Source organism: Lathyrus oleraceus, chromosome 7 (genome assembly GCF_024323335.1).
Source record: "Lathyrus oleraceus cultivar Zhongwan6 chromosome 7, CAAS_Psat_ZW6_1.0, whole genome shotgun sequence".
Classification (NCBI taxonomy): Eukaryota; Viridiplantae; Streptophyta; class Magnoliopsida; order Fabales; family Fabaceae; genus Lathyrus; species Lathyrus oleraceus.
Genome location: NC_066585.1, coordinates 506,719,024 through 506,791,112, shown reverse-complemented (window position 1 = coordinate 506,791,112; position 72,089 = coordinate 506,719,024). Strand labels below are relative to the sequence as shown.

The 72,089-nt window shown below is 37.1% G+C and overlaps 1 protein-coding gene, 1 long non-coding RNA gene and 1 other non-coding gene across 4 annotated transcripts; 2 read left to right on the top strand and 1 right to left on the bottom strand.

The window, feature by feature from the left end:
* Positions 1-31,662: 31,662 nt before the first annotated feature.
* On the top strand, positions 31,663-33,839 carry LOC127105960 (uncharacterized). Of its 2 annotated transcripts, XR_007795194.1 has the most exons (5): positions 31,663-31,718; positions 31,841-32,930; positions 33,020-33,190; positions 33,277-33,345; positions 33,440-33,839. It is a non-coding gene; the product is annotated as an uncharacterized LOC127105960 (long non-coding RNA). The 2 variants fall into 2 exon arrangements; XR_007795193.1 differs by lacking the exon at positions 31,663-31,718 and having other exon boundaries at positions 31,725-32,930.
* A 14,466-nt stretch (positions 33,840-48,305) lies between these two features.
* LOC127105959 (uncharacterized) lies at positions 48,306-50,672 on the top strand. The gene is made up of 3 exons (XM_051043186.1): positions 48,306-48,654; positions 49,585-49,699; positions 50,501-50,672. Exons 1-3 carry the CDS (start codon positions 48,436-48,438, stop codon positions 50,572-50,574), a joined length of 408 nt encoding a protein of 135 aa, XP_050899143.1. The 5' UTR covers positions 48,306-48,435; the 3' UTR covers positions 50,575-50,672.
* Positions 50,673-64,196: 13,524 nt separating this feature from the next.
* Positions 64,197-64,303, bottom strand: LOC127109002 (small nucleolar RNA R71). Its single transcript, XR_007796492.1, has one exon. It is a non-coding gene; the product is annotated as a small nucleolar RNA R71 (small nucleolar RNA).
* Positions 64,304-72,089: the final 7,786 nt, after the last annotated feature.

Genomic DNA, 72,089 nt, shown 5'->3' with positions numbered 1-72,089 from the left:
AATGGAGGGACCCTTCTACGCTCAAGACTCTGACACAATTGTACAAAGTACAAGATCTTGGGTTTGTGTCCCAATGCATCAACACAGTGGTGTGAGCAGGGGGACGACTCAACAGAATAGTGGGGGATAGATTGCATATCCCTTGGGTTCCGCCAATTGCCTCATAGAGGTCTTTACCTGCTTGGCACAACAGTAAACAATCACAATCATCGCCTCTTAAGGAGGACTTCAGACAGTTGCCTGGCCAAGTAACAGGCCAGGTCTTCCAGACTACATGAAGACAAGAGAGTCTACCTCAACTGGTTTAAAAAACCAAGCAGCAGCAAGCAAGCTCTTAAAGAACTGTAAGCGACTAAATGTACCTGAAATCAATCAAGTATCATCAGTACTCAGACAAACCAACAATAAACAGCAAAAGTCAATCTATACAGACAACACAAGTTAATGCACATAAGTGCAAGCCATGAGCTCAAACTCAAGCATCAAACCTACAACACAAAGCCAATGTTAGTTCACAACATCAAACAAAACTCAATTTAATCAACTTGCACTTTTTTCTTTAAGCCTTTTTGCATTTCAACCTGAAAATCCAAACCAAATGTGAGAAACTAGACCACTAGGCCAAGCCTAGGGTCCAAAGGGGATAAAAAAAATCAAAACAGCAATTGAAAACCAACCAAAATCACATTCAAACAAATTAGAAGCAAATGCAATTGGTCCCATGCTCATATCCTTCACCATTATCATTTTATGCACAATTTAACATCAAACATGCAATTTGCAACTCCAAATGACCAAACAGAACTAACTCAATCAAAAGCATATCAAAACAATTCAATTAATTCCACAAAATTTCACACCTAAACAGGACACATTCAATGTATAGCATGTCAATTTTCAGCTCAATTGGACAAAAGGAAATAGGTCAATGAAAATCAAGAAGTCCAGACACATTTATACAAGCCAATTCAAGGCATCAACACAAGCATTAACTTCCATAAATCATAAAACAGTGACAACAATTAAGAAATGAGTGGGATCAAAACCATCATGTCCTATAATGTGTCTAGAATGCTCATGTCAAATTTCATCTTCATCCAATACCATATGAGAATTTCACAAGCAAAATGCCAACATGTGTCACACAAATTCACAAAATGAGCCAACAGAGAAGAAAAATATCAATCAATTAGAAAATGACATCAAAAATTCCAGCAAAAATCACATGTAATCTTGACATATCAATGATCATTCACCAAAAAATTGGAGCAATTCAACATTCCTAAGCCAGGAAAATAAAATCATGAAGTCAGCAGAAATCCAAACAAGTCAACACATGGTAGCAAAATGAGCATCAACTTCAATCAAATGCCAAACAGTGAAAACAATGAAGAAATGAGTGGGACCAAAGCCAAACTACATCTAAACATGTTATGAATCACTCCATCAAATTTCACATTCATATGATATGATATGAGCATTTCACAAGACTTGGAAGACAAACACTCAAACAAAGCCCTAAAAATGCTAAACAGCACTAAAAAATCTCAATTAAATGGAAAATGAATCAACAATTCATACAAAAAAGCATGGTGAAACTAGACATATACAAGACACAGCATGCAAAATTTGAGATCAATTGGAAAAGCATAGGCATGTCAAATAAATTCATGAAATTGACCTAACCTAGTGTGACACAAATTGTCACACTCAACTTTCACACCTCATATCTACCAAACCAGAAATCCAAAATTCACAAACTATACATCAAAATAACCAGCAAGGAGTCAAGAATTAGCATGTGAAATTTCATTCAATTTGGATAATGTATGAGTATTTCATGAAGGATATGGTGAAACATATACAAAATGCACACAAGTCAAAGATCAATAGGCAAAGTCAAAAATCCACCAAGCACAACTTGAGTTATCATACCTATAAAAAACTAGAGAAAATTATGAATCTAACAAAAAAACTCCCACTGAATTTGGACTAAAAATGGATTTTATATGATTTTTTGAAGATTGGTTAAATAATGAAATAAATATTTTAAGTGGATTATGTATTAATAAGCTGCGAATGGCAATATGGTAATAATCACGTTCCAGGCTTAAAACGCAGCCGTTTCAATTATTTGGTGGCGTAACGTGAGTGGCTGGTTTTGGCGCTAAACAGGAAATTTGAATTGAGGCACCAAAGAATGGATCGAACACGACTTTTTTCAGAATTTGAAGCTTCTTCCTCGCGCGCTCATGTTCATCACTCCCAGCTCCGGTCAAGAACTTTTCTTCACCAAAACACGCAAACGACATACCGATCTCTCCGTCTCTCAGTGTAGGTCATGAATATGGCGACTATTTTTCCTAACACTAAACACACAGCACGGATCGAGCAAAAATGAAAACGCACATCAAACTTAAAACCGCGATTACTCTCTCCACACTCAATCATTTCACAAACCACAACTTGCATGTTGATCTACATTCAAAGATCTATAAAAGCCCTAACATAGTTTGAGCAATGGAAGAATTCGAAAACTGACCTTATGATGAAGCAGTTGATGATTCTTGGTGCTTTCATGCGCAACTTTCCAAAACAGACGAAGATAAAGGTTGAGGATGATGATTGGAGTGGCTATCTCAGTTCAAGGTTGCTCCAGGTGTGCGAATTCTCAAAATGCCATTATCATGCTCACTTGCAACAGTCACGATTTTGAAGGTTTCTTGCACAAATTCAATGAAACAGATGTAGATGAAGGTTCATAGAAGATGAATCAAAAAGAATTTTGCAATTTGGTTGAGATTTGATGGAGTTTTGGTGAAAAATGTTGATGAAGATTCTTGAAGAATTTGAGAGGTTCTTGGAGGGAAAGTTAGTTACAGCTCTTGAGAATTGTGATTATGATTAACATTCTGTTATGATTAATCATTTATACCATCCCTTAATCCAATGTACTAATCTCAATTAGCAAAAATTTGTTTAATTAGTGTAATGTGAAACTTAAGTGCAAGTCCAAAAATGCCCTTGCCAAATATTACACCATGACAGCTCATGACAGCTCAAACAACTTCTAAATGTCATTTCGAGTGTGTTGCAAAAAGTCCCATTCCAAAATTCCATGTATTTCTCAAATTGGACCATTTTGCCCTTGGATTTTAATTGTTGCACTTGAAAATTGACCTTTTGCATTGACCATTTTTGATGAATTTTGATTATGCACCATGAAAGTACATGTGAAATGGAGTTTGCTCATAAAAAGATCATCCATTTTGGACATTCCATGTGAAAGTTATGCCACTTTGATTATAGGCATTTTTGGAAAATGAATGGACCATAACTTGCCAACCATGCATGGGAATTTCAAGTTCTTGGACTTTTTGGAAAGGTGAGAACAAGATATACAACTTTCATGTTGAACAAATTTTCATTTGAAGCATTTTTGGACACGTAATTTTGTGGTGAAAAACTTTCCATTTTTGGAAACTTCCATTACAAGTCACTTTCCATTTTTGGCAATTTTTGTCCTGACTTTATTTTCTTCATTCTTGAGCTTGGAAATGTCAAATGAAACTTGTTTCAACATGAATGAAGTGTATCCAACTCTCTTCCACCTCCAAATCCATAAAATCAAGCACAGTTGACCACAGTTGACTTTTTCAACTAATAGATGAATTTGGCAATGCACTGATCAATCTGAGCCCCAATTCTCTGATGAAATGGCTCAAGGGTGAAACCCTAGCCTCCATAAGCTTAATAAAATCATGAAATGATCCCCATATCCATCATAGACCCCATCTCCTGCACAAACCCTGATTGGCCCAATGCAACTGATTAGGGTTGACCAGTGGTCAAAACCCTAATCTCAAGGTATATTGATCAAACCCTTGAACTTCTTGGATGATATCAAAACCATGATAATGATGATGTATCAATCCCCCCAAGATGAAGACCAATCTCCTTGAGAACCACAAAACCCTAATTTGGACCACCATATCCTCAGATGATTAGTGATCCAATCCAATGAAACCCTAGCTTGCACATAACCTCTCCATCTTCTGATCAAGACTTAGGAGGATGACTTGCACAATGTGACCACATGATATGCAACATGCAATGCCTAATGTCCTAAAATGATATGCAAATATGTTAAGTCAGTCCCAAAAGAGGAGGGCAAATTTTGAGGTGTTACATGTCGGACATTCAAGCTACTCTGATATAATGTGTCAAGCATGCAAGCTAGTTCTGAGATGATGTGTCTGTCATGCAAGACAGTGTGAGTTGATGTGTCAAGCATGCAAGCTATCAAGAAGTGACTCTTCAGCATGCAGGAGACAAGACAGCCACGTGTTTGACATGTAAGCTAGTTCTGAGATGATGTGTCAGTCATGCAAGACAGTCTGAGTTGATGTGTCAACCATGCAAGCTATCAAGAAGTTAGTCATCAGCATGCAGGAGCCAAGACAACCACGTGTCGGACATGTAAGATAGTCAGAGATGATGTGTCAACCATGCAAGCCATCCACAAGTGACTTGTTCAGCATGCAGGAGACAAGACAGCCATGTGTCAGACATGCAGATGGTGTCGCCAAATGGTTTGGTGCCTCCACTTAATGCTTGTACATGGTCGCCAATTGAAGTGGCGACCCCATGCAATCAGACCTCGAAACCAAGCATTCAGACCTAGCCTTGCATGCATGTCCCTATGTAGGCGCCAATTTGAATGGCGACCCCTCTTTAGGATTGTACATGGTCGCCAAATGAGGTGGAGACACCATGCAAACACAAATTTTTATGCTCTCATCCATTTTCCTATAAATACATCCACTCCTTCAACACCTCTTCCACACCAACATTCTCACTACTTCCTCTACAATACTTCTTTTACAATTTCATCTTCAACAACATCTTCCAATTTCATCTACACCAACTCCCCAACAATATGTCTTTACTCACAATGGGCGAAGCACACAGAGGAACAGTTGCAAACATCGCAACATATGTAAGTTTTTTCTTTTGTTAACTTTTTATCTTTCTTCTTCACCAACCCCATTTTATTTTGAAATACCAACTAAGTCAAGTGTTATATTATTTCTATTATAGGATGTATCCAGGTTTCGAACTCGAGTCCACGAATTTGTCCCAATGGACCCGATGATTCAAACTTATGTTGAACTCGCCGGTTTTGGTCATATTAGCAAGATTATGTCTTGGTTTATAGATAACAAGTTCATTCTAGCCTTATGCGAAAGATGGAGGCCAGAGACACACACATTTTGGTTTCCAACCGGTGAGTGTACCGTGACGTTGGAAGACGTCTACATGCTTTTAGGACTACGAATTGAAGGCAAAGCTGTTAATGGTAAGACCAACTATGCAAATTCAATTTGCATGGAGCTTTTAGAAACTGATTTGTTAGATGATAATGCTAGAGGTCAAGGTATACTACTCTCACGCCTAAAGTCATATTATAATAGTTTATATTTAGATGAGCATTCTACCGAAGATGCTCGAATAATAAAAACTAGGTGTTACATTATGCTGTTAATAGGATCCTTTTTATTTCCCGAAGGTAGTGGTTCTAGCATGCATATTATGTACTTACCTCTACTTAGACATGTAGATAGAATAGGTAGTTACAGTTGGGGATCCGCTTGTCTAGCCTATCTCTATAGTTCATTGTGCAAAAACTCCCACAAAGACACATCTACATTTTCTGGATGTGCTGTTTTGCTACAAGCATGGGGTTGGTCAAGACTACCGTCTCTAGCACCGGTCAATAACAACCCTTTCACTTTTCCATATGCAAAAAAGTAAGTTGTTTAAATTGCTATATCTTTACTTACTTCCTTAAAGTTTATTACCTCAAACTAATTTTTTTTTAACTTTTTGGTGTAGATGGTCGGCACGTGGTATGAGTTACAGCAGATGTCCGAGACACTGTATTACTCAGTATCGCAACCTGTTGGATCACCTTCGACCGACAGACGTAAGCTAAATAACTTCATTATTTCGTCATATTATCTTAACTTTTTCTACATTTATTATAATCCTTTCTTCTTTAACATTTCAGTTCATTTGGCGTCCATACCTTAATCTGGATCATGACCATGAGGTCAATGCTGAAGACGCAGTCTGTCATACCCCAAAATTTGCCCGTTAATCTTTCAAGACACTCTTCAAGGCACTCCAACTCATGGTTCAAGACATTGACCTTAAAGGAACAAAGGCCCAGTTCACAGGTGGCCCAATCCAGAAAAGGACTTAAACTGGCATGCTCGCTAGGCGAGCAAATCCTTCATCTAGCGAACCCTTCGCTACACCACTCGCCTAGCGAAGCTTGCGGATACCAGAAAATTCTGGGCTTCATTCTTAGCCCATTAGGTCACAAAAAACCATTATAAATACCAACATTTCAGAACGAAACGAGGACGAAGACGGACGAAAACCCTAGCAAGGAAACCCTAACAGAAGCAACCGAGCAAACCCTGGAGGCTAACCAAGAGAATTCAGAGCAACCCTAAAGGAAACCCTGAAGGCGACTCATCTGCACAAAGGTTACCTCTGCCCAACTCAATTCGGCACCAACCCTAAAGGTGATCTGCCAATTCAACGTCGCAATTCAATCGCCAACAGGTTTGCACTACTATTACCGCTTTATGCTCCCAATTTACATGTGATATTATAATTGAATTCCTAAATATATTTGAGTTTTTGCATGTCGATTTAAGTATGCATGGATATCTTGAACGTTTAACCGTGTAATTTCTGTAGTGGATGCCATGGGGTTTGGAGCTCGCTGAAATCGTATTGTTCCTAAATTCAAAACCCGCAGCCGTTCGCTAGCACATCGCTGAGCGAACCTGCAGCGAGTGTTCGCTAAGCCCTCGCTAGGCGAGGCAGCAGCGAACGCGACAGTAGCTGACTTTTTCTGTTTTGATTTTCGCTCATCTGACATGTTTTATTGTAACCATGCATTATTTACCTAACACTGTTACTGTTGTGATTCCTTTTGTTTGGTGCAATTCTCGATTGCACCCTGATTTGGTATTCTGACCTGTTTGCTGAATTTTGTAAGGGTCCAAATATGACAGAACAAGGTAGCTTGCTAGGTATTCCACTTTATTTGTGGGATACCCTTGTGGAGATTCATCCTAATTACCTAATTGATTATGATATGGAGATTCATCCTAATTACCTAATTGATTATGATATGGAGATTCATCCTAATTGCCTAAATGATTGTAAAATATTGCCTTTGAATATGTGATCTTGGCCCTATCTTTGTTGCCTTATGGTATTACGGTATTATGGTCAAGTCCCGCGAATGTGGGGATACACTTAGCAAAGACCCTTCGGTTAAATCATCATGCCCCTACAAGATAAATCATAGTCCCTCGGATGTTGCCTTCGAATATATGATTTTGTCCCTCGATGACCCTTCGTTGTAGCCTACGGTTAAGTGATGATTGTCCCTTCGAATGCTAAGGTATCCTTACAAATGTTGTCTTCAATGACCAATCGATGACCCTACGATGTCCCTTTACATCCAAAGGATAAGACTACTTACTTCTCAATAGTAAGGACAGTTTTACCCTCATAAGGATAGGAAATGCCCATAAAGACCTTAGGTAGGTATAACTCTTAAATGTTGAATCACAACTTAAAGTACTTTTCACATCACACTTTGCAAAACACCTACTAGAAAATCACCACTTGGTATACATTCATACTAGAATCATTGCCAAGTTATATTTTTCTAAATAGCTTTCAAAATTAAACGAGATAAATACTTTGTATACATTCGTACAAGAATCATCACAAAGTTAAACTCTCTTTTCAAAACATTTTCTAAGCAATTCACAAACACTTTTTCAGACAAGAAAAATAACATAAGTGATCAAGCAATTAAGAGCCCATGGATAACCATGGATACAAAGGGTGCTAACACCTTCCCTTTGTATAATGTACCTCCCGAATCCAAAATCTAATTAAGGTCTTTCCTGTTCTTTTCCACCTTTCCTTATTGGATAAAAGAAAAGTCGGTGGCGACTCTTGCTAACCGCGACATTTGCTTTCCAAAGCAAAAACACACAAAGTCAGTTCACCGTATGACAGAACTGGAGACTCTGCTGGGGAAACAAAGAGAGGTTACCTTAAAAAAAAAAAACAAGATCACTTATTTGAATTGTCTGATTTACTTTTAAGGGATTGCTTGGGTATTTTATGCTTGAGTGAAAGATCCTACACCCGGATCTAGTGTACCTTAGGTAAGTAGCAATAGATCATCGCGACTATCCGGCGTATACTGGAATGGTTAAAATGATGGCTACGGTTAATGTGACACTTTGGATGTCCTGATGTTCCTCATGTTTACTTGAGGAGAAATTTGGCGTCTGCGTGGTGTCATCAAAGCATTAACCAGACCTTTAAAACCCTAATTGACTCATCCTAGCCATTAGAAAGTAGTGAGATAATTGACTTCGGTTCCGACTGGGGTTGGTTGAGACTCGATACTACACTCTTTGAGATTGGACTTTAGGGAAGCTTCGGTCAACCACTTGGTGTTGCACTGAAGTGGACTTAAAGGAAGGTCAATGATTGGAGATCCTTCTAGAACCCGGTTACTATTCTAGGACAGGTTGAACCAACCAAACTTCAGTGGGGAGGGTACTTACCTATGGAACTCATGCAAGCCTTAAAACTTAGGAATGATTGTTGTGTAACTTGTTTGTGCTTGTTACTTATTTAACATCATAACATCATAACATCATAACATCATGGCATTGTACTAACCATTTCAAGGACTTAGGGATTTAACGTTGCTCTATTTTGTAAGGCTATGGCTCCCAGGAAGACCATCCGGATCAATTTTGTAGCCATCTCTCCTCAACTCAAGGATTTAGTGTCAGAACTTCCCGATCAGGCTCAGTTCATCAAGAAACATGGTTCTCTCCTCAATTTGGTTACCACTGGTTTCAAAGAAGATATGTTGAGAGTCCTATTCCAGTTCTTCGATCCTAAACATCATTGCTTCACATTCCCAGATTATCAGTTGGTACCCACATTAGAAGAATTTTCCAGGCTGCTTGGGATACCTATCCTTGATCAAATACCTTTCAGTGGTTTAGAAAAGATTCCGAAGTCTGAAGAAGTTGCCGTAGCTTTACACATGACAAAGTCAGACATTGAAACCAATTGGGTAATAAGAAGTGGAATTAAGGGTTTACTTGCCAAATTTCTGATAAATAAGGCCCGAGAATTCTTAAAGGTTGTGGATGTCCGTGCTTTCGAAGATGTTCTAGCACTATTAATCTATGGGTTGGTGCTATTTCCTAATCCAGACCAATTCATAGATATGAATGCTATTAAGATATTTCTCACTCATAACCCTGTGCCTACCTTGCTTGGAGACATTTTGCATTCCCTTCACACTCGTACCATGAAAAGGCAAGGGACTCTCATGTGCTGCGTACCTTTATTATCTAGGTGGTTTATTTCGCACCTTCCTCAATCAGTCTTGAAGAATGAGCAGAATTTGAAATGGTCTCAAAGGATAATGTCGCTTTCCCATTCAGATATCCGTTGGTGTCCTCATCTCAAAGAAAATGTTATCATCATTGATCGTTGTGGAGAATTCTCTAATGTACCACTCCTGGGGATAAGAGGAGGTATTACTTATAATCCTGCTTTAGCCCTACGTCAGTTTGGTTGTGCTCGAAGAGATGGCCCACATGAAATAATTATCCAAGGCACGGTGTTTGACTATGACAACGATTCTCAAAGGCTCCGTCAAAGGTTTGTACGAGCTTGGGGCATGGTGAAAAGAAGTACTTTAGGACATAAAAACTCTATTCCTATGGAACCTTATCTCAGATGGGTACGCGCAAGAGCTCGTGAACTTGTCATGCCATATCTTGCAGTCGGACCATTGATTGTTGAACCAGGAGTTGAAGGAGGTACTCCTCAGATAATTCCTTATCCAGATATGCCTACCGATGTTGAAGAATTGAAGAGATCCTGGATCCAGTTGAGAGAGGAAAGGGATACTTTTGAAGCTCAGTTCTGTGCTGAAAGGAAGAAGGTGTTAGAGCTTACCATCCAGCTTAATGAGGAACGAAGACTCAATGCATATCTTCGCCCAAAAAGAAGCCGTCCCTGGGAGACTTGAGCTTTCGTTGTATTTTTATTATTTTGGTTGTAATGAACATTGATTAAAAATTATTAATAAAAGTCTTTTTTTGGTGGTTTACGCAAAGTTAAATTCCAAAAGTCCTTGAAAACATTTCATACATTGCATTGCATAACATAACATCGCATAACAGGTATTCTAAAGGATCAATATTCTCACGGTCTTCCTATTGCAAACAGAAAAATGGCTCTCGAACAAACTGTCAAAGATCTCCAGGCTCAAAATGCTCAATTCCAGGAGTTGATCCTGGGCTTATCCAAGGGGCAGGCGGAACTGAAGGCTCTCTTGCTCGAGAAGAAGAAAGACAAGAAACCTGTGAGTTACATTAACCCGGGAAGAAGGCTTAAAGGACAGGCTGCAGGAGTCAAGATTAGACTTCCGAAGGATCAAGAAGAGGGGACAGAAAATGACTCTGAAGAGGAGAATGTTGATCTCTTCAACCCTGAGGACGACGATGAAGATTATGAGAATGAACAGTACTCTCCAAGAGATGGCAAGTACAAGTTGCTGGAAGAACGTATGCTAGCTATGGAAGGCCAGAAGGCGCCCGGTCTGGATTTTGAAAGCTTGGGTCTGGTCTCCGATGTGGCCATTCCTCGCAAATTCAAGATCCCCACTTTCACTAAGTACGATGGTGTGTCTTATCCTCAGATGCATCTGAGAGCTTATGTGAGAAAGATTCAGCCGTATACCACGGATAGGAAGCTATGGATCCATTTCTTCCAAGAGAGTCTGGCTGGCACATAGTTGGAATGGTACTATCAGCTCGAGAGCTCTAACATCCGCACCTGGACTGATTTAGCGACAACTTTCTACAAGCACTACCAGTATAATTCTGAATTAGCGCCTACTCGGCTACAGTTGCAGAATATGACCATGGGATCTAAAGAAGGCTTCAAAGAATATGCTCAAAAATGGAGAGATTTGGCGGGCAGAGTCAAACCCCCTATGACTGATCGAGAATTAGTAGACATGTTCATGAGTACACTGACAGGCCCATTCTACAGCCACCTATTGGGAAGTTCCTCATCGGGTTTCACTGAACTTATATTGACAGGTGAACGTGTTGAAAGTGGCATTCGTAGTGGAAAAATACAGGCAGCTACCTCTGCAAGCACCAAAAGGTCCTATCAGGGGAGGAACGAATCAAATGCTGTGTACGGTCAAAGGGGTCGTAGCAAGAAAAATCGCGACCATACCATTGGAGCAGTTACAATTGCAGCACCGCCATCTCAAAACTTCCAGCACAGACAAGACAGGCCAAGAAGGCAGTTTACCAAGATCAATATGACTTTAGCACAAGCGCTGCAGGGTATGCTAAAGGCAGATTTAATTACCCTCAAAGATCCTCCTGCAAATCTCAACACTACTTCTCCTCGTTATAATCCCAATGCCAGGTGTGCATATCACTCCGATAGCCCCGGGCATGATACAAACGATTGTTGGTTGTTGAAGAATAAGATTCAGGATATGATCGACGCGGGAGAAATCTAATTTGATCCTCCATAGACTCCTAATGTCATCACTGCACCTATGCCTAACCATGACAAGACTGTTAATGCTGTGGATGACAATTCTTACATTTCTAATGTAGCTGACTTAGCATCTCCTCTCCTGACCATCAAGAAGAATTTATTGCAAACTGGTTTATTTCCAGGTTGTGCTAAAAATTGCAATCTCTGTATACTCCGACCCAATGATTGCTTGAAGTTGAGAAATGGTATTCAACGGCTGATGGACGATCGTACAATTCTCTTTGAAAAGATTCCTAAGGTGGAAAACCCTGTTGAAGAAATATTGGTGATTGCTAGGTCTAAAGTTCCAGTGAAGATTACCACTACTAGAGTGCCTGTGAAGATTACTGCTGAGCCCAAGGTAGCTCCCCTAATCATTACTGCATCTGGCCCAGTACCGTATTCCTCAAGCAAAGCCATTCCGTGGAATTATGGAGGTGATGTTTACATCCATGGCGTAAAGCAAGTTGATAATTCTGCTAATCCTAATGGCATTGTTGGGACTAGTAAAATTACTCGAAGTGGAAGGATCTTCTCTCCAGAAATCTCACCCCCCGCCCCCGAAACTCGAGGAAAGGAACCAGTCAACCCTTCTCAGTCAGAGACACCGGTCGAAGTTACTACTGAAGATGTTGCCAAACAAGAAATGGAAGAAATGCTGAAAATCATCCGCAAGAGTGATTTTGATGTGGTAGAACAGCTGGGGCATACTCCGTCTAAAATTTCGATGTTATCCTTGTTGTTATCTTCTGAATCTCATGCCAATGCATTGATAAAATTCTTGAAGACCGCTCATGTACCTTAGGAAACATCTGTCGATCAGTTCGAAAATTATGTTGCTCACTTGGCAGTTGACAATGGCCTAGGCTTCTCCGATGCTGACCTGACACCAGCAGGAAAGAATCACAATAAAGCTCTGCATATCTCCATTGAGTGTAAGGGGATCATCTTGTCTCATGTGTTGATCGATAATGGCTCTTCTTTGAACGTGCTACCGAAAGCTGTGCTCGATAAACTTGACTGTAAAGGAATTGAACTGAAACCTAGTGACGCTGTGGTGCGTGCTTACGACGGTGCGAAGAGCGTTGTCCACGGTGAAGTGGTCCTCCCTATCAAGATAGGACCTCAAGTCTTCAACACTATCTTTCACGTAATGAACATTCGTCCTGCATATTCCTGCTTGCTGGAACGCCCTTGGACTCATGGGGCAAGTGCTGTAGCTTCGTCTCTCCATCAAAAGCTGAGGTATCCAATAGAGGGTAAGATCGTCACTGTGTGTGGGGAAGAAGAGTATATTGTCAGTAGTGTGCATACCTTCAGATACGTCGAGATGGTTGGTGAACTCTTTGAGACTCCGTCTCAGTCATTTGAAGTAGTTCCTCCGACTAATCCTGTCCTTAAGCCAACTTCCTGTGTGCCCAAGGTTATTCGTGCTCCTCCTGCTATGATTTCTCTGAAGGACGCTCAAGCCGTGGTTGAAGATGGTGGTCGTATTGGCTGGGGTCAACTGATCGATGTACCGTACAAGTCTGATAGATTCGGCCTGGGATTTAGCTCTGAGAAGGTAGTCAAGAATCAGATTAATGCTGTAGGAGATGCTGACAGCGATTGCGACCTGGATAGCTGGATTTTCCCAACAACCGGTGACGGACTCAATAATTGGAAGGCTGAAGACACTATCCCGATCTCCTTTAGTCAGGAGTAATTGTTATTGTCTATTTTAGTGTTGCAATTTTTTTAATTTTTACGATTGAACTTCTTAAAGCATTGTGTCTATGCCCGGGGCACAATAGCTAATTTGTTAAGGGTTTTGTCATTTTCATAAGCATATTCACATTCAATAAATCAATGGACGTTTTGCATTCAAATATTGCGCTCTTTATCTTTCCTGTCATCTTCTAAACAAGCTATGTTTTCTTACACATACTCACGTAACAAATTGCAGATCCATACCCACTTTGGATCCTGTTGATAATAGTTCTACTACTGTTCATTGTGACTTTGAAAATCCGATCTACCAAGCCGGGGATGGAAGTGAGGAAGATTGTGAAGTACCTGAAGAGCTTGCCAGACTGGTACTGCAAGAAGAAAAGACTATATAGCCGCATGAGGAATCGATTGAAACTGTAAATCTGGGTACCGAAGTAGACAAGAAAGAAGTCAAAATAGGAGCAGGCTTGGAAAACAGTGTCAAAGGAAGATTGATTCAGATGTTACATGACTATGTAGAGATTTTTGCTTGGTCTTATGAAGACATGCCGGGACTAGATACTGATATAGTAATGCATCGTTTGCCAATGAAGGAAGATTGTCGTCCTATTAAGCAAAAGGTTCGCCGCATGCGTCCTGAAATGTCTGAGAAAATCAAAGCCGAGGTTATGAAACAATTTGATGCAGGTTTTCTGGCTGTTACTTCTTATCCTCAATGGGTTGCTAATGTGGTACCAGTGCCAAAGAAGGATGGTAAAGTGCGAATGTGTGTAGATTACAGAGATTTGAATAAAGCGAGTCCCAAGGATGACTTTCCACTTCCGCACATTGATGTTCTGGTAGATAACACCGCTCAACACAAGGTATTCTCATTCATGGATGGATTCTCAGGTTACAATCAGATTAAGATGGCGCCTGAAGACATGGAGAAAACTACGTTTGTGACGCAATGGGGCACTTTCTGTTATAAAGTAATGCCATTCGGTTTAAAGAACGCAGGGGCAATGTACCAGCGTGCTATGGTGGTTTTGTTCCATGACATGATCCATCATGAAATAGAAGTATATGTGGATGACATGATAGCCAGATCTCATACTGAAGAAGAACATCTCGATCATTTATACAAACTGTTTGAGAGGTTGAAGAGGTACAAGTTGAGATTGAACCCGAACAAATGCACCTTTGGAGTAAGATCCGGTAAACTCTTGGGCTTTATTGTCAGTGGTAAAGGAATTGAGGTTGACCCGGCCAAGGTGAGAGCTATTCGAGAAATGCCAGTTCCCCGTACGGATAAAGAAGTCAGAGGTTTCTTGGGGCGTTTGAATTACATTGCCCGATTTATTTCCCATTTGACTACTACCTGCAAACCCATCTTCAATCTACTGAGGAAAAATCAAGAGATGATATGGAATGATGAATGTCAAGAAGCTTTTGATAAAATCAAGAAGTATCTCCAGGAACCTCCAATTCTGATACCACCAGTTGAAGGAAGACCTCTAATCATGTATTTGACCGTGTTAGAAAGTTCAATGGGGTGGGTGTTGGGGCAACATGACGAGTCTGGTCGAAAAGAGCACGCCATATACTACCTTAGCAAAAAGTTTACCGACTGTGAAACAAGATACTCATTGCTCGAGAAAACTTGTTGTGCTTTGGCTTGGGCTGCTCGCCGACTAAGATAGTATATGTTGAATCATACCACTTTATTGATTTCTAAGATGGATCCTATCAAATATATATTCGAGAAACCTGCCCTCTCCGGAAGAATAGCAAGATGGCAGATGATCTTAACAGAGTATGATATCCAGTATACTACCCAGAAAGCAATCAAAGGAAGCGTGTTAGCGGATCATTTGGCTCATCAAGCAGTTGATGATTACCAATCTATGAATTTTGAGTTCCCAGATGAGGATGTCATGCTTGTTACTGATTATGAAAAACCTGGACCGGATGAAGGACCCGAAAGGGGATCCCGATGGACTATGGTTTTTGATGGATCTTCTAATGCGTTGGGCAATGGTGTTGTGTTGTGATCATTTCCCCCAAGGGTTGCCATACGCCTATCACTGCCAGACTATGTTTTGATTGTACCAATAATATGGCTGAGTATGAAGCATGTATTTTGGGACTCAAAGCTGCTATAGACCTAAGAATCAAGTTTTTGAGTGTGTACGGAGACTCAACATTAGTAATCAGTCAGATCAAAGGAGAATGGGACACTAAACATCTGAATCTCATCCCTTATCGAGAGCGGGTGATGACATTAATCCCATACTTTAAAGAGATTACATTCGAACATATTCCACGAGAAGAGAATCAGTTGGCAGGTGCATTGGCTACCATGTCATCTATGTTCAGAGTCAGATGGGACAGTGAAGCTCCCAGGATCACCATTGAACGATTAGATGAACCAACATATTGTTATGAACTTAATACTGAGGGAGTAGAGTAGAAACCTTGGTTCCACGAAGTGAAAAGATATTTAGAAACTCAGGAATACCCTGAAGGGGCATCCATCAATGACAGAAAATTCCTGAGGAAGTTCTCCGCTAAATTCTTTTCGAGTAATGGAGTATTATACAAACGTAATCATGATTCGACTTTGCTTCGCTGTATGGACAAAAAGGAAGCAGAAAAGATCATGGAAGACATGCACGACGGTATCTTTGGAACTCATTCTAGTGGACATACGATGGCCAAGAAGATTCTGAGATCAGGGTATTATTGGTCTACCATGAAAACTGATTGCCACCATCACTCCAGAACTTGTCACAAGTGCCAGATCTATGCGGATAAAGTACATGTGCCTCCTGCCCCATTGAACGTATTGACAGCACCTTGGCCCTTTGCAATGTGGGGCATTGATATGATTGGAGAGATTAAACCTACTGCTTCTAATGGACATCGTTTCATCCTTGTTGCTATTGATTACTTTACAAAGTGGGTAGAGGCAGCCTCATTTGCTTCTGTCACCAAGAATGTGGTGGCACGGTTCATCAAGAATAATCTCATTTGTCGATATGGCATCCCCGAAAGATTTATCACGGACAATGGCACCAATTTGAACAACAAGATGATTACTGAACTCTGCACGCAGTTCAAAATAAAACACCATAACTCTTCTCTGTACCGGCCAAAAATGAATGGCGCCGTAGAAGCTGCTAATAAGAATATTAAGAAGATTATACAAAAGATGACAGTAACATACAAAGACTGGCATGAGATGTTACCATTTGCTCTTCATGGTTATCGCACTTCCGTACGTACTTCGACAGGGGCAACTCCTTTCTCTTTAGTCTACGGAATGGAAGCCGTTTTACCGGTGGAAGTTCAGATTCCCTCTCTAAGAATCATGAAAGAGGCAGACTTAGATGAGGATGAATGGATCCAGACTCGACTCGATCAGATAAATTTGATTGATGAGAAAAGACTCGCGGCTGTTTGTCATGGGCAGATATATCAGAAGCGTATGACCCAGGCATTTAACAAAGAGGTCAAGAGACAGGTGTATCAAGTTGGCGACTTGGTGATGAAACGTATCATTCTACCACAAGGTGATCCCAGAGGCAAATGGACTCCCACATACGAAGGACCATTTGTAGTTAAGAAGGTATTCTCTGGTGGAGCCATGATGCTTGCTACAATGGATGGCGAAGACTTCCCCCATCCCGTGAATGCGGACATAGTTAAAAAATACTACGCATAAAAGAGACCCGCTAGGTCGACGTATCTAGGCAAAAGTAAGGGCATCCCGGCGAACCAAAAGGGTTCGGGCAAAAATTAGGGATAAACATATAAAAATGTACACCCGGCAAGTCGAAAACCTGAAAAGGCGGCTTGGGCAAAAAAGGGTATCCTGGTGGACTGAAAACCTGAAAAGGCGGTCCAGGCAAAAATTAGGGATTAAAAGCGTATGACTATGTCCCATTCTCAGTCAGCTTCACCCAAGTTCAAACGACTGAACAAGCTAATCACTTTTATCCGACCGCAGGAGATGAGAGGCTTGAAGACATAATGATAGTAGTGGAATTAAAATCAATAGGACTTTTTCTGCATAGCTTTCTCTTTGATTTCTCGACAATTTCCTCTTACTAGGATTTCTGTCTCCTTGTGCTCAAATTGCCTGTTTATAGGCCCTCTTTCATAATCAATATAATTTTATTTCCAAAAAGATGCTTTTGTTTTACTTTTTTTGTTTTGTTTGTGTAAACGTCCATTGATTTAATTTGAATTAATATATGCATTTGAATATGATCGATGTTTACCAAAAATGCATGCATAAAATAGAAATAACGATTGCTACAAGACTTCAGGATCGAGGAAAGGTCTAACCATGCCTTCCAATGAATCCGTCGCTAATTCTATTCCCCAGCAAAGCCAGTTATTCCCCAGAAGAAATTGGCATTATTCCCCAGCAAAGCCAGTTATTCCCCAGAAGAAATTGGCATTACTAGACGGACGGGTCATCTCTTCCATCCCCAGCCAGGCTTCTGGTGAATATTTCTACCATCAGACAGAAATCAAATACCCCCAGCTGAGAAAGGGTCATCGACACAAATGTCTCCGACCAGAATCTCGAGATTTATTTTCCCCTAGCAGAACTTCTCAGACGTATAATTCATTCATTACATCATTTCACAGCATACGCATGCATACAATATTCACATTTATTTTCAGAAGCATAAAACATCTCATGCATCATGACATGGCATGCAGCTAACTTTATTTTTTCAGGTTAATTATCCCCCGGATACGGTCAAAATAAAGATCCATTCAGACGGACATCTTTATCGATTACATTTACGTCTTTCAGATATAATCCATATGAACGTCCATTCTGACAAGCACTCTGATATCCTCCTAATGGTGGCATCTTTAAGCCCATCCCAGACACTTATTGCAAATACAACATACAAATATTGTCAGACATAGCCTAACGTACGGTTCATTCTGATTCAGCCTAATGTATGGTTCCTCCAACTATTCCAATACGGTCTAGCGTACGACCCATTTGGATGTTCATCCCCTCAGATACGATCTAGCGTATGATCCATTCTGATCTTTATTCCTCCAATGCTACCTAGCATACGGTACATTCTGAAACGTGGTCTAGCGTACGACTACCCTTTCATCCTCAGATACAGCCTGATGGACGGCTCATTCTACAACTCGGATACGATCTAGCGTACGATCCATTCTGATCTTTCATCCTCAGATACAGCCTGATGGACGGCTCATTCTGCAACTCGGATACGATCTAGCGTACGATCCATTCTGATCTTTCATCCTCAGATACAGCCTGATGGACGGCTCATTCAGCGACTCAGATACGATCTAGCGTACAATCCATTCTGATCTGGCATCCCCAGTGAAATCACCCGCCTAAGGGACGGCTCATTCTGCTATTCAGATACGATCTAGCGTATGATCCATTCTGATCCTTTATCCCCAGCAGGGTACGACCCATTCGGATCCTTATCTCATCAGGTTCAACTCACCCTAATACCACCTAATGGACGACCCATTATACGGTCTAGCGTATGACCCGGCGTGGCATCAATGTCTTCAAATTGATCTGATGTACGACGCACTCTGAAGCTCTCATCATCGAACTTTCTGGATGACATCTTTAAACCCATCTCCATCAAGACTAATTGATAAGTGCAAATTTTTGGGGCATTCTAAGTGTTCAATAATCTTCCACCTCCAGACCACGAATGGCGTACATACCATTCTAACTCTCTCGGTTCAAGAATATTGAACAGGGGCAGCTGTCATACCCCAAAATTTGCCCGTTAATCTTTCAAGACACTCTTCAAGGCACTCCAACTCATGGTTCAAGACATTGACCTTAAAGGAACAAAGGCCCAGCTCACAGGTGGCCCAATCCAGAAAAGGACTTAAACTGGCATGCTCGCTAGGCGAGCAAATCCTTCGTCTAGCGAACCCTTCGCTACACCACTCGCCTAGCGAAGCTTGCGGATACCAGAAAATTCTGGGCTTCATTCTGAGCCCATTAGGTCACAAAAAACCATTATAAATACCAATATTTCAGAACGAAACGAGGACGAAGACGGACGAAAACCCTAGCAAGGAAACCCTAACAGAAGCAACCGAGCAAACCCTGGAGGCTAACCAAGAGAATTCAGAGCAACCCTAAAGGAAACCCTGAAGGCGACTCATCTGCACAAAGGTTACCTCCGCCCAACTCAATCCGGCACCAACCCTAAAGGTGATCTGCCAATTCAACGTCGCAATTCAATCGCCAACAGGTTTGCACTACTATTACCGCTTTATACTCCCAATTTACATGTGATATTATAATTGAATTCCTAAATATATTTGAGTTTTTGCATGTGGATTTAAGTATGCATGGATATCTTGAACGTTTAACCGTGTAATTTCTGTAGTGGATGCCATAGGGTTTGGAGCTCGCTGAAATCGTACTGTTCCTAAATTCAAAACCCGCAGCCGTTCGCTAGCACATCGCTGAGCGAACCTGCAGCGAGTGTTCGCTAAGCCCTCGCTAGGCGAGGCAGCAGCGAACGCGACAGTAGCTGACTTTTTCTGTTTTGATTTTCGCTCATCTGACATGTTTTATTGTAACCATGCATTATTTACCTAACACTGTTACTGTTGTGATTCCTTTTGTTTGGTGCAATTCTCGATTGCACCCTGATTTGGTATTCTGACCTGTTTGCTGAATTTTGTAAGGGTCCAAATATGACAGAACAAGGTAGCTTGCTAGGTATTCCACTTTATTTGTGGGATACCCTTGTGGAGATTCATCCTAATTACCTAATTGATTATGATATGGAGATTCATCCTAATTACCTAATTGATTATGATATGGAGATTCATCCTAATTGCCTAACTGATTGTAAAATATTGCCTTTGAATATGTGATCTTGGCCCTCTCTTTGTTGCCTTATGGTATTACGGTATTATGGTCAAGTCCCGCGAATGTGGGGATACACTTAGCAAAGACCCTTCGGTTAAATCATCATGCCCCTACAAGATAAATCATAGTCCCTCGGATGTTGCCTTCGAATATATGATTTTGTCCCTCGATGACCCTTCGTTGTAGCCTACGGTTAAGTGATGATTGTCCCTTCGAATGCTAAGGTATCCTTACAAATGTTGCCTTCAATGACCAATCGATGACCCTACGATGTCCCTTTACATCCAAAGGATAAGACTACTTACTTCTCAATAGTAAGGACAATTTTACCCTCATAAGGATAGGAAATGCCCATAAAGACCTTAGGTAGGTATAACTCTTAAATGCTGAATCACAACTTAAAGTACTTTTCACATCACACTTTGCAAAACACCTACTAGAAAATCACCACTTGGTATACATTCATACTAGAATCATTGCCAAGTTATATTTTTCTAAATAGCTTTCAAAATTAAACGAGATAAATACTTTGTATACATTCGTACAAGAATCATCACAAAGTTAAACTCTCTTTTCAAAACATTTTCTAAGCAATTCACAAACACTTTTTCAGACAAGAAAAATAACATAAGTGATCAAGCAATTAAGAGCCCATGGATAACCATGGATACAAAGGGTGCTAACACCTTCCCTTTGTATAATGTACCTCCCGAATCCAAAATCTAATTAAGGTCTTTCCTGTTCTTTTCCACCTTTCCTTATTGGATAAAAGAAAAGTCGGTGGCGACTCTTGCTAACCGCGACATTTGCTTTCCAAAGCAAAAACACACAAAGTCAGTTCACCGTATGACACAGTCGTATGGACAACATGCACACCGATAATACGGTTCACAACTGTGGAGATGCACAACACCGATCGTGTGAAGCTGCAGTTCGGTATGGTCCAGAATATCCCAGATCCCCCAGCTAGCCTAGGAGAATGGCATATGCGTAAAGTGAACGACCAATGGAACTTCAACCCTTGGCAAACCTTCGCAAGATCGGAGTGTCGCAAGTGGAAGCACCGTCATGACCATGTCTTAACTGACGCAGTCATGCCAAATGAGGTAAAACCAAGTCGTACTTATATGGCTTGGTACATATCGGTTGGTTTTCAATTCATCGCCGATGATATGTACCTTTACGACCCACGCCAGACAAGTTACACACAAGAAGGATCAACATCTAACCCCCAACAACATTCTCAGCCCGGTTACTCACAACCCCCTATCCGTCAAACTTTCCGTTCCATAAACACACAAACATACAACCAAAACATGTCATTCACCCAACCCCAATACCAAGAACATACCCCATACCACCACCAACAAATTGACCATCAACCTCAAACCGAACATCGCTTCGCACCCACACCATAACCCTACCAAAGTCGCCTTAGCCAAAACACTAACCGCCCCTCCTCCTACCGTAGCCAAGAAGCCCAAACATCACAAAACCAAAACATCCCACAACCATATCTCTTCCAAACACTCCAACAACCTTTCCAACCTTTCCTAGACGCATCATTCACACCCATGTCTCCCTTCAACCGTCCCGGTCGCCCATCCATGAGTCAACCACATCCCAGCTTCTCTGGCATGGGTCATGAGCTCAGCTACGCCGCTACACCATCATTGAATACTGAAGACTATGCTGACTTGGCTGAATACCTCAACGGATCTTCTCCTGTAGGAGGTAATGACGCTCCTGAACCCTTAGATGAACAAACACCAGTGCATAATCGTCAACGTGGGTTAGGGCCAAGGGTTAGGGTAGCTAGGGGATGTGGGACCGGAGGTCGGTTAGATGATCCCGGTCATCACCATTAGGTTTCTTTGTGTAAACTCCAAATTTTATTAATATCAAGTCGTATTATATCCAATTTATCTTTATGTAAACTCCAAACATTAGGTTTCTTTGTCTAAACTCCATTTTGGCAAAATTCACATACACATGTTTTGACTGAAACCCTAATTTTGGGTCAACTACCCAAGAACCTAACTCACTCATTTTTTATGATTTTGAGGTGGGACAAAGTGAATTGGAAAGTTTGAGATGTCTACTTAAATTGTTATGTTGGACAAAATTTCATAATTCAAAAATAAACACATGTGATAATACAAAACATTATAGGCCACATAACAATTGAAATGTCAAAGAGTCCAAGTTCAGGTGCCCATACCTTTCTCAAAAAAATGCAAATTGAAATTCTGGTATCAGATATAAGATGTCGAAGTTAATGTCACGACACTGATATCTGGTTATAAACAATGGATAAACAGAAACAGAATGGTAAAGCAAATAACACAAGCAATTGTTAACCCAGTTCGGTGCAACTCACCTACGTCTGGGGACTACCAAGCCAGGAAGGAAATCCACTATAATAGAATTAGTTCAAAGACTATCCGTACACTTCACCAAGTTACAGTGTTTATCACCTAATCTCTACCCGTGAAATTTCTACCTAAGCACTCTTAGATATGAGAACCCACTCACTTCCCTTACAATCACACACCCGTGATTGATTACAGTAATCCCTTGTGAAAAGAAAATACTTTTCAATTACAATATTCTTGATTTTACTTCACAGTTTCAATCAAGAAGACACACTCTTGATCTTGCTTCAAAGCTTTGATCAAGAAGACAAATCAATCCAATTCAATCATCTATGGATGACTTGAATGACCTATAGACACAAACCCTAGCTCTCTCTCTAAATTTCGCTCAGTCTTGGTTGTGTGTATAATCAGGTTTTCTAAGTCCCTTTTTATAGAAACATTGGACACTTGAAAACCCTAGATATATTTTCCAAACAAATCTTTTCATATCAGCTGTAAAGATCTCCTTGGAAAATAAACAAATCTGGTTGATATCCCTGAAAGAATGCGCCAGCTAGCCATATCTTCAATCAACCAATGATTGCCACCAATTGTGCAATCATAAAACACCAGACATTCATACTGAATGTACTGTGTACAAGATGTCAAGACATCGGGTCTAACATCTGGAAAAATCCTGCATAATCCAGTTTCCTTTCATAGCAGGCACATCCATATCAGTTACCATGACAATGAGTATGTCAACTGAAACAATCCTGCAACATATGTCTTCCATATAAGCTCCAGCAGGTACAACAAATATCAGAAGCCTTGTCAATGCATGTGGCATTCTGAAACAATCCTGCTTGCAAATGATCTTCAACTCCAGCAAGTACATAGGATATCTCATGTTAAGACATCACACATGACATCTTGTGAACACTCTTTGTTTTACCAAAATTGCTGCCAACTCATATAATCAACAAACTCCCCCTTTGGCAAATTTTGGCTAAAACATATATCTGTCCTTTTTGTTCACAAGGTAAACTATCAGCAGTTAAACCACATAACATTAGTTTAATTAGCAGCAGAAGCAAAACAATTACTAGCTATGGCTACTAGTAATGCACACATGCACAAGGGTACTTCTCCTCCCCTCAATCTGTGCAACAATCAACATAATTACTAGTTATGGATGCAACTAGTAAGACACACAAATGCACAATACACCAGGGTACTTCTTCTCCCCCTAAATCTGTGCATTCAATAAAAACAGCTACTGAAATCTCCAGCACCTGTACCAGCCAGAATGTCATATGACATCTGCTACAACATCAACACCTGTGCACCATATCAGACATCCTGTTTGACATATGTAAACATACAACCATACTGTTGTAGCACATGTGCACTTTTTCCAATAATAACTGTCCTCCAGTCCAGCCACATACAACTTCCATAACAACACTTCTCCCCCTTTTTAGTCAAAATTGACCAAAGGTGACCAATCAGACAAAATAAATGTCTATTAGTCTAGAAGAGAAAGTTAACACATATGTTATAACATTAAGCATGTTAAAACAGAATATTCAGGAAGTACACAACCATCATTATACACAACAGACAACTGAGATAATGAACAAATTCAAGGAACTCATTAAGAGCCCTAAATATTACATAACAGGCATCATGAGGACTGCCATAAAATACAAAAACAGAAAGAACATCAGCTTTCCAAACACCAGCCCAGCTTCCACCACACCTTCCAGCACCCCTCCAAGTCTTCAACACAACCAGGGATAATTAATCAGAAGAAGAAGTATCTCCTTCACCTTCATCTTCATCTTCATCTTCACCTGTACCTTCAGAACTTTCTGAGCTTCCAGAACCTCCACTGGATTGGGATTTTGATCCAGTCTTTTCTACTTCTTCCTTCTCCAAGCTACATATAAGAACTTCTAAAGCCTCTTTTCTAGCCTTTGCCACCTTTATCCCATTATCCAGTTCCTTGCAGGTCTCTTTCAGTTGGTCAATCAGACTTCCTTTGGATGCAGACTCCCTTCTGGCAGATGTCATGACATCATTGACATGACTTCCCTCAAACAGCTTGTAATGGATGGACAAAGGGGTTTTCCTCCTGCTAGGAATATCACTTGTGCTCAAGATTCCTGGTTGTTGACTCAAGATGATCCCACAGATGATAGATGGGAATGCAATGGGCAACTCAACAGCATTGGTGGAAGCATGTCTAATGGTTAGTTCAAATATGAACTTGCCAAAATCATAGTTAACCCTTGTTCCAATAGCATGAATGATCCTCCCAAGAGCACTGGAGATGGTAGATATGTAATTAGTAGGAACCCAATTTGCAGAACCAATCTTATGCAAGATGGCATACTTGACAGTTAGCTTACTAGCTGCAAGGTGTTTCCTACTTGGCCATTCATTAACTTGGCCAGCTGTAATCATCCTACAGATCTCATTATATATGGCCTCTAGCTCTACCCCTTCATCAGTTCCTCTCCCTAGAAACTTGTTGATGATAGTAGGTGATAGTTTCACACACTTACCCCTAACAACCACTTTGTAGACCTCCCTGCTGCTTTTTTCATAACTCTCATCAGGAATGTTTACAATGAATTCTTTGACTAGCCCTTCATAGCATTGAGGCAAAGCAGTCACAGTTTTCATAAGACCAGCTGCCTTGATTAGCTCCATTACTTTCTTTACTTCAACAGTCTCTTTCCCTAATTCTCTTTCAACTGCTATCCTTCTTTGAGTGACAAACCTCCATTTGTCTAGGTGCTTAGCAACTACTTTGTTGGAAGACTTCTTTGCAGCCTTTCTTTTGTCAGAGGAGATGTCTGGAACATCGTCTTCATTGTATTCAGAACTTTCATTGTCTTTCTTCTTCCTGACCTCTACTTTACTCCAAGATTTGGAGGGACCTATACCAGCAACCATTTTCTCTGTCCTTATCTCAGCCATACTCTTCCTCTTTCTCAGTCTATTGGCTACACTTGTTTTCACAAGATTGACCAACGTGTCATCTTCTTCCTCAGACCTTTCTTCCTCAATGTCCTGAGCAGTATCAGGTGACATTCTAGGTAAGTTTTTTCCAAGTGAACACATACCCTCAGCAGCTACTTCCTTTTCTGTTTTAGATGAGTTATCATCTTTCTCAGCTTGGCTTTCCACCTCAGGTGAGGGTTCCCTTCTGGACAGAGGGGTAAAAATGTCCTTAACTCCATGCTCTTCGTTCAGTATGCTAGTAACTAGGTTTCTTATGATGCGATCGGTAGAGTGCATGTCCTCTTTATCAGGCGATTTTTCAGGAGTGTTACCTTGCTCAGCTCTAGTCATGGAAGGTGAGCTTGGAACGTTACCTGGTATCATACGCAGAGGAGTTACTTCCATCAAGTCTTCATCTAAGAATTCCATGGAGGAAGTTCTAGTATGGAAGGATTTTGAGCTAGATGTTGACGGATGTTGAGACATGTTATTGAACTTTTGAGAAAACTTTCTTTGCCCTAGCAGAGGTTCTTTGATTGTGTTCAGGCAGAGTGGGCTATTTCCAATACTAAGAGATGGTTCATTAGTAATGTGGCTTTTTCTTTTCATTGGGCAGACAATATTTTTCTTGCCTTTTCCACTCCACATTAATTGCCCTATTTTCTCAAGAAGCCAAGCCCCTAATTTTCCCTTTTCCTCATACAAGTCCTTTGCAGTCAGGTTGTCATAATACAATGTCATAGCATCGAGTGTGACATTGTAAATAATTCTCAGCACTTTCATCCATCCTGGTTGAGCACTGTTGTTTTCAACTGACATAGTTCCTTGTGTCTTAGTTCCAGCACAACTCTTACTAACTTCAGACTTCATACCACCAGTCATGTGTTCAGGTGTTTGTGCCATCATGACCTTTTCTTCCTTGAGGTTAGGTATTAGCACCCTTATCTGACACTTTTCCTTTCCCTTGGAGATACTTCTTGCAATTGTACTTATCTTAGAGGAATTATCCATTTGAGAGCTCCACATGTAGCAGTTGTTGTTGGTCCTGATTCCTTTCATAATTACTTCACTGTCTTTGTTCACAATCTGACATTCAGTTTTAGTGAAGATGATACTCAGACCTTGATCCCCTAGCTGACTGATGCTTATTAAATTTGAAGTCAGGCCCTTGACCAGAAGAATATTGTCAAGTTTAGGAGCTCCAGGGTACTCAAGCTTGCCTATCCCCTTTATTTCTCCTTTAGCTCCATCACCAAAGGTTACATATCTTAAGTCATGAGGGTGAAGATCAGTTAGCAGGTCTTGGTTCCCAGTCATGTGTCTGGAGCATCCACTATTAAAATACCACTCTTCTTTGTGAGCTATTAGACTTAGAGCATTAGTCTTAGGAACCCATTTCTTTTTATTGATATGCCTGTGATATTTGGGTCTGGGTTGATAGTGGATTTGTTGATGACCATGGCTAGGATAACCATACAACTTATAACAGGAAGACTTAGAGTGTCCAGCTTTCCCATGGTAATGGCATCTCCATCTTTGGTGTCTGCCATACTGCTGTTTTCTCTTCTGCTGTTGCTGATGAAGGTGGGTAGGGTAACCATACAGCTTATAGCAAAAGGCCCTTGAGTGTCCAAATTTCCCACAGTAATGACATCTCCATCTTTGGTGTTTGTATTTTTGCTGTTCTTTCTTCTGATGGCGTGACATATGATGTGACATCTTGGAACTCCTCTTACTATTGCTGCATTTAGGTTTAGCTTGAGGTTTGCAGCCAGTGTAGCTACTTTCAGCCTTGGTTTTATGGTACCCTAATCCAGATTTGACTCCTGTGATTTGTCCAGTCTGAAGAATCTTGTCTAAGGAGTCAGATCCATTGTTCAGCATCCTTACATACTTGGTTGTTTCTTCTAGTTTTGAGTTTAAGAGCACAACTTCAGTCTTTAGCTTGAGGATAGTTTCCACATGTTCTGCTTTTTCTTTCTCCAGTTGGACTATCTTCTGGCTCTCAACTTGTTGATCTTCATCTAGCTTGACCTTTAGGGCCACAACTTCTGTTTTCAATTTGGAGATGGTTTCCAAGAATTCTACCTTCTCATTCTCAAGTTGAGTTAAGTCCTTTTCCTGGTTTAAAGACTGTTTGTTCAGTTCAACACTTTTCTGACACAGTTCTTTGTAGGTAGAGGCCAATTCCTCAAAGGTTACTTCACCATCACTTGACTCTTCATCAGATTCACATCTTCCTGTCAAAGCAGTCACAAGATTTGCAGCCTCTTCAGTATCACTCTCATCAGACCATGTGGCAGCAAGGCTCATCTTCTGTTTCTTAAGGTAGGTCCCACATTCAGAACTGATGTGTCCATACCCATCACATTCATAGCACTGAACCTCTTTTCCTTCTTTGGGCTTCTCATCTGCCCTTGCTTTTCTTCCAGCATTGTTGGATTTACTGATGTCAGACGAGATATTCTTGACATTTGCCTTGGATCTGACATCCATTTTCTTTAACAGTCTGTTAAACTGTCTCCCCAGCATTGCAACTTCATTGGCCCATTCTTTATCCACATCTTGACTGTTTTCCTCTTCTGTGTTGGAAACAAAGGCAATGCTCTTGGTTTTCTTTTCAGTTCCTTCAAGCAATCCCATCTCAAAGGTTTGGAGGGAGCCAATTAACTCATCTACCCTCATGTTGGAGATGTCTTGAGACTCTTCTATGGCAGTCACCTTCATTGCAAATCTCTTAGGGAGTGACCTAAGTATTTTTCTCACCAACTTTTCATCTGTCGTCTTCTCTCCCAGGGCTCCTGAAGCATTAGCTATCTCAAGGATACTCATGTGAAATTCATGAATGTTTTCATCTTCTTTCATCCTTAAGTTTTCAAACTTGGAGGTGAGCAGCTGGAGTCTAGACATCTTTACCCTAGAGGTGCCTTCATGAGTGGTCTTGAGAATGTCCCAAGCATCTTTGGCCACTTCACAGTTATTTACCAGCCTGAAAATATTCTTGTCTACACCATTGAATATTGCATTCAAGGCTTTAGAGTTTCCAAGAGCAAGATCATCCTCCTCCTTGGACCATTGATCTTCAGGCTTCTTTTCAGTCGTGGCTTCTCCTTCTTTAGTGACTACAGGGTGTACCCATCCTGTCAAGACAGCTTTCCAAGCCTTGTTATCAAGGGATTTTAAAAACGCTACCATTCTAGGTTTCCAATAGTCATAGTTAGAACCATCCAGGATTGGTGGCCTATGAACAGATCCTCCATCTCTTTCCATTGTACGAGAAAGTATAGCCCCTAGATCTCACCCAGAACCAGAGCAGGATGCCTACTCTGATACCAATTGAAATTCTGGTATCAGATATAAGATGTCGAAGTTAATGTCACGACACTGATATCTGGTTATAAACAATGGATAAACAGAAACAGAATGGTAAAGCAAATAACACATGCAATTGTTAACCCAGTTCGGTGCAACTCACCTACGTCTGGGGGCTACCAAGCCAGGAAGGAAATCCACTATAATAGAATTAGTTCAAAGACTATTCGTACACTTTACCAAGTTACAGTCTTTATCACCTAATCTCTACCCGTGCAATTTCTACCTAAGCACTCTTAGATATGAGAACCCACTCACTTCCCTTACAATCACACACCCGTGATTGATTACAGTAATCCCTTGTGAAAAGAAAATACTTTTCAATTACAATATTCTTGATTTTACTTCACAGTTTCAATCAAGAAGACACACTCTTGATCTTGCTTCAAAGCTTTGATCAAGAAGACAAATCAGTCCAATTCAATCATCTATGGATGACTTGAATGACCTACAGACACAAACCCTAGCTCTCCCTCTAAATTTCGCTCAGTCTTGGTTGTGTGTATAATCAGGTTTTCTAAGTCCCCTTTTATAGAAACATTGGACACTTGAAAACCCTAGATATATTTTCCAAACAAATCTTTTCATATCAGTTGTAAAGATCTCCTTGGAAAATAAACAAATCTGGTTGATATCCCTGAAAGAATGCGCCAGCTAGCCATATCTTCAATCAACCAATGATTGCCACCAATTGTGCAATCACAAAACACCAGACATTCATACTGAATGTACTGTGTACAAGATGTCAAGACATCGGGTCTGACATCTGGAAAAATCCTGCATAATCCAGTTTCCTTTCATAGCAGGTACAGCCATATCAGTTACCATGACAATGAGTATGTCAACTGAAACAATCCTGCAGCATATGTCTTCCATATAAGCTCCAGCAGGTACAACAAATATCAGAAGCCTTGTCAATGCATGTGGCATTCTGAAACATTCCTGCTTGCAAATGATCTTCAACTCCAGCAGGTACATAGGATATCTTATGTTAAGACATCACACATGACATCTTGTGAACACTCTTTGTTTTACCAAAATTGCTGCCAACTCATAGAATCAACACAAATGATGCAAAATTTTAGTCCAAATTCATTGTCTTGAAAAGATCTACAACTTTTATGTTGAAGGTTTTGTCATTTAAGGGTTTTATCATTCAAACAGAACGGCTTGAAGTTGGTCCCTTTTGGCAAAATTCACATACACATTTTTGACAGAAACCCTAATTTTGGGTCAACTTCGCAAGGACCTAACTCACTCATTTTTAATTATTTTGAGGTGGGACCAAGTGCATTGGAAACTTTAAGATGTCTACCTCAATTGTTATGTTGGACAAAATTTTATTATTCTAAAAGAAACACATGTGATAATACAAAACATTATAGGTCAGATAACAGTTGAAAAAATCAGAACTCCAACTTCAACTGCCTATAACTTTCTCATAAAAAATCCAAATGATGCAAAATTTATGTCCAAATTCATTGTCTTGAAAATATATACAACTTTAATTTTGGAGGTTTTGTCATTTGAGGCTTTTTTAAGGGAGTCGCCAATTGAATTGGCGCCTCCTCTTAAAACTTACACATAGGCGCCAATTGGATTGGCTAGGGCACCTGCCCTAGCCAATCCAATTGGCGCCTCCATTCAAGTTTTAAGAGGATTCGCCAATTCAATTAGCGCCTCCTCCTAAAAGTGGGGTAGATTGGGAATTTTGCTGAAAACTAGGGTATTTTGGGAATTTTTTCGAAAAACTGGGTTATCTTGGTAAAAAAAACCCCTAAATTCCCCTTCACCTTAAAAATAATTACACTAATAAAATGGCTAATCGATAATAAAAAAATGTACCAATTATATCACTTTTACCCTCTCAATACACTTCCACATGGAAACTTCTTATTGGGCTTTTTAACAAAAATGACTTTCCACCAAAATACACTTCTTTTTCACATACTCTCTCTTTCTTCCCACTTCACTTTAAACCTCTCTCTCTCTCTCTCTCTCTCTCTCTCTCTCTCTCTCTCCATCTTCACACCCCCTCTCCCTCTCTTTATCCCCAACCTCACTCTAAGAAGCTTCAATCTCAACTTATCAAACCTCATTCATTCCAAGGTTCTTACTCATCTTTCTTCTATTATTTTTGTTTCTCTTCAAATATCATTGTTCATCATCGGGTTGAATCAATGAGGTTCGATGTTCATCCATTTCATAAAACAGATTTTTTAGTTTTTCTCACTAACATATCCGTTCATGTTTCTCATCCAACTGAACCAATTCATTATGTTTTTCGAAAGGTTCACTGAAAATGTCATTTAGTTTGTTCATTGCATGTTACTTGAAGGATTAATTCATATTTGTTGAAGGATTCATTCATGTTTATCATCTAACTGAACCAGTTCATTATGTTTTTCGAAGGATTTAGTGAAAATGTCATTTCGTTTGTTGATTGTGTGTTACTTGAAGGATTTGTTCATGTTTGTGCATATACTATGTTTATGTTTATGCTAAATAATTATATCTATTGTAACTTACATTGATCTTAAACATGTTTTTCATCTAATTTGTTAAAAGTTATTTTCATTTTCTTTGTTCAATTGTTTCAACATATATAGTTTAAGCCTATTGAACATTTTCTTAATGGAATTTCCAATATGATTTGTTATATGGTGATATTTTATTATGCAAACTAATGCTTTCCAATATCATTGTTTTATTTTACTACTCAATTGAAACATCATCAATATGTCTTGCTAACATTCTTTCTTTATATTGATTTGTTATGTTTTAGACGTTATTAGAGTTCTGCAAGATGTTGTGGAAACACAATGGTCGGTGGTGGTAAGAAATCATGCGTCAATATCACTCTACATGATGAAATTGGTAATGTTATTAAAGTTACCTTATGGGGAGAGTTTAGCAAATAGTTAATGAACTATAACAGCTCAAACATCAGTACAGGTCCAACAATTATTATCTTAACATGTGCGTGGTGAAATAAAAATACAAGTTTGCCACATTATATCAATCATCATTCTCATTGCTTTATGATTTCTGTTTTTAAGTTGTACTCTTACTATAGCTCTCAATCTATGGTGCAACATTTAGATTACCAAGCCTTTCTAATGCTTAGTCCGACTTTCGACTTCACATAAATTTAGACCATCCCCAAGTTTAGACCTTTATATCCAAGTATGACACTTTTAGTTTTATGATTGCGATTCTTCATACTTCTCATATATTCATATGCTTCATGTTCAGAAAATGACTTTTTCTTTTTCAATGAATGAATATAGTTTAGGATCAACACAAATTTCTCATGCACCGTCTCAATCTCAGACCCACACTTCAGAATTAATTGCACAATCTACTGACAAAAAATGGACTAAGTTGAATGAGCTCAAGACTATTCGTGAAATCAATGAATTGAGAAAGATATGTTCTATTTGTTTCTTACCATTTCTCATAACCTTATTAATCCATTGACTGAGTTTCTGCAATTTAATAAAAGGAGTGCTTCACCATAATGATTGGCACTACCAAAACATTCAAAGCGTCCAAATTTGGATGATATCATGAGACTTTCCCGACTTACAAATTATCTAACAAGTCCCCTGGGGTCAAATTCGAATGTACACGTGGAGTGAAAGATGTCGAACCAATAACTAAGTGAGCTTTCATTTCTCCATACTTCTTTGCCCTCTTTTATGCATATTTGATGTACTTCCAAACTTAATTATTTATTTCCTTTGTGTATTATATACAAAATAGAAATTGAGGTTGAGTTTTATAACCATGTTTGATGCTTTGTGTTTTGAGATAAGGATTGTATCCTATTCCTTGAAGTGATTGCAAGAGAATTAAGACAGCTCATGAAGGCGGTAAGTACAAAATAGTGACCTCTATATTATTTTTATTTCAAGGTATACATTAACCTCCTTTTTCAATATATATTTTGTTTGTGGATTAGTCTGGAGAGGATCACCCTAAAATATATATGTAACACCTTGACAAACTATTGAACAAAGATCTAGCATTTCGAATCAAGTATCAACCTTTTTTCCAACAATGCTCAATTGTGACGATCATTAAGGATGTTGATGTTATCAAAACCTTTAACGATTATATTAACCCAAATGAGGTACGAGATAACTCATTCCCAATATCTACTTTGAAAATTTTCTCATCATATTAATCTAAACTATTGATTGGCTCATTTATTGGCAGCATACATCACATGCTGCTGAATTGGAGAAGGGAACATTTATTCCAATTGACATTCAATATCTACCAATTGTATGTGCTCGTTCCTAATAGCCTATATCACTTTATTTCCGCATTAACATCCTTAATTCAAAGTGTACTTAACTATCATTTGTTTTGTATGTAGATGAGCCAATCTGCTGAACAAACCTTCTCTGCACAACTAGGCACATTTTCTAACCAAGTTTGGAGTCCATCAACCAGCTTCAACAACACCCCTTGCTAAGAGGGTTTCTATTTCAACTGCACTTGATGATATTTTTCAATATGAATTCCTAACTCTAATGCAATGTGCCACTAAAGTGAAGCACCTTAAGTAGGAGTGATCATGTGGCTATAGATTTGCAAGTCTCACTTTTTGCTGCATTATAATAGTTTGTTTACACCATATATGTAAGGATTAATTCCAACTTCCTATGACACTATTATGGTATCGTTTTACAAAATGTTTTTCTTTGCAATATAACTTTAACAAAGCAACTCATGAATTAAGTGTTCTGTAATGATGCTTGAAAGTTTAATGGTTCTCTTATTGTTAAAATTTAGCATTGTGTGTTTATTGAAATTTATATTACTCCTTCACATATTGCATTGTGTGTCTAAGCTAATTTATCTTTTTCATCATTACCATTATGTAGGGTTTGAAAACTACTTCTATAACAAATTCATATGTCTAAACTTTAAATCATGTTGGGACAACAACTTTTCAATCTTTAGCAACATATAAGTATAAACTGTTGTAATTTATTAAATACAAGTGTATTCCAAAATGACAAATGGTGGAAGTGAGTTAATGCTAATAAATGCATGAGATAAAGTCCCACATTGAAAGATTTACTCACTTTGTAAGTCCTTATAAAGAGTTAATATCATTAACTCAACAAAAGGACAAAAGAGGATAAAGTGCCACATGAACACATATGGTGGTTCCAAGCATTATGCCACTTGTCCCAACCTTACAACCACTCTCCGGTGTCGCCACCGGAGACACCGGATCCGTGGGCGTAGGGTGCTAGTGGCGTCTTGTAGACGGCACTTGAGCACTTAGGCTATTATCGTTGTTCCCTTTTGTTCAATGCCTACGATTTGAATTTTGAATTCGGAGATTGTAACTCTTCGCTGCATTCGGATTTTCGCCGGTCTTGCACAAACTCGATAAGGCTGAATTATCCTGGGTATTCCTGCATCAGAACTCTAAGACAATTGAGAGTGCTTGAAATACTATAAGGAAAGTGTTGCGTTCACGATTCAAGCCAGGATCCCTTTAATTCTTTCCGAATTTTCTAACATAAACTCCCTTCAATATATTATTCATCTCTTAATCTTCCTTCATAGCATATGAACACATAATTAGAGATAGACTCCCTTTAATATGTTGTTCATCTCTTAATTTGATGATAAATAATATCAACTTTTATTTCATGACAGTATGTCTTAAAATGAACTCTGTGATATGAAAATAACAATCAGCGATTTTCATTCTAAACTATGTAGCTTATCTCATGTATAGCAATGAGTTGTATGGTTGTTTCAGCATGCTTAAATACACAACATTATCATTATCTGTACTTAGAAGTTCTGTACCTACTACTTCAGTAATGTTGAACAACTTCCTATACAGAGCATTGGTTCTTTAACAACCATTTGGATATAATTTTTTACTCAACATACATTTTTTATTGAATTTTCATAAACATGAACCAAACACGACAACTTAACATAACAATTCAACTTTTTTCTCTCAACATACATTTGCATTAAGTTAGTTATTGACAATATGTTTTCTCTCAACATTACAACTCATCATACATTTAATTTGATTACTCAGTTATGTTACTTACACTGCTAAATATATATAACAATTTTTCACATATCAAACTGACCAAGGGATATCATATTCATGTACTCCCTTCATTTCTAAACTACAAATAGAAGTTTTAGAGTGTTAGATAACTTTCTAGATGTGTAATTGTTGTGGTTACTCACCTAAGAATGCATAAACCAAAACTGACAAAACTATTAAAGGATCATGAACTCCTTTTCATTTGGAATTTGCTAATATACATATTACAATATTAGCTAGCTTGTCTTATTCTTCCAATATATGACTTTAACCATACCAAGATAACCTGTCTTATATTTATTAACAATTGTCTGTAACTTCCAGAATGTGTATATAGTTATTAATATCTTATATTTATACAAACTCAAACTTGCTTCAAACATTAATGCATCTTCCAGAATGAGTTTCTAAAAATGAAAGCTTTTTCAACCCAACCCAACAAACAGTAAACAAGGAAAAAAAAAATGAAACATTTATTTTTATCCTGGTTCACTGTTAACTAAGTTATCTCTAATCCACTCGCCAATGTGATTTCGCCTTATCAACAAGGGCTTAATTCACTGTAACTAAACTGATTACAGACATACAAAGACTACCTGTCAACGTCTTCTTTAGTAATTCCGACTATACCCTAGTCATTCAAGGAATACAAACTCAATCAATGAGATTACAAGAGTGTGTTTACAAGATTGCTTCTAAGAAAGCAGATTACACAAATTTAAATACAAAATATTTATCACACAATAACAAATAAAAGCTCTATGTGTGTTTTCTTTTCTCTATCCACAAAAAATAATATTTTGTTCAACAAAAGCATTGTGTGTAGTAACAAGAGGTGGGAGACAAAATGGTATAATAATACAATCCTTACTCTACAAAATCAACGCAGTGGAAGAAATATTTGATCTTGTGCAATGTATTAGTTTTATCACATAAAACCTTTTGATCTTATCTTCTAGGCTTCAGAGGCTTCTAAGTAAATTTTGTTGAAGCATATTTAGAAGGATCAAGAGTCTTGTTGAGAGAAACTTCAGAACCTTGGTGTTCAAAGTCTTGATAAAGTTCCTCAGAACCTGGTCTTCATAGTCTTCAGAACTTGAGAGCACATAATCTTAAGAGCTTGGCAAATATTCAGATGCTCTTCTATCAGAGTCACAGTTAAAAGCTTTAGCACAAACATTCATTAGAACTGTTGTCTAAGAGCGTTCTAGAACTTGACATAATATTATAAATCACTTTTGTGTCTCTTTAGAGTAAAAGTGTATTGATTAAAAAATATGCTGATGTCATACACCAAATCTTCATAATCAGAACCTGTTAGCAAAAACTACACACTAGACAAAACCATTATGGTACAAAATTGTTCTTTAAGAAACAATATATTGTTATCATCAAAACTAAAGGCCATATAGAACCAAATATTGTTCTAACACCATTTACCCTCTATCACATATAATATAAATTATAATTTGGGATCGGCCAAAAAAGCAAGAGCACAGATAACTCTTATCATAAAAGAGTTGCGTTCAAAACGTCAAAGGTGTACTCTCCTACAACAAACCACATTCAATCACTAATGTACTTTTACAAATTTCATGACAATAAGGAATCCATTATCTGAGATGATTTCGTCACAACAAAACCAAAAAATTGTTGCTTAAGTTGTTGAAGAAGGAAAAAGGCTCAGTGCAAGGTTTCAAGGTTCAGAACCTTGTCATAGCTTACATGGTTCTCGAACTACTAAAAAGCCTACAATCTTCACCCTTTAGAAACAAATCTCCTCTCAAAATTCTCAATGTTATAACATATCACACAGATGAAAATACATCACCATCTCCAAAAGTTTCACCTCAAGAACGCTTCCACTGAATCGTGGGCCCATACGAGAGGTTAGAAGTTCTTCTAATTCACCATTATAAGTAATGTTAAAGTGTAATTTTGAATTTATGTGAATCCAATTTTTGAACATAACCATCAAAATAATTCATATTAGTTAAGTAATGCTTTTTTTAACATACAGGGTTGCATCTTTTGTGAACCAACCATTTACAAACATTGGAAGTTCTTCTAAAACACCTTCGTAAGTAATGTTATCGAAACCTATTGATTTTTTCTTCCATAATTGGATTTTCTTTGACTTTATTTTACAAAACAACATGTTCAAAACCTTTAATAGTAGTATTAAGTAATGCATTTTTCTACATACAAGGTTGCACCATTTGTGAACCAACCATTTATACACATTGGAAGTTCTTTTAAAACACCTTCGTAAGGAATATTATCGAAACATGTTGATTTTTTATTCCATAAATGAATTTTCTTTAACTTCCTTGAAAACATTAGTATGTCAAATTTCCAATTGATTCCAACTAATGTTTTATTTTACCTTCAACATATTAATCTTCCGATGAATATAACAATGCATGTTATTTTATGGACATACTAACTATTTCTTTGTCATATAAAAAATCATTGATATGTTGATTGTACAATAATTGTCTGATATGCTTTATTAACATAACACTCATGCAAAAAGTTTTCACATGGCCAGACAATGGTTATCTAATGGAAATATTCAAAATTTGGAATTGAGACTAATTTCTTATAGAACCACTGATGGAAGAATATATAATCAATCAACTATATCAGAAGTTGCTGCATTAATCATTGGTGATGTTGACACATCAGAAATGAGAGATATAATCATGCAAGAAAAAAGAGTGAAACTACAGAGAATTAATGAGCTGCATGCAAGTTACGTGGCTCATTGGTATCCATTGTTTTTTATGTATGGGGAAGATGGTTATAGTCTTAACATAGCTCATAGAGGCTTTGACATCTTCTAAGACAATAATAGAAATAGACTTACAATAAGAGAATGGTTGTCATTTTAGATTAAAAATAGGTCAAACGAAGCAAAAACTTTGTTATCATCAAGATTATTCCAACAATTTTTTGTTGATGGTTACACAATGTTAGAGTCAGAAAGATTATAATGGATTCATGAAAATCAACTAAAGCTAAGAGTGTCCAAGTACAAAAGTCTAAATGAAGAAGGTGATCAAAGTAAAACATCAGGTTCAAGTACATGGAAAAGAGTGGTATTGCTTCGTCCTGTGTTGGTGGTCGTAGGTTTATGGATCAATTGTACTATGATGGGGTGTCTATTTGTAGTAAAATTGGGTTTCCTAATTTGTTTATAACATTTACTTGCAATCCAAATTAGTCTGAGATACAAAGATTACTTGGACCTCTTCATTTGAAACCACAAGATAGACCAAATATGATTTCTATAATATTCAAAATAAAGTTTGATCAATTGCTATCGAATTTAACCAAAAAGGGTGTGTTAGGCAAGGTGATTTCCTGTAAGTTCTTGCTTTTCAATTTTACTTTTCCTACATTCAATTTCTCATAAGACTAACTTATTATTTTCTTATTCGTTTATAGATATGTACACCATCCTACTGTCATGATATTATCAAAAGAGATGGTTGTCACATGCACATATATTGATCATTTTACTTCCTTCAAACAAATATCCAAACCCTGAAGATATTGACAAGATCATTAGTGTTGAAGTGTCCGGTCCTTTGAAGTATCAAAAGTTGTACAATTTAGTTAAAACACATATGTTTCATGGACCTTGTGTTTGGAAAATCAAAGTTCACCATGCATGAAATATGTGAAATGTTCGAAGTATTATCCAAAGAAATTCCAATCTTCAACTATAGTTGATCAAGAAGGCTATCCCGTGTATAGAAGAAGAGATAATGGCAACACAATTAAGAAAAAAGGATTCATCCTTCACAGTTGTCATGCAGTACCTCACAATCCACGTTTATTATTGAAGTATGAAGTCCACATCAACATGGAATGGTGCAATCAATGTATTTCTATCAAATACTTATTAAAGTACATAAACTAAGATTCTTATTATATATATGTTGTCATTCAAGTTTCTGATGATAATACATTTCGTGACAAAAATAACACTGATGCAATCAAACAATATCTAGATTGTCGATACATTTCCCCAAGTGAAGCATGTTGGAGGATGTTCTCATTTTATATACACAAGAGGAAGCCAACTGTGGAGATATTGTTTTTTCACATGAAATAGAGAATTTTGTTTACTACAAACAAAGACTTCGAGCAAATCATAAATGTTTTACTCAAATCAAGTGTAACCGAATCAATGTTTACAACATGGTTTGAGGCAAATAAAACAATATGATGATACCAAATTGTTAACATATAATGACTTTGTCTATAAGGTTTTTTTATACCATAAATCAAGTAGGAGTTGGAAGCAAGAAAAAAGGGTATACTATTGTCCGTCTTATTTGGGTGCCTCAAAGCACATGTGAGTTATATTATTTAAGGATGATGTTGATTGTCAAGAAAGGACTAATAAGTTACAATGACAGAAAAAGGGTTGATGATTTCCCACATAAAACTTTCTGAGAAGTGTGTTATACAATGGGATTTCTACAAGATGATAGAGAATTATTGAGGCAATAAAAGAAGCACATGTCTTGGGTTCTAGTGCTTTTTTTATAGAAATTATTTGTTACTATGTTATTATCTTCATCCATGAATAGACCCGAACATGTTTGGAGTAATTCATGGAAGTACTTATTTGATGATATTCTTTTGAACAATCTATGCTGATAAGAAATCCAGGTACACTATTTATGTCATGCTAATATGATTTTTGTTTATTTGCTTACATAATGTGTTTGCTCATTACTTCTTTATACGTACACTATATAAATTTTTTACAACTCATTCTTTTTCTACCATAAGATTAACACTTACTGATGAAGAAATTTAACAACCTACACTGATGGCAATTGAAACACAGTTACAAAAGAACAAGAGAAGTTTGAAGGACTTCAAGCCAATACCATATCCCAAGGATTCTATACTTTCCTTTGTAGGAAATAGGCTTATTTATGATGAGAGACAATATGATGCCATTTCTCAAAATCAAAATTATATATATATATATATATATATATATATATATATATATATATATATATATATATATATATATATATATATATATATATATATATATATATATATATATATATATATATATATATATATATATATATATATATATATATATATATATATATATATATATATATATATATATATATATATATATATATATATATATATACACTACTAATGTTTATTTTACACCCATGACTAATGTAGATGATCATATAAACATATTTTCATAAATCATGGAATATATAGAAAAACAAGAAGGCGAGGTATTTTTTTATATTGGTATGGTGGAATTGGTAAAATATTTATGTGGAACACTTTGTCAACTGCAATTCGTTCCAAAAGAAAAATAATTTTGCATGTTGTCTCAAGTGAGATTACAAGTTTGTTGTTGTCATGTAGAAGAACAACTCATTCTAAATTTAAGATTTTCCTACTTTGGAAAGTTCAATTTGCAATATTGACAAAAAATATGAACTTGCTGAGCTATTAAAGTTGACAGATCTAATCATATGGGATGAAGCTCCTATGACTAACAAATTTTGCTTTGAAGCTCTTGATAAAAGTTTGAAAGATATTATGAGTGAAAACACACAAGTTTCTAAATTTTTTTTTGGAGGAAAGGTTATAGTTTTTTATGGTGATTGCAAACGAATTCTTACTGTTATACAAAGAGGTTGTAGATCAGATATTATTCATACAACAATCAATGCTTCTTATATTTGAGATCATTGCAAAGTCCTCTAGCTTACAAAAAACATGCGCTTCCAAAGTGGTCCAACAACATCTACTAGAGAGGAAATCAAAAAGTTTTTAGAGTGGATATTAATGATTGGAGATGGGACCATGTCTGAGCCAAATGATGGGTGTGTTTACATTTCTATTCTCGATGAGTTTCTTATAACTCATTTTTTTTATCCTATTGAGGCAATATATGAAAGTACCTATCCTGGTCTCACTCATAACTACCATGATTCCAACTATCTTCAAAGTCGTGCAATTTTGACTTCAACAATTGAAGTAGTCGATGATATGAATCAATACATAACAAACCCTCTTTTAGGTATTGAATATGCATTTAATTTGTTTTTTTTGCCGTTACTATTTTATACCATCTACTTATTTGTTGGTGATTTTAGTATCATCAATGTATTTTAGTAGTAATGTGATTTACTATAGGCCGATGCAATTATGCGTTAAAGTTTGGAAACGAGTTAGGGGTAGTGCGGAGTGCACGCTCGTCGAGCCAACGTATAATTGAATGCGAATAATTGAAACGGGGTTCCAAGGGGCGAAGCCCCTGGCGGGGTGCGGGGCAGCGTCCCGTTCGAAATTTTCTTTTAAACAATTGAACCCTTTCCCAACCGACGTAACCGTTTCTGAACAGTTGCGTCTTTTCGGTTTCTGTTATTGATCTCCTATATAAGGAGTCATTTAGCCTCAGTTTAAATAACATAACGAAACCAAACTTTCTCTCTACATTCCTGAACATTTCTCTTTGCCAGAAACAAATTGTTCTTCAAGAATTATCCCCACAAAGATTTCGTGAACCCAGGCAAGAATAGGGTCGAAATACTTTGTTCGGAAAGTGTACGAACACGATTCTTCGAAGTTATCCAGGATTATCATACCCGATTCTCTAACAAACGAACAAAGTATTTTCTGATAATCATGGCTGGAGGAAGCACCGTCAAGGAGATGACTACAAACTTCGGAAAATTGGACAAGTTTCAAGGACAAGACTTCAGGCGTTGGCAGAAGAAGATGCATTTCATGTTGACAACGTTGAAGGTGGTGCACGTCCTGTCTACACCGATTCCAGAACTTCTGGAGGAAGACACGGTTGAAAATATGATACGCATATCAAAATGGGAGAACGACGACTACATATGCAGAGGGCACATTCTTAACGGTATGTCTGATCCCTTATTTGATATTTATCAAAACATAGAATCTGCAAAGAAATTATGGGATTGTCTCGAATCCAAGTACATGGCAGAGGACTCATCCAGTAAAAAGTTCCTGGTAACCGATTTCAACAATTACAAAATGGTTGAATCGAGGTCTGTCATGGAACAATTCAATGAACTCCTCCGAATCCTTGGACAGTTCACACAACACGGATTGAAGATGGATGAAACAATATCTGTCTCAAGCATCATAGACAAGTTGCCTCCTTCGTGGAAGGATTTCAAACACAATCTGAAGCATGGAAAAGACGAACTGTCTTTGATCCAACTTGGAAGTCACTTACGCATAGAAGAATCTCTAAGAGCGCAGGAGGATGACAAAGGAAAAGAAAAAGAAATTGCTGGACCCTCGGTTAATATGGTCGAAGAGGGTGGTAAGAACGGTAACAACAAAAACAAAGGAAAGAAGTGTGCTTTCAAGAACAATAAGGGCAGTTTCAGTGCTAACAAGAAACCGAAACTAGAATGCTGGAAGTGTGGCAAAACAGACCACTTCAAGAAGGATTGTCGTTCTGGCAAAAAGCATGATAACGCGAATGCAAGTGGTTCAGGAAAGGGGTCTAAGGACCAATCCGAAAACCAAGGTTAGAAATCAATTCGTGATTTGAATAGTTTGATTAAACATTCAGTTTCACTAAATTCTGAAGCATTCTATGTGCAGGATGATGCTATCGCGTGGTGGATTGATTCTGGCGCTACAACACATGTTTGCAAGGATCGTTTCTGGTTCAAGACTCTTGTTCCAGTGGAAGATGGTTCTATCCTCTACATGGGAGATGATCACTTCGCACCCGTTGAAGGCAAAGGAAACGTGGTGCTAGAATTCAGTTCTGGAAAGACTATTACTTTGTTTAATGTTTTGTATGTTCCTAAACTACGTAAGAATTTAATTTCTGGTCCTGTATTAAATAAGCTTGGATACAAGCAAGTGTGTGAATCCGATAAATATGTTTTATCGAAGTCTGGTGTGTTTGTAGGATTTGGATATTATAATAATGGTATGTTTATGATGAATTTGAATGGAGTTCCTAATGATTCTGGTTCTGTATTTATGTCCTCTTCGAATGTTATCAATTCATCGTTATGGCATGCTCGTCTAGGACATGTACATTATAAAAGAATGCATGAAATGTCTAAAGATGATTTAATTCCTGTTTTTGATAAAAATGTAGAAAATTGTAAAATTTGCATGTTAACAAAGATCACTAGGCAACCGTTTAAAAGTATAACAAGGAAATCTGTCATTCTTGAGTTGATACATAGTGATTTATGTGATTTGCATGTTACTCCATCATTAGGACATAAAAAATATTTTGTCACTTTCATAGATGATGCATCTAGATTCTGCTATGTTTATTTGCTGCACGCTAAGGACGAATCCTTAGATAAATCAAAATTTATAAAACTGAAGTTGAAGTGCAACAGAATATGTTGATTAAAACATTCCGTACAGATAGAGGTGGTGAATATTATGATCCTGTATTTTTCCAATCCGTATGAATCATTCATGAGGCTACGACATCTTATACACCTCAACAAAATGGTGTGGCTGAAAGGAAAAATAGAGTGCTTAAGGAAATGGTGAATGCCATGTTATCTTACTCTGGTTTGAGTGAAGGGTTTTGGGGAGAAGCTATGTTAACGGCTTGCTATTTGTTAAATAGGGTTCCTAATAAAAGGAACAAAACTACCCCATATGAACTTTGGTATAAGAAACGACCCAACTTAACATTTCTACGTGTTTGGGGTTGTAGGGTCGTGGTTAGACTCCCGGACCCAAAAAGGAAAACTTTGGGTGAAAAGGGTGTAGCTTGCATCTTTGTTGGATATGCTGAGCACTCCAAGGCCTATAGGTTTTATGTTATAGAACCTAATGACTCGATTTCTATTAACACGATTATAGAATCGAGAGATGCCATATTTGATGAGATTTGTTTCTCTTCTATACCTAGACCAAAGGACTCTATACCTAATTCAGATGAATCTCTAAGGGATGATCATTCAAATGATGTGCCAAGTGAGACACTTGAACCCCGTAGGAGAAAAAGAGCTAGAAAATCTAGATATTATGGATCTGATTTTCAACTATATTTAGTTGAGGGATCAAAGGACCAGATTGACACTCAATACTATTATTGCTATAGTATAGAGGAGGATCCAAGAACGTATGATGAAGCCGTGAAATCTCGAGATTATGCTTTTTGGAAAGAAGCAATTGACGAAGAGATTGGTTCTATCATGGAAATTAATACTTGGGTATTATCTGATTTACCACCAGGTTGCAAACCATTGGGTTGCAAATGGATCTTCAAAAAGAAGATGAAAGTCGATGGTACAATTGACAAGTTTAAAGCTAGATTAGTTATCCAAGGCTTTAGACAAAAGGAAGGGATTGATTATTTCGATACATATGCTCCTGTTGCCCGTATCACTACTATTAGATTGTTGATTGCCTTGGCGGCTATTCATAATCTAGTGATTCATCAAATGGATGTCAAAACAGCATTTCTGAATGGTGATTTGGAGGAAGAAATGTATATGAAGCAACCCGAAGGATTTGTAATGCCTGGTAATGAGCATAAAGTGTGTAAGCTAGTTAAGTCGTTGTATGGGCTGAAACAAGCTCCGAAGCAGTGGCATCAAAAGTTTGATGAGGTTGTTTTGTCTAATGGTTTCATTCTAAACCAAGCGGACAAATGTGTATATAGCAAATTTGATACTTCCGGTAAAGGAGTTTTCATTTGTTTATATGTTGATGACATGTTGATCTTTGGCACCGACCAAAATCAAGTTGATAAAACGAAAAATATCTTGTCATCAAAGTTCTCCATGAAGGATATGGGAGAAGCGGGCGTTATTCTTGGTATTAAGATTAAACGGGAGAATAAGGGGATTGTAATTACGCAATCCCATTACATTGAGAAAATACTCAAGAAGTTCAATTATGAAAGTTGTTCTCCAGTAAGTACTCCCATGGATCCGGGAGAAAAGCTTATGCCAAATACAGGTAAACCTGTGGATCAACTCGAATATTCAAAAGCTATAGGCTCTTTGATGTATGCTATGATTAGCACTAGACCGGATATTGCTTATGCGGTTGGAAAGTTGAGCAGATTTACTAGTAATCCTAGTAGACATCATTGGCATGCGATAACTAGGGTATTCAAGTACTTGAAGGGTACAATGAATTATGGATTGTCATATATGGGATTTCCTTCGGTGTTAGAGGGTTATTCGGATGCTAGTTGGATAAATAATGCTGAAGATTCATCCTCTACAAGTGGATGGGTGTTCTTGCTTGGGGGAGGTGCCATCTCATGGGCTTCCAAGAAGCAAACATGTATAACTGGTTCCACAATGGAATCTGAGTTTGTAGCATTAGCTGTTGCTGGTAAAGAAGCGGAATGACTAAGGAATTTGGTATATGAGATTCCGATATGGCCTAAACCGATATCACCAATTTCTATCCGTTGTGATAGTACTGCCACATTGGCTAAAGCTTATAGTCAAATATACAATGGAAAGTCTAGACATTTGGGTGTTAGACATAGTATGATTAGGGAATTAATCATGAATGGGGTGATATCTATTGAGTTTGTTCGGTCGCAACAAAACTTAGCTGACCACTTGACGAAGGGGTTATCTAGAGACTTAGTGAAGAAGTCGGTAATTGGGATGGGATTAAAGTCCATTTAAATCTATTAGCTATGGTATACCCAATTCCCTTCTAATACAACATTAGAAGCAGAATTCAATGTGGAAAGATCATAGTTAGAGATTGGAGCAATTGTGTTTATCTTCCCAAGGTATGTGCTCAGACCTGCAAGTGATGGCTAGGTTGAATTATATCTTCTTAATGGTTCTTTTGGAAAATTGCAAATGCAGGTGCAAGATTAAAAGAATCACCTATGTGAGCATGAAGTTTTGCCGCTTCAAGAAGCTTGGACTTGGCTTCCTATATGCTTATTAATGGATAAGGACACATGGCTTGTAAAGTGTCAAGTATGAATAGTAGAGTATTGTAAGAAACATATGTGTACTATATCTTCAGACACTCAAATGGATTGACGGGTTCAATCGCTATGACACCCCGATTTTCGAGTATTTGGAATGTGTATTTGTACTAAGATAAAAATTCAATCGCAAGACATTTTCATTTATGCATTTGTTTGATCGTTATACCTGTGTGTTATACCTTGTATATATTATTGTATATACTGAGTAAATCAAGGATTACACTAAAATGGGGGGGATTTGTTGGTGATTTTAGTATCATCAATGTATTTTAGTAGTAATGTGATTTACTATAGGGCGATGCAATTATGCGTTAAAGGTTGGAAACGAGTTAGGGGTAGTGCGGAGTGCACGCTTGTCGAGCCAACGTATAATTGAATGCGAATAATTGAAACGGGGTTCCAAGGGGCGAAGCCCCTGGCGGGGTGCGGGGCAGCGCCCCGTTCAAAATTTTCTTTTGAACAGTTGAACCCTTTCCCAACCGACGTAACCGTTTCTGAACAGTTGCGTCTTTTCGGTTTCTGTGATTGATCTCCTATATAAGGAGTCATTTAGCCTCAGTTTAAATAACATAACGAAACCAAACTTTCTCTCTACATTCGTGAACATTTCTCTTTGCCAAAAACAAATTGTTCTTCAAGAATTATCCCCACAAAGATTTCGTGAACCCAGGCAAGAATAGGGTCGGAATACTTTGTTCGGAAAGTGTACGAACACGATTCTTCGAAGTTATCCAGGATTATCATACCCGATTCTCTAACATTATTTAGTTTTTACAATTGATTAATTATTTATATTAGGAGAAGAAAAGGAATACTTTAGTAGTGATTCTATTGATAGATTTGAATCTGCTGAATTTTATGCATTTGAGTACTTTACTCATGAATTTTTTAATAATCTTAAAATATTTGGATTGCCTAACCATTCAATCAAGTTGAAAGTTGGAGCTACTATTATATTGTTGCGCAACTTGAATCAATCTAAAGGGTTATGCAATGGTAAAAGACTCACAGAAATAAGGCTTACTAATCATGTCATTGAAGCAATGATAATTTATGGAAAAAAAATATTGATAACATCATTTATATTCTAAGAATGTCTTTGTCCCTTTCACCATCACGAGTGTCATTTAAATTAGGGAGAAGACAACTCCCAATTATTGTTTCTTTTTCTATGACAATTAACAAGTCTTAAAGGTAAATGTTGGTTTATATTTTCTAAAAGATATTTTCAATCATTACCAATTGTATGTGACAATTTTTAGGATTAAGACTAAACGAAATCTTAAAATTTTGATTCAGGACAGGAATAAACTACCTAAAACTACTGTATCTAATGTTGTATCCAAATAAATTTTCCACAGTATTTATTGATTATGAATTCTTTCTATCACTTTTGGCTTAATACTTTATTGATTATGAATTGTTATTTAATAAGACTATTTTTTCATTTTACAAATAAAAACATTGTGTTAATTTCGAAGATTCAAAATTTATATATCAATTATTGAAATTTGATAATAAATGTTGCAACACATGTTATATTTTACAATATCTATTTTTTCTTACAATTACAATCATTGACAATGCTTGTCAATTATACATTATTTTTTGTTTAAATAATTTACAATACTCTAATTCAATTATTGTTAATTATTTTGCATCTCCTTTAATATTTAATATTTACAAATATATTTATATAAATAATAACCATAAAATATAATAAATTTACTTCAGCGAGAACTAGTATTTTATTAGTTTATATGAAAAAAATATGATATACATAAGTGCAAAAATCACATTTAAATTTTAAAATTGTTTTTATGATATGATAATATAAAACTAATTTATATTGTTAGTGCATGTTTATTAAGTAAAATGATTTATATAATTTTTTTTAAATACAAGAATTTAATTAAAATATATTATTATAAAAAAAATGTATACAATTAATTAATCATAGATTCTGATTGTTGAAAAGAATTCGATTTTTATTTTAATAATTTATAAAATAATACAAATGAATGATACTGATGAGTTAATATCGTAAAAATATATAATAATTTTTTTGATATTTTATCATTTTTTAAATCGACTTTTCAAATTTAATTTTGAAAAATCAAATAATCTCACTCTCGAAAATGTTTAAAAGTAATTATAAACAGTGGATTGGGAATGAGATAAGCCTTATCTCTCTGTTGACAACGAATTCATTTTGAACCCTGAACCGATAAAACTAATTGACACTGTAAGAACTGAGCGAGCGATAATGGCGAAGAAGGGAAAGAAGCAACTGATGTCATCGGCGCCATGGAGAGGCGAAGACGAGTCCGAACAATTCCCCGACGCTAACCTCAAAGTCACCCGTCAACAGGATGATACTTCGACTATGCATGTTCCTCGCTCCAAATCCAGCAATCATAACCATGATGATGATTCCATTGAAATTGATCCAGAACTTCGCTACAGTTTCCAACGCAATTTTCAGGTCTTGTTTTATTCTATCTATTCGAACAATTCATTGTTGTTTTTAACGTGTTTGTTATGTTATTGCGTAAAGGAAACTCAAATTAGGTTCTGATATGATATTTGCTTCAACGTTGAAACTTGAAACCCTAATTTTGTGTTGCTTTTTTTTGTGTGTGAAAAGATTATGGAAATGAAATAATGCACAAAATAATTAACTGATTAGTGTAAAGGTTCGCATCATAACCACATATAAAGTTGAAACTTGCAACCCTTGTACACTGTAGGGGGTATTGCAGACTGTGGGATGGCCATTGTTTTGAAACTTTTATACAGTTTTTATAATTTTTTATGCTTAAAAACTCATCTAGCTGTGACACACATGTGACATGGTGAAAAATGACAGTATGGATGAGACAGAGTGAGCAAGAAGAAGAGCTCAAACACTGGTCTAGTGTTTCATAATTGCAAAGTCCTAATATGCTCCAACCATAAATCCCTTGGGTCCGTTTTTAGAACTTTAGAATTTCATTATTAAGTGTGGTGCTACAGCAGCTACAACCTGCTATTTTGGCCCCTATAGTGGCTGCGACAGAAACTATTTTAGCCTACGACTGCTTCACTAAACCATTCTACTACTGTGCATGTCCTCTAGGGGATGCTATAGTGCGGTATTGATAACACTGGTTTGACGCTTGCAACCATTTATCCAAACATGCAGTTAATATATTCACTAGGCTTTCGGTTTTTGTTGTTTGACTTTATATCTATCTGCAACTTAAATGTATGTTACATGCTACCCTTTTTTTATCTTTCCCTTCTGCTGTTTTTGGCTTAAAGTCTGTCTTTTGGTTATCGTTTTCTTCTTTGTTCTTGCTTGTACAATTGATATAGCATCCATTATTCTTCTCTAAGTTTTGAATGTAATATACATTTTTTTTTGTATTTGCAGTTTATTCAGCGAGTTTTTAGCATTGACACTGTGGTGAAACCTCTCCCTCCCGTCATGGCTTACAATGTCTCTCGCAACTTGAACTTCTTCACGCGCATTTTCACTCAATTCTTTGGTATGTTGGATTCAGTTCACCTTTTTTTACACAGCTGATTATTGTATAGAATAATATAATATATAGAACCAAAATGTTCCAAACTTCCATTGTTTTATGGATTGCTATTCAGTTCTTCTTTTAAAAATCAAACACAGAGATCCAAATACCTAGGACATTGAACATGAACAGGTCTTACGATGTTCCTATGCTCAATGTGACCTTTACTTTAAAATTCTTCTCAGCCCACACATCGTCCTCCACCTACCCAACAATCAGACGCATGAAGGTTTTCACAAAGTCAAATAATTTCTTTCAAATTTCAACTGTGAATGCGACATCCCCCACAGTTGACATGTCTCATCATTGTTCTCTAAGTGAAATAAAATGAAAGTGCATTTCAGAGTGAATTCCTTGCTGAAAAGTGAACCTGATACTCGTCTCACATTCCCTCTATTACCATTTGACTAATTTTCGTATTACATAATCAAATCCACGACTTGCTATCACATACATTACATATATCATGGCTTGAAGCAGTCTGCATAAAGCATCACCTCTCTTTGGTCCAATGCAAGGTTCTCAAACAGAGATTTCTTTGAGATGTGGGCTTGAAGCAAAACACAAGATTTAGAATGGGATAAAATAGATTTCATTGGGTCACATTCTATTCTGTCATATTTTTAATAAATTTCAACAATGACAATTAATGTCATTTTATTATATTCCTCTTTTATTACATCTCTTTGCATTAATCCAAATATCATTTTAATATCTTCCATGTTATTGTTAATATGGTGTTTTTTACCTGCTGCACTGCAGATCCTGAAGGCATTGCAGCTGCCCAGAAATCCATGGGCATGGGACAGGAAAACAGAGATCGCAGAGTTCGTTGAAGATAATCGTGTATGACATAATAAAATCAATAAAAGTAATATGTAAGAACTTTGAAGATGATATTGGATAATCACTTATGAGTAAAAATTTTCCTGAATTATTAGTTGCAGAATTATTTATGTATGCTGCATCATTATAACTCTTCATTACTTCTCTCTTTCTTTTTTTTCTTTTTTTACTTTCTAATTTGATTGTATAAATTTTGTTAGACAATGGATAGTTTTATTTGGTATATATAGGTTTCTCTGTATAGGAATTGTATTGTATTTTGAGTGTCACACTATGTTAATTTGTTTGACCCTGATTTTTAGCCTTCACGATAATAGGTGATTTTGCATTGATAGTAGAATATGTGGTTGATATCTCTAGCAGAAAATGAGTATGAAAGATTGTCTGTTTATGTGCATGAGGAAGTTATGTTGGAAATAAAAAAATATATGTTCCCATTAAAATGAGAATCTTAGGTGCATGTATATTTAGATTCATGTATTTAGGGAGTTGAATTATTATTTATTTCTCATTGTAAACATAATATGTAATTAGTTATATAATTAATTATATAGTGTGTATAAATATTATGGATGCCTAGTGCTTTACTCACTCAATCACATTCCGAAAATTTCTTATTCCTATTTTCACATGGCATGAGAGCTCCTAATCTAGGGGACTCTATTTGAGCTAATCATTATTTAAAAATTTGATTGGCCATTTTAGTGCTGTCATAATCCTTAAATTTTGACTGGGCAACACTTGCTGTCAAATTCGGTATAGTTTTCTGCAGCTCTGCACAGTTCCAGCCGCTTTCCCTGCATTTTCTAGGTTGATTTCTTTATCAAATCTTGTTTTCTTTGGTAATTTGATTGTATAAATTTTGTTGGACAATTGTGAAGTACTATTTGATATAGGCTTCTCTGTATAGGTATTGTATTGTATTTTGAGTGTCACACTATGTTAATTTGTTTGAGCCTCGATTTTTCACCTTCTTGATAATAGATGATTTTGCATGGATAGTAAATTGCGTGGTTGATATCTCTAGCAGACAATGAGCATGAAAAATTGTCTTATCTACAATCATGTTTAGTTGGACCTTTTCTTAGTAATAGATTGATCAGGTATTATGAAGGAGAGACTCGGGTGTGTTTTGTGTTCGATTAAAAAGGTGTTTTTGATCAAAGTGTTGGTGCCTTTTTTTTCTTCAATTTAGCTGATGCAACAATTAAATTTGTAAAATATTTATAAAGTTAACATGATCGATGTATTGATTCAAGGATATCACGGCTTATGCTCTAAAAGTGCAAAAAATGTTTCTTCAATTTCTCAATTTCTTCTTAAAAACTAGTAATACACAAAAGTCATTGAATGTAAGAATTTACTAGCTCCTCAATTTATATTAGGAATTTCTTCACCCTATGGATGGAAAAATACTATATGAAAAATTCAAAATGTCTCTCAGATTCTGGAGATTCATTTTCGAATGCGCTTTGTCTTAACTTAGAATGTTAATTGATCGGGAGATACATTTTAAAAATATTTTAACATGTATTTCATGCATCTTTCTTTGAAAGTTTTATTTTACATGTTTATTGTTTCAGAGATGCATCTCCGTTTATGGTTTATGGAGATGCATCTCCGTTTATGGTTTATGGTTATTCATACGAAAATAACGATTTATGAATGTTAAGGACCACATTATATGATGAACATTAAACCATACCAGCAATGTGTAAAAAATGATATATAAGGATGATCTAATCGTGACGAAATCTAGGTAAGACATCACAAACATGATTTAGTGTTTATCCTCTAGTATCTTCTGATGAGATGACTTCAGGGGATTTTCTGTAGTAGACTGCACCATATAAGGATGTGACACTCTGAAGAGCCACTTCATGTACCCGTCGACATAGCTCTGAAGGTGATAAAAATATACACCAGAAGTTTTTTTTTTTTTTGGGGGGGGGGGGGGGGGGGGGGGGGGGGGGGGGGGGGGGTGGGGGTTTGAATTGTGTATGAGGAAATTTACTTCTTTTTCTAAAACCTGTTCAGAACCTGAGATCTCAAGCACAGATTATGATTCAAGTAAGAGTCTGAATCAGATCAGAGTTTGACTTCAGAGTTTGTTGCACAATAGAATATAAATGCAAAAGTAAATAAAGCAACACACAATATATCATGGTTCCTCTCAAACTGAGAGTATTCTAGTCCCCTTGCAACACAATTGATTTTCACTATAATCAATCAAATTACAATTTACTCAATCAAACTAAAAAGAAAATTTTGCTCAAGCCCTCAAGCAAGAGACTTCATTGTCTGAACAATTTGTTCGGGACTTCCTGCTCAATTCCACGGAAAGAGACTTCGTGCTCATTCAAACCCTGAAAGAGACTTCTTGCTATGCCCTCAAGCATAAGGATTCAATGCTTAATATATCAAGAAAAAGACTTCCTCCTCTACCCTCAAGAATGAGACTTCAATGCTTAAACCATCGATTTAAGACTTCTTTGCTCAAGCACTCAGCAAAAGGCTTATTTGCTCAATCTAATAGAAAGAGACTAACTTTGAGCACAACAGATAGAGTCTTCAGATTCTCTTAACAAAAGAGTCTGGTATTAACCTTGTGTTTATATGTGTGCTTCTTAGTTAAGCAGATACACAAAGGTTTTACACTCTTGAGCATAATATAAGTTGATTGCTCCTAAGTGTGGAAGACTGGAGTTTTCAATCTTCTTATCTTCATGCATAAATTTTCTTCTTTGTTGTGCCTTTCTGTTCTGTTGATCTTCTTGATCGTATTCACTCTACTCTCACACATTTAACCCTTCTGGTTTTATTTTTTATTTTGTGTGTGTTTCTTTCACTTGTGTTTTCTGTATAATACAGTCTCTCTCTCAACCCATTTTGTGAACTGGTATCACAACTTTGTGAAAACAGTCACGTACTCTTCAACCCCCATATATTTTCTCTTTTTTTAATGTCTTCAATCTTCTTTTTATTTAGATGCTGAGAATAGATCTGTTGAAGAGTGAAACTTGCCATGGTACAAGTATCCGTTGAAGGTCTTTAGCTAAGTACGAAAAGTGAACTATAAACTCAGCTAGCATAAAGACGTCGGAAAAAAGCATAACAGAGTTCAGAATAATTGGAAGATAAGATCCTGACAATGTTACTTTTTCTTGATTAGACATAAAGTAGTGTACCATTGTCACATGATCTTCTTTAGAAAACTTCTGACCGAAGACTTCTTGTAGACGTTTGTTTAAGCTTGATCTAAGTCATTTTTATCTTTATACTTTACTTCTTGAATTAGAAGCTTTTTATAGAATTATTTAAAGCATGATCAGAAGTTAAAGTATGTCTTCAGAACCTAGTTGGAATGAGACTTCAGAGTCTTGGGTTCATAGGTTATGAGTTTTCCTTTTATCAAAGTCTTGATTAGAACTAATCTGGATGAACACTTTTAGAGTTGTTGACTTGATATAGACAATATTCCTTTAAAGCAGGATCTTCAGAAATGTTGATGAAGCTTGTTCAGAAGTTGCAGAGTCATTCCTTATGACAGAGTCTGCTAGCTTCAAACGACTTCGGTATTCAGAACCTTGTTGGTCTTTAAATGAGGTTGATCATATGAAAGACTTGAGTTGACTCTTCAGAGTCTGAACGATTGGGTTATGATCCTTCAGATTCATAACCACTTTGCTTCTCTTTAATGATTCTTCTAAGTGATTAAGTAGATTTATATCAAGGTCAATGTCTTTTAATCCTGCATAGTCGAACAATCATTAGTAAACCCTATTGTTCTTTAAATACTTTATTATCATCAAAATCTTTTAAGGGTATGAACAAATCTTGTTCCAACAATCTTCCTCTTTTTGATGATGACAAACAAATGTATTTAAGAACAATGGTTGATGATTTAATTAACACAGTCTAACATCAAAGTCTGAGGTTTATAAACTCCCCCTAAGTTAGACAATCCATTAATGTGAGGTTTATAAGTTCCCCCTAAGTCTGATAGTTTATTAAGATGAGGTTTTGTAAACTCCACATAACTCCTTATCTATGTTAATTGAATCTTGTAATTTTAATCAACAAATTCTAACATCAGGGTCTGAGGTTTGTAAGCTCCCCCTAAGTTTGACAGACCTTAGGTTGAGGTTTGTAAGTTGTTCCTTTAATCTAACAGTTTATTAAGGTAATGTTTGTAAGCTTTTCTTAAGTCCTATCTTTGTTAATCAAATTAGTCATTTAAGCCCAGTAAGATAAATTATGCAAAAATATAAATAACTTAAAACTTATTACTCAAAATCTATTTTGACAGAAACTGCTTTGTTCAAGTCCTGATGCTTCAGTCTCTTCTTAAATATTCCATGCATTTTATCTCCCTTTATCATTATCAAAAAGATTTTAAAAGAAAGAGAAAAAACAATAAAATAGAGAAAAATAAAAAGAAATTTAAAATAATTTAAATGTACAAAATTTTGAAACAGTTTAAAAAACTAAAATGTTTGAAAAAAAATTTTAAGGATAAAACATTTTTCAAAAGAAGAAGACAACTTAAATCTTTTTCAAGAATTTGGAAGAAATTATTTACTTCTTGGTAAATCGCTATCGTTTCAGTTTCCAAGAAGTAATTATAATCCAGTATGACTTGCTTAATTAGTGTTTGACTTTGAAAATTTCAAAGATCAGAACCTTAAACACGCAAAGTCTTTTATCTTCCAAAATTTTGTTATAAAACCACACATGTTCAAGCCAAATCACAAATCCACATTCACTCAACATACGTTTATTTCAAGATGAATACTACTTCTGAGCAATCTATTACTCCCATTATTTCAGAAGCTCCTATAGTCTTTGAGGAAACTTCTGATCAGAAGGTCAGACCTTCTGAAGAAATTCCTTCAACCTTTCTTCTCAGGCACTGAAGCCACATAAGAAGATTAGTAAGAAGAAGAAGAAGTCCAAGAGAAGAAGAAGCTTAAGAGAAGTGATTCATTTCTATTCAAATGAAGAAGAAGAATTATATTTAGATTGGGGAAACTTTTTCTACGCTTGGAGTCCTAAGGATGATTAGGATTAATGTTATAAACATTTTTTTGTAATCATTCCTTTAGTTCAATAAATTTATTTTCCCTTTTACATACCCTCCTTTTAGTCATAATTATTTCTTTTAATGTAAACTGATTAAGAAGTCCAAGATTCAGAAAGAAAAACTCAACGCTCTTAACTTGATATTTCTTTTTCATTCGATTCATTTGATACATCCAACTAACCATAGAAATTGCTTATGTTATACAATCATAGGCTAAGAAAGAGTACATCAAATTAAACTAAGAATTTGAACATACAAGTCTTAAGCAAAATAAAATTACAAAGGAAAGATATGAAGGAATTCTTTTGGCATAATGTGTTACAATATACATTCATTGATTGGATATGTTTTACAAGTCATACAAACCAAAATCAAGAATAATATCATAAACATTACATTTAAATAATACAACCAAAAAGAAAAGAAATGCACAAAAGAGAAACTTAAGGACACAATGTCCGCCGAAGTTAAACAAAAGGCATATCCTAAAGCTGGACATTAAAAGAATTTGCATTATCCCGAAGTCAGCTATCTATTTCTCTCCCAGATATTGAATGAAATTTCATTCAGATTTAAAACATGAAGAGGATAAATATTCAATATCTGCGTTGAGAAGAAGCAGGAGATCTATTTCATTATGTTCCATTAAATTTAAGCTCTCAAGTGGTTTGACATCAGAAGATGATACCAAACTACCTTTTTTCGAGAACAAAGATTAGATATCTTTGATAGATCAGAGATATCCTTAAAAAAAACATAGAGTTTGTTTTGAAACATGAGCATCTGAGGTAACTCCAACAACTTCATAGTCAGTTGCATAAGTAGAAGTGGTTGAGGTGATGATGAAACGTACATCAAAAGTTCTGGAGAGGGTGGCAAGCTTACATCATAAGCTTCAATCCATAATTCTTTGATCAAACTTTAGCAAGTATGACCAAAAATTCTTTTGGAATAGCTATCCCAAACTTGTTTAGAAACACAACTTTGAAGATCATTTCCTAAGACACTCATATCTTCAAGGTTGGCAACCCTTTCATTAGTGACAACCAGTTGGTTTCTCAGGCCAATGTTAGATCTAGAAGTCATCTCAGGTTGAGACAAGGGGTTTAGGAGGAAATTTTTTGAAAGAAAAAACTCAGACATAAGAATTTTTCAGATGAGATACAAAATGAGAAGAAGAAGACCAGTTTAAATAGTAAAATGCCAACAAAATCCAAGAGATAAAAAACAAAGGATAAAAGAAAAACACAAGAAAATCCTCTATTTTTTTTAAAAAAAAATTAAGATCTTTTGTAAAGAACATAAATCAACTTAAAGCAAGTTCCAAGGAGAAAAGAACATGAATTGACAAGGGAGAGGTTGCAAACAGTTTAAAGAGATACGCATCATTACTCCACAGATTCTGCATGTACAGCTGTAGAGCATGCATGATAAATTTTCAAACCCGTGAATTTTTAAGTGAGACGGATGTCAACAAGATTTTTCACTTAAGTGTTATTTGAAATTTCTTATTGCTTTGCTGAGTCTCAGAGTCTAATACTTTTCAGAAGCCATACGTCATCAAAGACTGCTTCTAGTTTCTGATGAGGCTACTTTTGATCAGCATCAGTTTTTGATACTCTTTATATAGAACCAGGCTTTTAAAATGTTTGAAATAAATATATACTCAAATAGCCATAACATTTATCTAAATGGTATAAATATTCTTTTCATAGGTTTGAAAATCCTCACGCGAGTAAGTTGTCTAAACTGGTTATGCACAGATAGATCATATACATGGACCAATTACGAATGACCTATCATGCATAGAAATTGTCTAAAGAATGAAGATGATTGGCATACCTTTGTGTAGATTCTGGACATCCTTTGTAGATTCTTGTTTAGCAGGGACTTGGAGTTCAGAAGATTGGAGACAATAACCTTATTTTCCTTTTTCTCCCTTGAGTTAGGATCTGGAACATATGCTTTCTTCTTGATGTAGGTTTTGAAATTAATTTTTTTTCATGAAAGCTCATACCTTATTCTTTGCTCTTGATTATTCCATAGATCATAGATGCAAGCAAAGTTTTGTTAAGACCTATTGTCAGAAATCTTGTAGAGCCAATATATTGCTCATTTAAAGGTTCCTTGGAATCCTTTTAGAGTGAGCAACTAGATTTATTTCCAATTTCTCAACAGTTTCTTTAGAAGATTTCAATTATTCTTTAAGAAAAAAACAAGTTGTTTCTTAACATCCTTCATGTGCCTTGCCTTATCTTGACAATGGCTCATGAGATTAAAAAATCAAAACAAGGTTGGTTAGAATATACCTCATCTTCCTCATCAGATTCTAAGCCAAAACCTGACTTGGATTATGAATTAGAGAGTGTGTGAGCCATCAGTGCAAGGTTGGCTTCTACAACTTCTCGGTCTGAATCTTCTTCATCATCAATATCATCTTCTGGTCATCTTCCCTATTTCTTGAACTGGAACCTTTGAAGTTAGAACTTCTACCAGAGAGTCTCTTGTTTCTCTTGGTCAGCTGTTGAAACCTCTTGATGATGAGAGTCATTTCCTCATCATCAGAGTCCTCATTGGAATCTTCTCCATCAGAAGCTTCTTCTAGTTTTTTGACTTTTTAGGATATGGAAGTTTAATCAGTCTTCCTTTTAAACAAGTAGATCAAGATTAAACCTTGATTCCTGCAAAAAGAACATTTACCCTACGAGTCAGTCTTAAAGATTAAAGAATCATTTCATACTCATAAAGAAAATGACTTAAAGCAAGCACAATTGTCCCATGAGTCAGACTTAAAGATTAAAAATCCTTTCAGACTCACAAAACGAATGACTTAGAGTAGAAACAAGTTTCTTGATTTCTTCAGCTCATTTTTCTTTACCTTATGTAGTTTCCATTCTTTAACTAATGAAGGAAACTTTATTGAAAGCTGAAGCACTGACTGAATAGTTTTTTCTCACCAGATCTTTTATGTATCACTGTTATGTGAAATAAGCACAGCCGATCTCTAATACCAATTGAAGTGAGAAAAATATACACAAGAAGAGGGGTTGAATTGTGTATGAGAAAATTGACCTATTTTTATTAAACCTGTTCATAACCTGAGATGTCAAACTCATATTATGGTCCAAGTAAGAGTCTGAATCATATCAGAGTTTGTTGCACAGCGGAATATAAATGCAGAAGTAAATAAAGCAACACACAATATATTTTGGTTTCTTTTAAATTGAGAGTAGTCCAGTTCCCTTGCAGGACAAGAGATTTTCACTATAATCAATCAAATTATAATTTATTCAATCAAACTAGAAAGATACTTCTACTCAATCCCTCAAGCAAGAAACTTCATTGCTTGAAACACCTGTTCAAGACTTCCTTCTCAATCCCATGGAAAGAGACTTCATGCTCAATCAAACCCTGAAAGAGACTTTTTGCTCTGCCCTCAAGCATGAGACTTCAATACTCAATCTATTCAGAAGGAGACTTTCTGCTCTGCTCTCAAGCATGAGAGTTCAATACTTAAACCCTAGGTTCAGGACTTCTTTGCGCAAGCATTCATTAAGAGACTTCTTTGCTCAATCTAACAGAAATAGGCTTACTATGAGCACAACGGCTAGAGTCTTCAGATTCTCTTAACAAAAGAGTCTGGTATTAACTTTGTGTTTATATGTGTGCTTCTTAGTTAAGCAGATACACAAAGGTTTTACACTCTTGAGAATAATATAAGTTGATTTCTCCTAAGTGTGGAAGAATGAAATTTTCAATCTTCTTCTCTTCATGCACATATTTTATTCTTTGTTGTGCCTTTTTGTTCTATTGATCTTTTTGATCATATTCGCTCTACTCTCACACACTTAACCCTTCTAGTTATATTTTCCATTTTGTGTGTGTTTCTTTCACCTGCGTTTTCTGTGTAACACAATCTCTCTCTCAATCCATTTTGTGAACTACTATTACAACTTTGTGAATACATTCATGTATTTTTCAACCACCATACATTGTCTTTTTTTTAATGTCTTCAATCTTCTTCTTATATAGATGATACGAATAGATCCGTTGAAGATTGAAACCTTCCATGGTACAAGTAGCCGTTGAAGGTCTTTAGCTAGAGTATGAAAAGTGAACTATAAACTCGGCTAGTATAAAGACGTTGAGAAGAGCAGAGTAAAGTTCAGAACATTTGGAAATATAAGATCCTGACAACGTTACTTTTTCTTGATTAGACATAAAGTAGTGTATTATTGTCACGCGGTCTTCTTTAGATAACTTATGACCCGAGACTTCTTGTAGACGTTTGTTGAAGCTTGATCTGAGTCATTGTTATCTTTATACTTTACTTTCTAAATAAGAGGCTTTTTAAATAATTAGTTAAAGTGTGATCAAAAGTTAAAGTATGTCTTCAGAACCTGGTTGGAATAAGACTTCAGAGTCTTGGATTCACAGGTTCTGAGTTTTCCTTTTATCAGAGTCTTGATCGGAACTAATCTAGATGAACACTTTCAGAGTTGTTGACTTGATATAAACAATATTCCTTTGAAGTAGAATCTTCATAACTGCTGATGAAGCTTTTTCAGAAGTTGCAGAGTCATTCCTTATGACAGAGTCTGCTTGCTTCAAATGACTTTAGTATTCAGAACCTTGTTGATCTTTGGATGAGGTTGATTATCTGAAAGAATTGAGTTGACTCTTCATAATCTGAAGGCTTTGGTTCTGATCCTTCAGATTCATAACCGCTTTGCTTCTCTTTAACGATTCTTCTAAGTGATTAACTTGATTTATATCAATGTTAATGTCTTTTAATCCTGCATACTTGAACAACCATTAGTAAACCCTATTGTTCCTTAAATACCTTGTTATCATCAAATCCTTTTAAGGGTATGAAAAAAATTTGTTGCAACAAGCTCTAGTTGCTCTCATCTATGTCACTTTGTGCCTTTCTCCGATACCAGATGACTAAGATTATCATCAAATATGGAATCCATATCTCTACGTGTCATAGTAGGAGGAGCAAAGACAACAGGGTGTTTGAGAACAGTCTGAGTGTAGCCGAACTGTCGCATGATGCGCTCAGGCAAACGAGGAAACTTGAGACGTGAACCACAAGCCAACCATCCTGAGTATAACACTATGTCATCAAATGGTCGCATCTCACGGTGATAGACATATCTGTTAAAGTGTATATCCTCGGCAACCAAACTATCAAGATACACTATAAACGACCATGTAGCCTGGTTCCCTATGAGTGGGGAAAATGCAAAAGTATGTGGCATATCCTTAGTATAATTCGGTACACACGACCAACCGAAGATGCACTAGAAGCACTGGAGGATCTAAGCCTGAAAAGTGTTGGAACACGTGTATCCTTAGTAAGGGTGTTGCAAAAATGTAATGAAAATGGCACACAAACACTAAAAGACCAATAAATATTACCATCAGTAGTGTGATGTTTCTTGTGACCTACTTCGTCTTCCACCTAGAGTCCTCTGATACGTTTGAGTACAAGTAGACCAAACAAGTGACTCTCCAGTTGTACTCATGGATCCGCTCGAAGTCCTAGAAACACCATAGGTATACGACATCCACATAAGTGGGAATCTTGTCCACAAAAATCAAAGTGCCAACTAAATATATCAGGAAGTTTTCCCTTAATCGAAAGATGCAGCAAACACGACACATCATCGAGTGTGATAGATATCTCACCAAGTGGTAGATGGAATGATGGCGTCTCAATGTGTCATCTCTCCACGAATGCATTAAGCATCCCATGGTTTATTGTAATATAATCAATCTTGCACAAGTCCTTCATCCCAGATAGGAACAAACCAGTCTGAAACCACTCAGTAGTAGGCTGAAGCAAGTCAGTAATCTTTCGCCTATGGTTAATGATTTTTAGGATTACCGACTAACCCCACAAACTAACACGGGTCTTTTCAGCATGTTTTTCCCTACTCACACGCTTTCTAGGAAACTTCCCAAAAGGTCACTCATTCAAATACTACTCTAACTCAAACACGCTTAACTATGGGTTCTTATTTGTTAGGTTACCGAAAAGAAGATGCATCTTGTTGGTATAGATAATACCAATCAGTTCTTATAAGCATTCCTTCAACCATGCAGTCATATATCTGCACAGTCTCAGGATCCTCTGATAACATGAAATTATATCGCATTTTTGGACTTGATTTAATTAAATTATATTATTATTCACTTCAATTTATTTCATTTTATTCGATACTACTTGGTATTTTGCTTTCTATTTATCTCAGGTAGTTTATTTGAATTACAAGTGAAAAAGGAAGAAAAGAAGGTGCAAAAAGAAATGAAAAGAAGCAAATTCCACCAAGGCAAAGCCCAGCCCAAAAGCACAAGCGTTGCGCCTGTGACGAGCGCCACACAAGGTGTGACGAGCGTCACGCCCTGCCTACTTGTGTTACGAGCGTCACAAGTGGTGTGACGAACGTCACACCATTCTCCTATATTTTTGGCTTCAGAAGCGCAACAGAGGCACGTTGAAGCCTATTGTTACGCTTGACTATTGGAACGTGAGGATGTTTACACGGAAAACTTTTGGAAACCATTACAAAAAGTGACAATATAAATAGTGGCTTTTGGCAAACCCTGCAGTCTCTGCTGGCTCTCCCGTCTCTGCTCTTCGTGCTTCTTTTTCTTTTCCAGCCGTGCAAGCAATATTTTACAACATTGTTTTTACAGTTTTTATTTTTATTTGCAATTCATATTTTCTTTTCCAGCAATTCCTTTAAGCACTTAATTACTTTTTCACACAATAGTTTCCACACCGGAAATTATTGTGTACCTTTTTACTAGATCCAACCTTATGTTAGGTCCTAGATTTTTATTCCTTCATTTTTATTTTCCTGTCCGATTGAAGAATTCAAGAACAAATCCAACCGGTCTGTGGTGGAGTGTTCAAGACTGCTATTAATTACTCAGGTTCTTTAATTATTGTTTGAATTTATATATGCCTTGCTTTATTGTTTATTTATATTATTTGCATGAGATGGAATTATTTATGCATGATGATTATTTAGGTCTGTTCAACATGTCCGGCTAATTTATTTAGGTATCGGTATGTAAAGTAAGCGGAATGAAGGAATCAAAACTAAGTTGGTTAAATTACGTTTAAAAATAAAGTCACTTTTTTTATGGTCTCAATTTACAGGTTTAATAACAAAGTTTTTGTACGAGAGTAAAAGACATAAAGAAGTTAAAATCAATAGAACGAGAGTTTGAGTTTTTAACTGGACAATGTAAATTGGACATTAATTCTAAATCAGGGCGAAAGCAATTTTTAGAATTAATTAAATTCTAATCTTTTTCAAAAAGTATTTTTAAAAGTTAAATGTGAGGACGAGAGTTAAGCATTTGAATTTAATTATATAATCTAAGTCAACAGAGCGAGAGTTTGAGACGAGGATATTTAAACGATTAGTATTTTCTTAAAAAGAGTTTCTACGGATTCTATTGTTTTTAAAAGGTGATTTTTGACTTAACTAATAAGTGACAGCTACGTTAATATAAAGTCATGGTCTATTCAACAGAGCGAGAGTTTGAGATAAGACTTTTAATCAATAGTGTCTACTGAAAAGATTTATTTTAAAACCAAGAAACCAACGAAGAATTGATTCTCTAATTACGACGAACTACATACCGATATCCGTTTAATTGATATCTAATCTAGATCTTATTTTAGTTTTAACTTTTCCCCCGAACAATCAAACTATCATCCGCCTTAGCTTTATGAAGTAACCTTAGAAAACGGTATATTGATTCATAAGTCCCTGTGGGATCGATATCTTTTAAAACTACGCGATAGAACTGTGCACTTGCAGTTTGTACCCCAATTCGACTCATAAAGTCGCGATCAAGTTTTTGGCGTCGTTGCCGGGAACTTTTATTTAGTCGATATCGTAACTCTTCTGTTACGCTGTAGAGACTAAGGCTTTTTTATTTTTATTTCTTTCGTTGATTTGTATGCCACACACTCGCTCATAAGGCGAGCCGTTCTACTTACGAATCAACGATATCGAACTATATCTCCGAGTCTTATGACGAATTCGGGAATATCGTGTTGCAAACAACCTCCCTCCAGTCGAAATTCCTGATCTCAAAAATCTTCTTCCTTCACCGATACCCGAGATGGCAGAACCAGCTCGTGCTCTTCGAGATTACGCCGCTCCATCGCAAGATGAGCCGCATTCGAGTATTGCTCCACCCGCAATCGAAGCAAACAACTTCGAACTTAAACCTTCACTGTTGCAGGCAGTGCAACAGAACCAATTCTCTGGAAATACTACCGAGGATCCAAACCTTCATTTATCCGTATTTGTCCAATACGCTGATACTGTTAAAGCTAATGGTGTCACTTCAGAGGCAATTCGACTTCGTCTCTTTCCTTTCTCGTTAAGAGATAGCGCTAGAAGATGGCTTCAGTCTCTTCCTTCAAACTCAGTCACCACATGGAACGAGTTGAAGAAAGTCTTTCTTGCCCGATATTTCCCCCCAAGCAAAACAGCTATGTTAAGAGCCCAGATAAATGGATTTAAACAGAAAGATAACGAGTCTCTTTTCGAAACATGGGAAAGATACAAAGACATGATGAGACTTTGTCCACACCATGGTTTAGAGGACTGGTTAGTGATTCATACCTTCTATAATGGTCTCTTGTACAACACGAGGTTAACAATAGACGCCGCCGCAGGTGGTGCACTAATGAATAAACCTTATGTTGATGCTTACCAACTTATCGAAAGCATGGCCCAAAACCACTATCAGTGGGGAAGCGAACGAACGATGGTAGAAAAACCTCAAACGAAAGCTGGCATGTACGAGATAAGTAACCTTGATCATGTTAATGCAAAAGTGGAAGCTTTGGCCCAGAAAATTGAAAGTTTAAGTGTATCACCTCCAGCCACCGTGGTTGCCATAACTCAGAATTGCGAAGTCTGTGGAATCCAATGTCACACTCCTGCAGATTGTCAGCTCCTAACAGGAATCCAAGCAGAGCAAGTAAACTATGCTCAAGGAAATCCCTACTCGCATACCTATAACTCCAACTGGAAGAATCATCCTAATTTTTCATATAAGAGTAATAATGCTTTATACGCACCAGGACAAGCTCCAAATCAAGCCCCAGCTATACCTCCTGGATATCAAAAGCCGATCCCATCTACACCTAACAATAACGTTCCTAGGAAGTCCAACTTGGAAATCATGATGGAGAACTTCATAGCTTCTCAACAGCAAACCAATAAAGATTTCTTAAACCAGAATGTACACACTGGCGAACAAATTAAACAACTAGCAAGTAAAGTAGATGCCCTGGCTACCCATAACAAAATGCTGGAAACGCAAATATCACAAGTAGCTCAACAACAAGCGCCTACTGCTGCCCCAACTGGTACATTTCCTGGACAGCCCCAACCTAACCCGAGAAGCCACGCTCATGCAATCATACTAAGAAGTGGAACGGAAGTGGAAGGACCGTCTGATCCAAGGATAGAAAACCAAAACTCTAAAAAGTCAACTGAGGAAGAAAATAAACCTAAGGAAAAGGAAGAGAGTAATAAGGAAACCGTAGAAAAGAAAGAACCTTATGTACCTCCACCACCTTATAAACCACCTATCCCTTACCCTCAAAGGCTTATTAAAACCAAAGATGTGGGCCAATTTAAAAAATTTGTTGACCTACTGAAACAATTAAACGTCACAATTCCTTTTACAGAAGCTATTACGCAGATGCCCTCATATGCTAAGTTCTTAAAAGAAATTCTTTCTAATAAAAGGAAACTTGAAGATAGCGAAACCGTTACACTCACTGCTGAATGTAGCGCTATAATCCAGAATATGCCTCCTAAACTTAAAGATCCAGGTAGTTTCTCTATACCCTGTCACATAGGAAAATTTGTCATAGACAAAGCCTTATGCGATTTAGGAGCCGGTATTAGTGTTATGCCTTTATCCATATGCAAGAAACTAGAAATGGGAGAATTAAGACCAACTAAAATGTCTGTGCAACTAGCGGATCGTTCCGTTAGATATCCTATAGGAATTCTTGAAAACGTTCCCGTGCGCATAGGTCAATTCTACATTCCAACCGATTTTATAATCATGGACATAAGAGAAGATGAAGTTACACCCGTTATATTGGGAAGACCATTCTTAGCAACCGTCGGTGCTATCATAGACGTAAAACGAGGACGACTCACTTTCGAAGTAGGAGAAAAGAAAATTGAGTTCATTCTATCCCAATTTTTGAAAGCACCTGCAATAGAAGACACATGTTACTTCATGGATATCATCGATGAATGCATAAAAGAAACAGAGTTAGAAAAAGACAAATCATCTGACTATCTTGTAGAAGACAAACTTGACCAATGTTTAGCAATAACACCGGACCCTACACAATGCCTTAAGAAACCAACCTTGACCTGAAAACACTTCCCAAAAATCTGAGATATGAATTCCTAGACTTAGAACTTGAACGACCAGTGATAGTTAATGCAGACCTAGGAAAACTCGAAACCGAAAAACTCCTGCATATCTTAAGAAAATATCCAACCGCACTAGGATACAACATCACCGATCTTAAAGGAATAAGTCCTTCTATTTGTATGCACCGCATCATGCTAGAAGAAGACTGTAAAACTTCTAGGGAACACCAAAGAAGACTAAACCCGATCCTAAGTGAGGTAGTGAAGAAGGAAATAACCAAGTTATTAGAGGCAGGTATCATATATCCTATATCTGATAGCAAATGGGTTAGTCCGGTACACGTAGTACCAAAGAAAGGGGGTATAACAGTTATTGAAAATGAAAAAGGAGAAACTATAACCAAACGAATCGAATCGGGATGGAGAATGTGCATTGACTATAGGAAACTAAACAAAGCAACCCGAAAAGATCATTTCCCTTTACCATTCATTGACCAGATGTTAGAACGATTAGCAAAACATTCTCATTTCTGCTACCTAGACGGTTATTCAGGCTTCTTTCAAATACCAATTCATCCTGATGACCAAGAAAAGACAACATTCACGTGTCCTTTTGGTACCTTCGCTTATCGACGAATGCCGTTTGGCTTGTGCAATGCTCCTGCAACCTTCCAAAGGTGCATGATGGCGATATTCGCCGATTTTCTCGAAAACATCATGGAAGTATTTATGGACGACTTTTCCGTATGCGGACAAAGTTTTGAAGAATGCCTTGAAAACCTAGAAAGAGTTCTAGAACGATGTGTAAAAGTAAACCTAGTACTTAATTGGGAAAAATGTCACTTTATGGTACAAGAAGGAATTGTTTTAGGACACATCATCTCAAATAGAGGAATTGAAGTAGACAAAGCCAAAATAGAGGTAATCGAAAACCTTCAACCTCCGAAAACTGTGAGAGAAGTGCGAAGCTTCTTAGGACACGCCGGTTTTTACCGACGATTCATTAAAGACTTCTCTAAAATAACTAAACCTTTGACCGGACTATTGATGAAGGATGCTGAATTCATATTCGACAATAAATGTTTAGAAGCATTTCAAACGCTTAAACAAGCATTGATCTCCGCGCCCATAATGCAGACACCAGATTGGAATGAACCATTCGAAATAATGTGTGATGCCAATGATTACGCTGGGGCCGCTGTTTTAGGACAACGAAAGGATAAAAAGCTTCACGTCATATACTACGCAAGTAGAACTCTAGATGAAGCACAAATGAATTACGCCACAACCGAGAAAGAACTTTTAGCAGTAGTGTTTGCATTAGATAAATTTCGTTCTTACTTGGTCGGAGCCAAGATAATCATTTACACTGACCACGCTGCTATCAAGTACCTCTTAACAAAAAAGGATGCTAAACCTAGACTCCTAAGGTGGATCTTGTTGCTACAAGAGTTCGATTTGAAAATCAAAGACAAGAAAGGAACTGAAAACGTAGTAGCAGATCATCTCTCTAGACTCGAAGACCTGGAACCGGAAAGAACATCAATTAACGATGATTTCTCGTACGATAAACTTATAGCTACTTTGGAAGAAAATAGAATTGATAAATAGGTAGAAACCACCTCAGCTATATGTGTTACACCATGGTACGCTGACTTCGTCAATTATTTAGCTGCCGGAATAATTCCACCTAATTTATCTTACCAACAAAAGAAACGATTCTTCTTTGACATAAAACACTATTACTGGGATGACCCTTTACTTTTCAAAAGAGGCCCCGATGGTATTTTCCGTCGGTGCATACCTGAAGAAGAGGTAGAAAGTATAATTCAACACTGTCACTCCGCTCCTTATGGTGGACATGCAAGTACATCCAAGACCTGTTCCAAAATCCTACAAGCCAGTCTTTATTGGCCAAACATATGGAAGGATGTGCATGCGGCTATTAAGAAATGTGATAGATGTCAACACACAGGAAACATATCTAGACGTGACGAGATGCCACAAAAGGGCATTTTGGAAGTAGAGATTTGCGACGTGTGGGGAATAGACTTCATGGGACCTTTTCCACCTTCTTTCGGTAACAAGTACATACTTGTAGCGGTTGACTATGTATCAAAATGGATTGAAGCTATAGCTTCTCCAACAAACGACGCACGAGTAGTAACTAGACTCTTTAAGAATATAATATTTCCAAGATTTGGTGTCCCAAGAATAGTAGTCAGTGATGGTGGATCGCATTTCATATCCAAGGTACTCGAAAAATTACTGTTTAAATATGGCGTAAGGCATAGAGTAGCGACACCTTACCACCCTCAAACCAGTGGACAAGTGGAAGTGTCTAACAGAGAAATCAAACAAATATTAGAAAAAACAGTCGCCACCTCAAGGAAAGACTGGTCATCGAAACTACCCGAAGCTTTATGGGCATATCGAACTGCTTACAAAACTCCCATAGGAACAACCCCATTTAAGCTTATTTATGGAAAATCTTGCCACCTCCCGGTAGAATTAGAACATAAAGCCTACTGGGCTATTAAAAATCTAAATTTAAACTATAAAGCCGCTGGTGAAAAGCGAATTCTTAACATAAACGAATTAGAGGAACTTCGACAAGACGCCTACGAAAATGCCAAAATCTACAAAGAAAGAACGAAGAAATGGCATGATAAACGTATATCGAGAAAAATCTTCAAACAAGGCGATATAGTCCTTTTGTTCAACTCTAGACTTAAGTTATTCCCAGGAAAACTACGTTCTAGATGGTCAGGCCCTTTCCAAATCACCAATGTCTTTCCAAGTGGAGCGGCAGAAATTAAAGGAAAATCTATAGAACCATTTATCGTAAACGGGCAACGTCTAAAACATTATCACTATGCAGAAAACAAATAAGATTCGCAAATCTTGCACTTAGACGTGATGCCTCCAGAATTTATAGATTATATTTGATAGTTTTTATGTCGAGCTTGCGACATTAAACAAAGCGCTTAGTGGGAGACAACCCACAAATATTTATATTTTCATTGCTTCCTTAATTATTCTTTTAAATTTTATTTAGTATTCATTCTTAATTTATTAAAAACTTTTCCTTTCTTCTTTCGGCATTTGGCCAAATCCTGACTAAAACTCTTGTTTTTCTTTTCTCTAGCTAACACTAACCTGATGGGCCAAATTGACCGTATGGGTATCAAATTCAGAGGGAAAGCTCAGAAACAAAAGTTTGAGGAACTAGCCGCGAGAGAGATGCTACCTAGTTTGTATGCTGATGATTGGGCAATGACTGCCCTTGGACTAAGAGAGAGTGTCCTGTATTTGCTGAATTAGATAGGATGGGAAACCTCTCCTATCCGTAGACATTTCGTCACTTACCGGAGACTAACTCTAGAATTCCTTAGCTCTCTGATCTATCTACCTAGCCGCGGAAAAGGAATAAGCAGAGGTTTTATTCAGTTCAGAATGTTCAACATGGAGTATCAATTTAATATTCAAGACTTTACCAACCTTTTAGGTTTCCCTACCTCCCTTGATACATTCACAGTGAGCCAAGAAGAACTTTTTGAATACAGAGAACTTGAACACTTTTGGGGAAGCTTGACTGAAAATAACGATCCCAAGGAACAAGAGTTTCTTTCTGGAAACATACATAACCCGGCCTTTCGTTATTTCCATAAGATCCTGACCCACACCTTATTTGGGAAGAAGTCAAACAGTACCTCAGTTTCGCGTGATGAACTCTTCATCATATTTTGTGCTTCCCAGAGCCGTCCAGTAAACGGTGCCACTTTTATGTTGGCGAATTTTGACCGCCTTATCCAAGATGAACGAGCACCAATTCAGATAGGCGGTTTGATAACCATGATTGGTAATGCTATCGGATTACGTCAGCCTATGCTTGACTTAAACCCTTTTTGCGGCATTGCGATTATGAGTATACCCTTCCTCTTCAAATCTATGTTTATAGCGAACCTAGGGCCTGAAGAGTTTAAGCTTATAATTAATAACCAAGTTCTTTGCCTATTCACCTTGCCTACTCCGAGGACTAGTGTTCATAACCGCTATAACTGGCTCTACAATCTGAACGCAACATCCTCTCCTGCTAGATCTACTGAATCCATCAAGGACTATGAGATTTGTGACGACCAGATCCCTTATGCTGAATCTGACCCTCAGACACCATCTGGTTATTATGATATTGATCCTCCTCCTCAACCTGTTTCGATCGAAGAATCGGAAATACCCGGTCCTAGACATCATATGTCCGGAGCTGATTATAACACCACCATTCAAGCTTTGATTTCAGAACAGGACGCCCTCAGAGAAGAGTTAGCTAACATGGGACAAGAATTTCTGGGATACATGAGCAGTATGACAAATCAGTTCCACGAGTTGCTAAACCGTGTTAACTCCTTTGCTCCTCCGGCCAGAGATTATGTAGATGGATAGAAGTTGTTTTTCTTAGTTATTTAGTTTTAGTTAGATTATTCATTTATGTTGTTTCAAATTATGTTCATATTTGTTTTCTTTCGCATTTTTTGCTTTTGTCTTCCAATGTTACATTATGATTATTTTATGAAGCTATTGATTTATTTTACTTTATTATGACTTATGCAATATCTATCAATAATGCTCTCTACTGTTGCTACCTACATGACTTATTAAAGATATATATATATATATATATATATATATATATATATATATATATATATATATATATATATATATATATATATATATATATATATATATATATATATATATATATATATTATGGAAAGTAGAATAGCATGCAAGGCATTTTAAAAATATCACAATAGCAAAATAAAATAAAACATATGCATAACAAAATAACAACAATAAATTATAATGGTAAAAACAAAGAACGTTGCCAGAATGACTGTGTGACGAGCGTCAAACAATCCATTACGGTCGTTACACAAAGTGCCTGTGACGCCCGTAACACCCCTGTCACGAGCGTGACACCTTCTGGCTATGTGAACGTTACTATCCGTTGGGACACGACCGTTACACCATCCCACCTTTTTACCTTCCCCATTTGTTCACATTTACCCACATTTATTTACTTTTCAACCACTCTCTTTCCAACTTCCAAATCCTTTCCTATAAATACCCACCATACCTTTCTTCATACACCACAAACCATTCTATAAAATACATTTCATCTTCTTACCTTCTAATTCTTTCAAACCACTTATCGGTATGGCGGGAAACCAAGATTTCGGAAATATCATCTTCCGATCCGAAGATGATAATCATCAAAGGGAGCAGTTCGAGCGGTTCCAACAGCGAGGCGTCCAATCCACCAGGTACCCTGATTTAACTTGTTTACAAGAATTAGGATTACTTCAAGGTATAGAGTGGATGCTCCGCCTTGCTGATTTAACCTTTCTTTGCACCCATAATCAACCCACCTACCCATCCCTAACCTTAGAATTTTTAAGTTCTTATTCATACAACACCCCCACCGGTGAAGACGAGTTCTTAACCGGTACCGCAACCTTCCGTATGTTCAACACCGAATACTCCCTATCCCAAAACCAATTGAGCACCATGCTACAATTCCCTATAGGAGACCGAGTCCACCCGAGAATCCCTCCGAATTCCCAATGGCACATACACGCCTTCGACCTCTTTAGGAAAATATCCGGTGTAGAAACCAACAACTGGGATGTGCTCCTTGCCTCCCATATACATAACCCAACCATCCGGTACTTTATCCGCATCCTACAAAACACAGTTTTTGGAAGACCAAACAACAGCAAAGTAAACGCCAAAGAATTATTCTTCCTCCACTGCGTCTTTGAAAGGGATACCCAGGTAAACGCTGCCTCCTTCCTATTTCATCACATCCGCACCTTATGTGCTAGAGGCCGTCAACCTTTTGTAATTGGTGGATTAATCACCACCATAGCACTTGGCCTAAACCTAGGGGACCGACTCCAAAATTTAGAATCTT

Bases quoted from the DNA above. Each gene is read 5' to 3' on its own strand.
- LOC127105959 (XM_051043186.1), top strand. From the start codon at position 48,436: ATGGCGAAGAAGGGAAAGAAGCAACTGATGTCATCGGCGCCATGGAGA. The intron at 48,655-49,584 runs GTCTTGTTTTAT...TTGTATTTGCAG, and splicing joins GTTTCCAACGCAATTTTCAG to TTTATTCAGCGAGTTTTTAG. The intron at 49,700-50,500 runs GTATGTTGGATT...GCTGCACTGCAG, and splicing joins CATTTTCACTCAATTCTTTG to ATCCTGAAGGCATTGCAGCT.